Source organism: Rutilus rutilus (genome assembly GCF_951802725.1).
Source record: "Rutilus rutilus genome assembly, chromosome: 22".
NCBI lineage: Eukaryota > Metazoa > Chordata > Actinopteri > Cypriniformes > Leuciscidae > Rutilus > Rutilus rutilus.
The window spans coordinates 13,932,681-14,003,807 of record NC_140227.1 but is presented as its reverse complement, the minus strand read 5'-3'; the positions used below and the strand labels follow the sequence as shown (position 1 = coordinate 14,003,807).

The window sequence follows — 71,127 nt, the reverse complement described above, 5'->3', positions numbered from 1 at the left end:
ATCAGCGCTGATTCTCACAGCTCTCGCCGGGTGCAGTGGCGCGCGCCTGTAATCCAAGATACTGGGAGGCTGAGGCTGGAGGATCGCTTGAGCTCAGGGGTTCTGGACTGCAGTGGACTATGTCGATCGGGTGTCCGCACTAAGTTCGGTATCGATATGGTGCTCCTGGGGGAGCCCGGGACCACCAGGTCGTCTAAGGAGGGGTGAACCGGCCCAGGTCGGAGATGGAGCAGGTCAAAGTCCCCGTGCTGATCAGTAGTGGGATCGCGCCTGTGAATAGACACTGCAGTGCAGCCTGAGCGATACAGCGAGACTCAGTCTTTTGTGTGCACAGTTATACCCAGTGTCAAATAAGTCTAATTACAACAATTCATTATTTTTAATTATAGGCTTTCAAGATTTTAAGTTAGATGTCAATATTTTGCATTTAGCCTATAATAATACATAGCCTATATTTAACCTAGCAAATTATACATTTATTAATCTATAAATTAAACAACCTGAGGCATCAGTTTTTTATTGTTTTTTTTGGATAGAATTTTGAAGACACTTATTTTTGACAAAAAAAGCTACAAAAGAGATAATTTTCAGTTCACCGTGCTTACAGTAGTCTAACAGTCTGCTTTTATATAGGGCGCTATGAATAAATACTCTTTAATTAATTGCATTATGAAAGGCAGTTTCTCTTGTCTTGATGAAAGTAATGTAAAACTTAAATGAAGTTTTATGTAACAAAGTTCGGGAGGAGCATGTTCAGGTAATCATCCAATTAGCACAAGAAGAAGCCAGTATAAATAAAGCCTTCCCTTACCTCGTGTCTCATGACTAATTTCTCAGCATCCCGCCACCACCCCATCACCTCACATTCAGATGGGTCTGCTCATAGATACCCATGATCTATACATAGGGGGGAGTACTCTGGGGTCGGGCCGAATTCCGAGCTCGGAGCCCTCCCCCCGGACAGCAAGCCAAATACGCATTATAATATTACATCAGATTTCATTAACATGTGAACTCGTGAAATGTGGTTAAACAGCTATTGAGTTTTTGTGTGAGTGTGTGAGTGTGTGAGAGTGTGTCTGTTGTGCTGAATCAACTTGAAGCATGAATTTGAAAACAAATAATTATGAAGAAAATATTCTTTAAAAAAAAAAATCTACCAAGGAGATTATAAAAAGCTTTAATTTACGATGCCTTATTGTAACCTAATCATCTATTTTCATACACTAGATGGCGCTGTGAGCCACTAGATTCAGTATCAGCGCTGATTCTCGCAGCTCTCGCCGGGTGCAGTGGCGCGCGCCTGTAATCCAAGATACTGGGAGGCTGAGGCTGGAGGATCGCATGAGCTCAGGGGTTCTGGACTGCAGTGGACTATGTCGATCGGGTGTCCGCACTAAGTTCGGTATCGATATGGTGCTCCTGGGGGAGCCCGGGACCACCAGGTCGTCTAAGGAGGGGTGAACCGGCCCAGGTCGGAGACGGAGCAGGTCAAAGTCCCCGTGCCGATCAGTAGTGGGATCGCGCCTGTGAATAGACACTGCAGTGCAGCCTGAGCGATACAGCGAGACTCAGTCTTTTGTGTGCACAGTTATACCCAGTGTCAAATAAATGTGATTACAACAAATCATTATTTGTAATTATCTTTCAAGATTTTAAATTAGATGTCAATATTTTAAATTTTTTAATTACTGTATATTTAACAATCGAAAAAACAACATCTGTAAATCTATACATAGCCAATATAGCCTAGCAAATTATTAATTTATTTAACTAAAATCAGTTTAATTAAAAAAATAATCAGTTGTGTTCAAATGAATGAGAACAGAGGAAGATAAATAAATATAATGTGTTAAGAAAGGCTAGATGAAAGTTATGTCTGGAAAACTTCGGCTATGTGGTTAAATGGTTACTGTGTGATTTTGTGTATTGCGTTAAAACAACCTGAGGCATCAGTTTTTTTAATACAATTTTGAAGACACTTATTTCTGACAAAAAAAGCTACAAAAGAGATAATCTTCAGTTCACTGTGCTTACAGTAGTCTAACAGTCTGCTTTCATATAGAGCGCTGAATAAATACTCTTTAATTAAATTCATTATGAAAGGTAATTACTCTTGTCTTGATGAAAATAATGTAAAACTTAAATGTGGTTAAACAAGCTTTTTGTGTGTGTGTGTGTGTGTGTGTGTGTGTGTGTGTGTGTGTTAGAGTGTGTCTGTTGTGCTGAATCAACTTGAAGCATGAATTTGAAAACAAATAATTATGAAGAAAATATTCTTTAAAAAAAGAATCTACCAAGGAGATTATAAAAAGCTTTAATTTACGATGCCTTATTGTAACCTAATCATCTATTTTCATACACTAGATGTCGCTGTGAGCCACTAGATTCAGTATCAGCGCTGATTCTCACAGCTCTCGCCGGGTGCAGTGGCGCGCGCCTGTAATCCAAGATACTGGGAGGCTGAGGCTGGAGGATCGCTTGAGCTCAGGGGTTCTGGACTGCAGTGGACTATGTCGATCGGGTGTCCGCACTAAGTTCGGTATCGATATGGTGCTCCTGGGGGAGCCCGGGACTACCAGGTCGTCTAAGGAGGGGTGAACCGGCCCAGGTCGGAGACGGAGCAGATCAAAGTCCCCGTGCCGATCAGTAGTGGGATCGCGCCTGTGAATAGACACTGCAGTGCAGCCTGAGCGATACAGCGAGACTCAGTCTTTTGTGTGTACAGTTATACCCAGTTTCAAATAAATGTGATTACAACAAATCATTATTTGTAATTATAGTCTTTCAAGATTTTAAATTAGATGTCAATATTTTTAATTTTTTAATTACTGTATATTTAACAATCGAAAAAACAACATCTGTAAATCTATACATAGCCAATATAGCCTAGCAAATTATTAATTTATTAAACTAAAATCAGTTTAATTAAAAAAATAATCAGTTGTGTTCAAATGAATGAGAACAGAGGAAGATAAATAATATAATGTGTTAAGAAAGGTTAGATGAAAGTTATGTCTGGAAAACTTCGGCTATGTGGTTAAATGGTTACTGTGTGATTTTGTGTATTGTGTTAAAACAACCTGAGGCATCAGTTTTTTTAATACAATTTTGAAGACACTTATTTCTGACAAAAAAAGCTACAAAAGAGATAATCTTCAGTTCACCGTGCTTACAGTAGTCTAACAGTCTGCTTTCATATAGAGCGCTATGAATAAATACTCTTTAATTAAATTCATTATGAAAGGTAATTACTCTTGTCTTGATGAAAATAATGTAAAACTTAAATGTGGTTAAACAAGCTTTTTGTGTGTGTGTGTGTGTGTGTGTGTGTGTGTGTGTGAGAGTGTGTCTGTTGTGCTGAATCAACTTGAAGCATGAATTTGAAAACAAATAATTATGAAGAAAATATATTTTAAAAAACAAAATCTACTAAGGAGATTATAAAAAGCTTTAATTTACGACGCCTTATTGTAACCTAATCATCTATTTTCATGCACTAGATGGCGCTGTGAGCCACTAGATTCAGTATCAGCGCTGATTCTCGCAGCTCTCGCCGGGTGCAGTGGCGCGCGCCTGTAATCCAAGATACTGGGAGGCTGAGGCTGGAGGATCGCTTGAGCTCAGGGGTTCTGGACTGCAGTGGACTATGTCGATCGGGTGTCCGCACTAAGTTCGGTATCGATATGGTGCTCCTGGGGGAGCCCGGGACCACCAGGTCGTCTAAGGAGGGGTGAACCGGTCCAGGTCGGAGACGGAGCAGGTCAAAGTCCCCGTGCCGATCAGTAGTGGGATCACGCCTGTGAATAGACACTGCAGTGCAGCCTGAGCGATACAGCGAGACCCAGTCTTTTGTGTCCACAGTTATACCCAGTGTCTAATATATGTGATTACAACAACTCATTATTTGTAATTATAGGCTTTCAAGATTTTAAGTTAGATGTCAATATTTTGCATTTAGCCTATAATAATACATAGCCTATATTTAACCTAGCAAATTATACATTTATTAATCTATAAATTAAACAACCTGAGGCATCAGTTTTTTATTGTTTTTTTGGATAGAATTTTGAAAGCACTTATTTTTGACAAAAACAGCTACAAAAGAGATAATTTTCAGTTCACCGTGCTTACAGTAGTCTAACAGTCTGCTTTCATATAGGGTGCTATGAATAAATACTCTTTAATTAATTGCATTATGAAAGGCAGTTTCTCTTGTCTTGATGAAAGTAATGTAAAACTTGAATGAAGTTTTATGTAACAAAGTTCGGGAGGAGCATGTTCAGGTAATCATCTAATCAGCACAAGAAGAAGCCAGTATAAATAAAGCCTTCCCTTACCTCGTGTTAATGACTAATTTCTCAGCATCCCGCCACCACCCCATCACCTCACATTCAGATGGGTCTGCTCATAGATACCCATGATCTATACATAGGGGGGAGTACTCTGGGGTCGGGCCGAATTCCGAGCTCGGAGCCCTCCCCCCGGACAGCAAGCCAAATACGCATTATAATATTACATCAGATTTCATTAACATGTGAACTCGTGAAATGTGGTTAAACAGCTATTGAGTTTGTGTGTGGGTGTGTGTGTGTGTGTGTGTGTGTGTGTGTGTGTGTGTGTGTGTGTGTGTGTGTGTGTGTGTGTGTGAGTGAGAGTGTGTCTGTTGTGCTGAATCAACTTGAAGCATGAATTTGAAAACAAATAATCATGAAGAAAATATTCTTTAAAAAAAAAATAATCTACCAAGGAGATTATAAAAAGCTTTAATTTACGATGCCTTATTGTAACCTAATCATCTATTTTCATACACTAGATGTCGCTGTGAGCCACTAGATTCAGTATCAGCGCTGATTCTCACAGCTCTCGCCGGGTGCAGTGGCGCGCGCCTGTAATCCAAGATACTGGGAGGCTGAGGCTGGAGGATCGCTTGAGCTCAGGGGTTCTGGACTGCAGTGGACTATGTCGATCGGGTGTCTGCACTAAGTTCGGTATCGATATGGTGCTCCTGGGGGAGCCCGGGACCACCAGGTCGTCTAAGGAGGGGTGAACCGGCCCAGGTCGGAGACGGAGCAGGTCAAAGTCCCCGTGCCGATCAGTAATGGGATCGCGCCTGTGAATAGACACTGCAGTGCAGCCTGAGCAATACAGCGAGACTCAGTCTTTTGTGTGCACAGTTATACCCAGTGTCAAATATATGTGATTACAACAACTCATTATTTTTAATTATAGGCTTTCAAGATTTTAAATTAGATGTCAATATTTTGCATTTAGCCTATAATAATACATAGCCTATATTTAACAATCGAAAAACAAATTCTGTAAATCTATATATAGCTTATATAACCTAGCAAATTAAACATTTATTAATCTATAAATTAAACAACCAGAGGCATCTGTTTGTTTTTTTTGTTTTTTTTGGATTAAATTTTTAAGACACATATTTTTGACAAAAAAGCTACAAAAGAGATAATTGTCAGTTCACCGTGCTTACAGTAGTCTAACAGTCTGCTTTCATATAGGGCGCTATGGAAATACTCTTTAATTAATTGCATTATGAAAGGCAATTACTCGTCTTGATGAAAGTAATGTAAAACTTAAATGTGGTTAAACAGCTATTGAGTTTTTGTGTGTGTGTGTGTGTGTGTGTGTGTGTGTGTGTGTGTGTGTGTGTGTGTGTGTGTGTGTGTGTGTGTGTGTGTGTGTGTGAGTGAGTGAGTGTGTGAGAGTGTGTCTGTTGTACTGAATCAACTTGAAGCATGAATTTGAAAACAAATAATTATGAAGAAAATATTCTTAAAAAAAAAAAAAATCTACTAAGGAGATTATAAAAGCTTTAATTCACCCTGCCTTATTGTAACCTAATCATCTATTTTCATACACTAGATGGCGCTGTGAGCCGCTAGATTCAGTATCAGCGCTGATTCTCGCAGCTCTCGCCGGGTGCAGTGGCGCGCGCCTGTAATCCAAGATACTGGGAGGCTGAGGCTGGAGGATCGCTTGAGCTCAGGGGTTCTGGACTGCAGTGGACTATGTCGATCGGGTGTCCGCACTAAGTTCGGTATCGATATGGTGCTCCTGGGGGAGCCCGGGACTACCAGGTCGTCTAAGGAGGGATGAACCGGCCCAGGTCGGAGACGGAGCAGGTCAAAGTCCCCGTGCCGATCAGTAGTGGGATCGCACCTGTGAATAGACACTGCAGTGCAGCCTGAGCGATACAGTGAGACTCAGTCTTTTGTGTGCACAGTTATACCCAGTTTCAAATAAATGTGATTACAACAAATCATTATTTGTAATTATAGTCTTTCAAGATTTTAAATTAGATGTCAATATTTTTAATTTTTTAATTACTGTATATTTAACAATCGAAAAAACAACATCTGTAAATCTATACATAGCCAATATAGCCTAGCAAATTATTAATTTATTAAACTAAAATCAGTTTAATTAAAAAAATAATCAGTTGTGTTCAAATGAATGAGAACAGAGGAAGATAAATAATATAATGTGTTAAGAAAGGCTAGATGAAAGTTATGTCTGGAAAACTTCGGCTATGTGGTTAAATGGTTACTGTGTGATTTTGTGTATTGCGTTAAAACAACCTGAGGCATCAGTTTTTTTAATACAATTTTGAAGACACTTATTTCTGACAAAAAAAGCTACAAAAGAGATAATCTTCAGTTCACCGTGCTTACAGTAGTCTAACAGTCTGCTTTCATATAGAGCGCTATGAATAAATACTCTTTAATTAAATTCATTATGAAAGGTAATTACTCTTGTCTTGATGAAAATAATGTAAAACTTAAATGTGGTTAAACAAGCTTTTTGTGTGTGTGTGTGTGTGTGTGTGTGTGTGTGTGTGTGTGTGTGTGTGTGTGTGTGAGAGTGTGTCTGTTGTGCTGAATCAACTTGAAGCATGAATTTGAAAACAAATAATTATGGAGAAAATATATTTTAAAAAACAAAATCTACTAAGGAGATTATAAAAAGCTTTAATTTACGACGCCTTATTGTAACCTAATCATCTATTTTCATGCACTAGATGGCGCTGTGAGCCACTAGATTCAGTATCAGCGCTGATTCTCGCAGCTCTCGCCGGGTGCAGTGGCGCGCGCCTGTAATCCAAGATCTGGGAGGCTGAGGCTGGAGGATCGCTTGAGCTCAGGGGTTCTGGACTGCAGTGGACTATGTCGATCGGGTGTCCGCACTAAGTTCGGTATCGATATGGTGCTCCTGGGGGAGCCCGGGACCACCAGGTCGTCTAAGGAGGGGTGAACCGGTCCAGGTCGGAGACGGAGCAGGTCAAAGTCCCCGTGCCGATCAGTAGTGGGATCGCACCTGTGAATAGACACTGCAGTGCAGCCTGAGCGATACAGCGAGACTCAGTCTTTTGTGTGCACAGTTATACCCAGTGTCTAATATATGTGATTACAACAACTCATTATTTGTAATTATAGGCTTTCAAGATTTTAAATTAGATGTCAATATGTTGCATTTAGCCTATAATAATACATAGCCTATATTTAACAATCGAAAAACAAATTCTGTAAATCTATATATAGCCTATATAACCTAGCAAATTATACATTTATTAATCTATAAATTAAACAACCTGAGGCATCAGTTTTTTATTGTTTTTTTGGATAGAATTATGAAGACACTTATTTTTGACAAAAAAAGCTACAAAAGAGATAACTGTCAGCTCACCGTGCTTACAGTAGTCTAACAGTCTGCTTTCATATAGGGCGCTATGGAAATACTCTTTAATTAATTGCATTATGAAAGGCAATTACTCGTCTTGATGAAAGTAATGTAAAACTTAAATGTGGTTAAACAGCTATTGAGTTTGTGTGTGTGTGTGTGTGTGTGTGTGTGTGTGTGTGTGTGTGTGTGTGTGTGTGTGTGTGTGAGTGTGTCTGTTGTGCTGAATCAACTTGAAGCATGAATTTGAAAACAAATAATCATGAAGAAAATATTCTTTAAAAAAAAAAAATCTACCAAGGAGATTATAAAAAGCTTTAATTTACGATGCCTTATTGTAACCTAATCATCTATTTTCATACACTAGATGGCGCTGTGAGCCACTAGATTCAGTATCAGCGCTGATTCTCCCAGCTCTCGCCGGGTGCAGTGGCGCGCGCCTGTAATCCAAGATACTGGGAGGCTGAGGCTGGAGGATCGCTTGAGCTCAGGGGTTCTGGACTGCAGTGGACTATGTCGATCGGGTGTCCGCACTAAGTTCGGTATCGATATGGTGCTCCTGGGGGAGCTCAGGACCACCAGGTCGTCTAAGGAGGGGTGAACCGGCCCAGGTCGGAGACGGAGCAGGTCAAAGTCCCCGTGCCGATCAGTAGTGGGATCACGCCTGTGAATAGACACTGCAGTGCAGCCTGAGCAATACAGCGAGACTCAGTCTTTTGTGTGCACAGTTATACCCAGTGTCTAATATATGTGATTACAACAACTCATTATTTGTAATTATAGGCTTTCAAGATTTTAAGTTAGATGTCAATATTTTGCATTTAGCCTATAATAATACATAGCCTATATTTAACCTAGCAAATTATACATTTATTAATCTATAAATTAAACAACCTGAGGCATCAGTTTTTTATTGTTTTTTTGGATAGAATTTTGAAAGCACTTATTTTTGACAAAAACAGCTACAAAAGAGATAATTTTCAGTTCACCGTGCTTACAGTAGTCTAACAGTCTGCTTTCACATAGGGCGCTATGAATAAATACTCTTTAATTAATTGCATTATGAAAGGCAGTTTCTCTTGTCTTGATGAAAGTAATGTAAAACTTAAATGAAGTTTTATGTAACAAAGTTCGGGAGGAGCATTTTCAGGTAATCATCCAATCAGCACAAGAAGAAGCCAGTATAAATAAAGCCTTCCCTTACCTCGTGTTAATGACTAATTTCTCAGCATCCCGCCACCACCCCATCACCTCACATTCAGATGGGTCTGCTCATAGATACCCATGATCTATACATAGGGGGGAGTACTCTGGGGTCGGGCCGAATTCCGAGCTCGGAGCCCTCCCCCCGGACAGCAAGCCAAATACGCATTATAATATTACATCAGATTTCATTAACATGTGAACTCGTGAAATGTGGTTAAACAGCTATTGAGTTTTTGTGTGAGTGTGTGAGTGTGTGAGAGTGTGTCTGTTGTGCTGAATCAACTTGAAGCATGAATTTGAAAACAAATAATCATGAAGAAAATATTCTTTAAAAAAAAAATAATCTACCAAGGAGATTATAAAAAGCTTTAATTTACGATGCCTTATTGTAACCTAATCATCTATTTTCATACACTAGATGTCGCTGTGAGCCACTAGATTCAGTATCAGCGCTGATTCTCACAGCTCTCGCCGGGTGCAGTGGCGCGCGCCTGTAATCCAAGATACTGGGAGGCTGAGGCTGGAGGATTGCTTGAGCTCAGGGGTTCTGGACTGCAGTGGACTATGTCGATCGGGTGTCTGCACTAAGTTCGGTATCGATATGGTGCTCCTGGGGGAGCCCGGGACCACCAGGTCGTCTAAGGAGGGGTGAACCGGCCCAGGTCGGAGACGGAGCAGGTCAAAGTCCCCGTGCCGATCAGTAATGGGATCACGCCTGTGAATAGACACTGCAGTGCAGCCTGAGCAATACAGCGAGACTCAGTCTTGTGTGTGCACAGTTATACCCAGTGTCTAATAAATGTGATTACAACTACTCATTATTTTTAATTATAGGCTTTCAAGATTGTAAATTAGATGTCAACATTTTGCATTTAGCCTACACTGTAAAAATAAAAGGTGCTTGGAGGAACCTTTTGGGGTTCTTCACTTTGCCACACCGGCGGAACCGTCTGTAGACTCTCTAGGCACCCTTTAAAAAATGAGTGGTTCTCTGAGGAACCACACATGTTTCCTGAGAAACTCTTATATTAGGCACTGTCTGGAACCGGTTTGGGTGCCTCCAGGAACCACATTTTTTATTTTTTATTTTTTATATTTTATTAATTTCATGTTGTTACTATGGTTACCATTAACTTCTATTATAATAAACATACTGAACCAAATACAAAATAAGAATTATTTATTACATATTTCAGATCCATTTTAATACATAGATTTTCCATGTTTTTTTAAAAAAACAGCTAGTAATAGATTCATATCAATGAATAGAATACACACAAAAACATAGTATAATACATAAGCAACATGAATAATCAACCATGTATATACAATAGGCTATACAAGAAAAGACCTCTCAACAAAATGCATGGAAACACATGTTCCATGTAATAAATCAATGTTAAAAAGAAATTGACATTAACATTTTGACTACCCTAATTAAAAATGTGCATCTTCACTTAACTTTAGTTTTGTTAAGCTTCTCAAGTCTTGGAACGTCACTGTTTCCAAATCCAAAAGCTCCATCAGATGCCAACAACAATATACACTCATTGTGCTGTAATATTCCTGAAAATTATGTTTCTAACTTTTATCTCTATACCGAAATCTCAGATGGTTAGTTATTCAGCTATTTTGAATGGTAAAATATTGAATTCTGGGATGGCGTGAGACTGGAGACTGTAATATACTATGGCTTTTGAAAAGCTTAAATGTGTGACTTGAATCAACATTACTCATAAATGGTTGAGTATTCTCACTAGAAACAAGATAGAGTAAGTAGAAGTAGAGGCTTTCGACCCAGAAACAGTATTCTTAAATATTCAGTCAAATTAGCTGTTGTTCGTGTGTGGTCAAAAATTTCACTATGGGACCAAATTGGTCACTGGAATTCGCTACCACAATTCATTATTTTTAAATATATGCTTTCAAGATTGTAAATTAGATGTCAATGTTTTACAACTATAATAATACCAATATTTAACAATCAAACAACATCTGTAAATCTATAGATAGCCCATATAGCAAATTATTCATTGATTAAACTAAAAAACATTTTATTAAAAAATGATTAGATATGTGTTCAAATAAATGAGAACAAATGAAGATAAATATTCTTGTGATGCGTTATGAAAGGCTATAGATGAAAGTTATGCCTGTAAACTTGGCTATGTGGTTAAACGGTTATTGTGTAATTTTGTGTATTGTGCATCAGTTTAAAAAAAAATGAAAATTTTAAGACAATGTATGTACTATACCTTTGACAATAATAGCTACAAAAGAGATTTACAAAAAATGGACCCCCCTTGGTTTACATCGCTTCCCTGTCCTGGGTATGGAGAGGATATCGTCACCACCCTTTGTCCCCTAAAGAGATTGCCCTGGCTGTGGTATCGATGGCTACTTAAAGTTTTTTTTTTTTTTTTTTTTTTTTTTTCTGATCTGAGAAACTGAAAAAACATAATATTGTCTGAACTGCGAGTTTTATGATCCGTTGCCCCACGGCCACTAATAAATATTATGGAAAGTGCATTATGAAAGACAATCAATGAAAGTTATTTAGATGCAAATTAAGGCTATGTCTGGTTTAACAGTTATTGTGTGATTTCGTTTATTCTGCTTTGTCAACTTGAAGCATGAATTTGAGAAAGAAAATCATTTTTGGAAGAAAATGCACCTTTTGTCAATGATAAAGCTAAAAGATTGTAAAAGCTTTCAGTTCACCCTGCCTAATTGTAGTTGAAAAGTCAAATTAAGCTTGATTAATGATATACTGTGACTGATAAAATAAACTACAGCATCGAGTATATAACTCCCATGTGTTTTGCATCATTTTACATTTTTGTCATAGTGTTATGCAAAAAAACACACATAAGAAATGATTGCTGACAGCACTTTTATTTTCAGACAGTCTTTTTTCACACAAAAACACAACAGTGAGTGTCTTTCAGTGCTTTTAAACATTTGTTTCCTTGTTCTTTGTCATGTCACAAATGATGTGTATGAACATTCGTTTTGAATTAAATGTGTGCATGTGTTTGAATACTGTCTCACAGAGCAGCATGCTCTGTGTTTAGTAAGTACGGTGTGAAGTGGTGGTGGTTTGCTTTATTTGGATTGTTGGTCCACCAGTTGAGATGGTGTGGGAACCACCAGATGAGCCAGAGTGAGATCCACCAGAGAAAGAGACAGATCCAGCTGAAAGGCAAAAGAGTCATTAATGCTTAATGTAAAATATGCCTAAAACTGACCATACCACTATATACAAAGATAGATTTCAATTACCTGGTATTTGAGTCCTGGAAGAGTAGGAGGAAAAAGAAAAAAAGAATTAGTGAAGCCATTCAGGACAAGATAATGTAACATGATCCATGCTTCACTGACTTTAACTCACATTAACTTTTATAAATAAATGATCTTACTTAATGTCCTGATTTTCCAGGAGGCTTCTGTAGGTGGCGATCTCCTGCTCCAGACGGCTCTTGATGTCCAGCAACATGACGTAATCTCGTCCCTGTTGCTCAATGCTAGCCCGCATTTGACACAGCTCACCCTCCAACATGTTGATTTGGTTCTGGTAGCCTGCTAGCATACAGCTGTACCTATTCTCTGTGTCTGCCAGTGAGTTCTCCAGTGCTGCTTTCTGTTTGAGCAATGAGAACAAGCACAAAGATCTTAATAAAGCATACTTGGCCATAAAACTGCCTTTGGTTCAGATAATGTAATATCTGTCACTCAACATTCCACTTGTTTCTCACCATGCTGAGTTGAGACTGTAGCTCGATCTCCAGACCCTGCAGAGTGCGTCGCAGATCTGTGATCTGTGTCTTGGTTGTTTGGATGATTTCTGTGCTCTGGGTCACCTCTTTGTTCAATCCTGCCGTCTAAAAGAAAGACAGAAACACACAATATGAATTCAAGTACTGAATATCGTAATCTAAGATATATTGTTTTACCACAGTACCATAAGACACCAGCTGGAATATGTGGTTTATTCTTCAGTACAGTCAGTTTTTCAGTATGTATAATGGTAAATTAGAATTCACAACAAAATCATTTAAAGAGACAGACGAGGTCTTACCTGGTTTTTAAACCAGTCTTCCTGTTCCCTGCGGTGTTTCTGTATGATGGTCTCGTAATGACAACGAATCTCATCCAGAACCTTGTTCAGGTCTTGCTGAGGAGCAGCATCAACCTCTACATTCACTGTGCCTGTCAGCTGACACCTCAGTGCTGCCAGCTCCTAAAATGTCATAATATAATATAATATAATATAATATAATATAATATAATATAATATAATATAATATAATATAATATAATATAATATAATATAATATAATATAATGGTCCAAACTTTCAGGATCAGTCAGATGATTATGTCAGAAAGCTACTACAAACCTCCTGGTGGTTCTTCTTCATAAACTCCAGCTCTTCCTGCAAATTCCTGATCTGCATCTCCAGGTCGGCCTTTGCCCGGTGTGTCTGGTCCAGCAAGCGATTCAGGTTAGCGATGTCGGACTCCACGCACTGGCGCATCACCACCTCATGCTCATATCTGATTGGTGGAAAGGTCACACAGGGAATTAAAGTCACCGATCAACGTTTAAACATGACGAGTATCATATATATACACACACTACCACTATACAAAATGTTGGGCTCGGTATGATTTTTTATTTTTTTTGTAAAGTCTCATGCTCACCAGTGCTGCATTTTTTGGATAAAAATACAGTAAAACAGTAATAATGTAAAATATTATTTCAAATGCAATTTTTTCCTGTGATGTCAAAGCTGAATTTTCAGCATCATAACAGTCTTCAGTGTCACATGATCGTTCAGAAATCAGTCTAATACACTGATTTGGTGCTCAATACATATTCTTCTTCTTATTATTATTATTATTATCAATGTTGAAAACAGTTGTGCTGCTTAATATTTTTGTCGAAACTGTAATACATAAAAAAAAAAAAAAAAAAAAAAAAATTGTATGACCCCAAACTTTTGAATGGCATAGATAAACACTGTGAAGCTGTTGCATTTTAGGCATCAATATAGTTATGTCTAAGTTAGTGGTCAACACTGTTTAACTTACTTCACCCTGAAGTCATCAGCAGCCAGTTTAGAGTTGTCGATCTGCAGGAGGATGTTGGCGTTGTGGATGGTAGCATTTTTAATCTGAAAGGTAGAATATTGATATAAATTGTATTACATTAGAATGTATTTAAATCTGGAGCATTGCTGTAGATCATCAGAACCTGAAGTGATTATCTGCAGTCTGATTTTCAGCTGCTGTATGCAAAGAAATGTCAGTACACTAGAATTTGCTATATGTGTCATTCATTTAGAGATCACTGTACCTTGTCCTTCAGGTCCTTGATGGTGTTCCAGTAGGCGCTGTAGTCCCTCTGTGCGATCGGCCCCTTCTTCTCATAGTACTCGCGGATCTGCCTCTCCAGAATGGCATTGGCAGCTTCCAGGGAGCGCACCTTCTCCAGGTAGGACGCCAGACGGTCGTTCAGGTTCTGCATGGTGGCCTTCTCATTCAGCTGGTAGTCATTTACAACGCAGCCTCCTGGTGCAAATCCTCCACCAAATCCTCCACCAAATCCTCCACCATATCCTCCACCATATCCTCCGCCAAAACCGTATCCTCCGCAGTGTCCTCCACCGCCTCCAATTCTGGAATGCAGCAAGGAGGAAGAGATGCGGGTGCTTCCACCATGACCACCTCCATGCACGCTGAAGGCTTTATGTGGGAAGGCTGGCGAACAGCTCCGACTCTTGGTGACTATGGACTTTGAGGTCACAGTCTTGGGACCTTTGTAGGATGTCGTGCGAACAGAGACCGACATAGTTGGATGGATACGGAGATGAGATGAACCCAGAGAGGACACTGAAGGAAACCGGTAGAGTTGTCCTGGCTAGGATGGCACGTTTGAGCCCAGCTCTGACCTCTTATAGAGATGGAGATCCAGGGTGGCTCCAGCACTTTGTGGGTGGGTGAGGGAGGTAAGGTGTGTGTGAGAGAGTGTGTTTGTGCCAGACCCAGCTGTCACCACCAGCAGAGTTGAAACTTAGCGTTCAGGCTCCACCCTGGTGAGGAAACTGCAAAAGAATTTTATACTCCTTAGATACTCACCCTCCAGACTACAATGGAGGGAGTGCAATAAGACAACTAGGCTTTCGACACACAAATTATATGCATGTGTGTGTGTGTGTTAATGAGCGTGTTTGTAAGTGTTTTGTGCCAGTGGAGGAAATCTCTTTGAGAGTTAGAGACAGAAAAAGGAGGCTGAGCCGGGCAAGCGAGGATAGAGATTTTATAAATTCACCATTTTAATAATAATAAAGAGGGATTTAGCTGACAGGTAACTCCCTGAGGCGATGTGAGATCATCTGAGACAGTTTCACCATCCTTTTACTGGTCATACGGATCAGCCTGAGTACTTCAGCCCAGTTTGTTTATTTTATTTTATTTTAGGCTATTTCATTTTATTATTTTATTTTATTTTAGGCTATTTTATGGTGCATGTGAGCTGAGGTGTAAAAAGTACTTAGAAATTGTACTGAACATGGTGTATTTACCTATGGGTACATTGTCAATAATTATATCAAAGTATTGACACAAAAACATGAGCAAAAAGTACAAAAGTTTATACTTTTACATCAAGTAGTTAAAACTAAAGAGTAAACTTTTTTTTCTTTATAAATAACCCATGTGTGCATGTTTGTCTGTCTTGAGCATTGGTTATAATTAAACAGTGCTATAGGTAAAAACGGTGTGGAATAATGAGAAATATTGTCTTACATGGGAGAATTACAAAGTTGTGGTTAATTACATTTCATTATATTTTTATTAATATTAATTTATTTATTATTATTACATTTAACATATTTTTACTCGCATTTTTTGTAAAGTTTTTTTGCATGAAACCGGTTGTTATTCCGGTTTCATGCACTAGATGGCGCTGTGAGCCACTAGATTCAGTATCAGCGCTGATTCTCGCAGCTCTCGCCGGGTGTGCACAGTTATACCCCAGTGTCTAATAAATGTGATTACAACAACTCATTATTCTTAATTATAGGCTTTCAAGATTGTAAATTAGATGTCAATATTTTGCATTTAGCCTATAATATATTTAACAATCGAAAAACAAATTCTGTAAATCTATACATAGCCTTTATAACCTAGCAAATTATCCATTTATTAAACTATGAATCAGTTTGATTAAAAAAATATTCAGATATGTTAAAATGAATGAGAACAGATGAAGTTAAATACTCTTATGATGTTATGAATGGCTAAAGTTATGTCTGGAAAACTTCAGTGGTTAAACGGTTATTGTGTGATTTTGTGTATTGTGCTAAAACAACCTGAGACATCAGTTTTTAATAAAATAAAAATTTGAAAACACTTTGACAAGAAAAGCTGCAAAATATATTGTAAAAAGCTTCGGCTCACCGTCCTTACGGTAGTCTAACAGTCTGCTTTCATAGGGCACTATGAATAAATACTCTTATAGTAATTGCATTATGAAAGGCAATTATGAAAGTTATGGAAAACTTAATTGGTTAAACAGCTGGTGTGTTTTTTTTTTTTTTTGTTTTTTTTTTGGTGTGTTGAATCAATTCGAAGCATAACTTTGAAAACACATAATTATGAAGAAAATATACCACTTCCATTTAAAATAAAAAAGTAACCAAGGAGATTTCAAAAAGCTTTAATTCACCCTGTCTTATTGTAACCTAATCATCTATTTTCATACACTAGATGTCGCTGTGAGTCAACATCCCCGTGCCGATCAGTAGTGGGATCGCACCTGTGAATAGACACTGCAGTGCAGCCTGAGCAATACAGCGAGACTCTGACTTTTGTGTGCACAGTTATACCCAGTGTCTTATATATGTGATTACAACAACTCATTATTTTTAATTATAGGCTTTCAAGATTTTAAATTAGATGTCAATGTTTTACAACTATAATAATACCAATATTTAACAATCAAACAACATCTGTTAATCTATAGATAGCCCATATAGCAAATTATTCATTGATTAAACTAAAAAACAGTTCTATTAAAAAATAATTAGATATGTGTTCAAATAAATGAGAACAGAGGAAGATAAATATTCTTGTGATGCGTTATGAAAGATGAAAGTTATGCCTGTAAACTTGGCTATGTGGTTAAACGGTTATTGTGTAATTTTGTGTATTGTGCATCAGTGTAAAAAAAATTTTTTTAAGACAATGTATGTACTATACATTTGACAATAATAGCTACAAAATAGATTTACAAAAAATTGACACCCCTTGGTTTACATCACTTCCCTGTCCTGGGTGTGGAGAGGATATGGGGGTCACCTGAAAACCAGTGGCCCCCAGAATCGTCTCCACCTTTTGTCCCCTAAAGAGATTGCCCTGGCTGTGGTATCGATGGCTACTTAAAGTTTTTTTGTTTTTTTTCTGATATGAGAAACTATCCTATCTGTAAATGAAAAAAAATATTATTGTTTGAACCGTGAGTTCTCTTACGAGAGATACTCTCGTACTGCGTAGAATACGCTAGGGGAAAATCCTTTTCCACGAGAATACTGAAGCCAAAAAAATTATCCTTAATTTTGTATTAATGTAAAACGCGTTGCGGCAGCATACAGACATAGGCGAGGCAGCTCGCACGCCTATTGGCTGGTCTGCTGGCAACTGCTTAAGCCTATCGAGCGAGACCTAGAGTGACGTCAGACCCAATGAGGGCGCTTCGCGCCCACTGCGTCACGTCCCGCCGAAACGGGCGTGGCTTAGGTCTATAAATACCGCTCGCAGGCTTGATATCTCTGATTTTTCATTCTTCAGCGAAGCAACTCACATCGCTGGATCCGGGAAGAAGTCGCGGTGTTCAGCGGGACGAGTCGACGAAGCTGCTGGCCGCGCCGCCTTCATCGCCTTCCTGCTGCGCTATCCAGCGCCTATATCCTTTCTCTGCATTGTGTGTGTGTTCGCCGGCACGACACACACTGTCTAAAAGAGGCATGGCATATGTGGCAGCCATAGCAGTGTTCTCTTCGACCACGCTTGGCCAGTCTATTGGAAGGAACGATTTAGTCATTCGCTTCCTTAGAGGAGCTAAGAGACTGAATCCTCCCAGACCTCCCACAGTCCCTATATGAGACCTTTCTACGGTACTGGAAGCCATGAAAGGTCATCCATTCGAGCCCTTGCAGAAGATTGATCTTAAACACCTGTCTTTCAAGACGCCGTTTCTTCTGGCTCTCGCTTCAGTGAAGTGCATAGGGGACTTACACGCACTCTCAGTAAGCGCGACGTGCATGGAATTTGGGCCTAATGACTCTAGAGTTATACTCAAACCTAAGCACGGTTATGTTCCTAAATCCCTCAATACACCGTTCAGAGCACAGGTCATCTCCCTGTCTGCCCTGCCGGTCACTGAAGGAAATATGGACGAAAGCTCCCTTTGCCCAGTCAGGGCATTAAGAGCTTATGTGTCTCGCTCGTCTGTTTTCAGACAGACGGAGCAGCTCTTTGTTTCATTCAGCGGGCGTTCTAAGGGACTAGCCGCTTCGAAACAAACCCTATCCAGATGGATAGTGGACGCAATAGCGCTAGCTTACACAACCGGGGCATGCAGTGCCCACTGGGTGTCAGGGCGCACTCCACGAGAAGCATGGCTTCATCGTGGGCCTGGTCAAGTGGGATTGCCTTGCAAGATATTTGTATGGCGGCAGGCTGGGCCTCTCCGTCTACATTTATAAGGTTTTACAACCTAGAGGTTCCCGCACTACAGGCCAGACTACTGTCGGTCTAGTGCGGCCAAATCTCATACACTGACACTGTCAGTTATGCAGCTATTGAGTATTGCAGTGCTGCTCTATGCTGCCATGTAGGAAGATAGTGGCTAAGCCCCTCCTCTTCCAGGATTCCCTGTGAGTCCCCTGGGTGATTGTGTACTGTATGAACTCCGGGCTGTCGCCCTTGAGTCTATAGTATCAGATCCCAGCACGCACGGCGTTTTACAATAGGTTCCCCTAGCGTATTCTACGCAGTACGAGAGTATCTCTCGTAAGAGAACGCACTCGGTTACTAACGTAACCTCGGTTCTCTCTAGAGAGAGGAACGAGTACTGCGTATCCTGCCGTGCATGCACGCGCTCTGGTTGCTTCGACTATGAAAAACCAGAGATATCAAGCCTGCGAGCGGTATTTATAGACCTAAGCCACGCCCGTTTCGGCGGGACGTGACGCAGAGGGCGCGAAGCCCGATAGGCTTAAAGGAGAAGTTCACTTTTAAAATGAATATTCTGTCATCATATACTCACCCTCATGTTGTTTCAAAGCTGTATGAATTTCTTTCTTCTGCTGAACAGAAAAGAAGATATTTAGAAGATTATCAGTAACCAGACAGTTTTTGGGTCCCAATGACTTCCATAGTATATTTTTTTCCTACTATGGAAGTCATTGGGACCCAAAAACTGTCTGGTTACTGATAATCTTCTAAATATCTTCCTTTCTGTTCAGCAGAAGAAAGAAATTCATACAGCTTTGAAACAACATGAGGGTGAGTATATGATGACAGAATTTTCATTTTAAAAGTGAACTTCTCCTTTAAGCAGTTGCCAGCAGACCAGCCAATAGGCGCGTGAGCTGCCTCGCCTATGTCTGTATGCTGCCGCAACGCGTTTTACATTAATACAAAATTAAGGATAATTTTTTTGGCTTCAGTATTCTCGTGGAAAAGGATTTTCCCCTAGCGTATTCTACGCAGTACTCGTTCCTCTCTCTAGAGAGAATTAACCGAGGTTACGTTAGTAACCGAGTACGTTTTATGATCCGTTGCCCCACTAATAAATATTATGGTAAGTGCATTATGAAAGACAATCAATGAAAGTTATTTAGATGCAAATTAAGGCTATGTCTGGTTTAACTGTTATTGTGTGATTTCGTTTATTGTGCTTTGTCAACTTGAAACATGAATTTGAGAAAGAAAATAATTTTGGGAAGAAAATGCACCACATAGCCTACTTTTGTCAATGATAAAGCTAAAAGATTGTAAAAGCTTTCAGTTCACCCTGCCTAATTGTAGTTGAAAAGTCAAATTAAGCTTGATTAATGATATACTGTGACTGATAAAATAAACTACAGCATCGAGAATATAACTCCCATGTGTTTTGCATCATTTTAAATTTTAGTCATAGTGTTATGCAAAAAAACACACATAAGAAATGATTGCTGACAGCACTTTTATTTTCAGACAGTCTTTTTTTCACACAAAAACACAACAGTGAGTGTCTTTCAGTGCTTTTAAACATTTGTTTCCTTGTTCTTTGTCATGTCACAAATGATGTGTATGAACATTCGTTTTGAATTAAATGTGTGCATGTGTTTGAATACTGTCTCACAGAGCAGCATGCTCTGTGTTTAGTAAGTACGGTGTGAAGTGGTGGTGGTTTGCTTTATTTGGATTGTTGGTCCACCAGTTGAGATGGTGTGGGAACCACCAGATGAGCCAGAGTGAGATCCACCAGAGAAAGAGACAGATCCAGCTGAAAGGCAAAAGAGTCATTAATGCTTAATGTAAAATATGCCTAAAACTGACCATACCACTATATACAAAGATAGATTTCAATTACCTGGTATTTGAGTCCTGGAAGAGTAGGAGGAAAAAGAAAAAAAGAATTAGTGAAGCCATTCAGGACAAGATAATGTAACATGATCCATGCTTCACTGACTTTAACTCACATTAACTTTTATAAATAAATGATCTTACTTAATGTCCTGATTTTCCAGGAGGCTTCTGTAGGTGGCGATCTCCTGCTCCAGACGGCTCTTGATGTCCAGCAACATGACGTAATCTCGTCCCTGTTGCTCAATGCTAGCCCGCATTTGACACAGCTCACCCTCCAACATGTTGATTTGGTTCTGGTAGCCTGCTAGCATACAGCTGTACCTATTCTCTGTGTCTGCCAGTGAGTTCTCCAGTGCTGCTTTCTGTTTGAGCAATGAGAACAAGCACAAAGATCTTAATAAAGCATACTTGGCCATAAAACTGCCTTTGGTTCAGATAATGTAATATCTGTCACTCAACATTCCACTTGTTTCTCACCATGCTGAGTTGAGACTGTAGCTCGATCTCCAGACCCTGCAGAGTGCGTCGCAGATCTGTGATCTGTGTCTTGGTTGTTTGGATGATTTCTGTGCTCTGGGTCACCTCTTTGTTCAATCCTGCCGTCTAAAAGAAAGACAGAAACACACAATATGAATTCAAGTACTGAATATCGTAATCTAAGATATATTGTTTTACCACAGTACCATAAGACACCAGCTGGAATATGTGGTTTATTCTTCAGTAAAGTCAGTTTTTCAGTATGTATAATGGTAAATTAGAATTCACAACAAAATCATTTAAAGAGACAGACGAGGTCTTACCTGGTTTTTAAACCAGTCTTCCTGTTCCCTGCGGTGTTTCTGTATGATGGTCTCGTAATGACAACGAATCTCATCCAGAACCTTGTTCAGGTCTTGCTGAGGAGCAGCATCAACCTCTACATTCACTGTGCCTGTCAGCTGACACCTCAGTGCTGCCAGCTCCTAAAACGTCATAATATAATATAATATAATATAATATAATATAATATAATATAATATAATATAATATAATATAATATAATATAATATAATATAATATAATGGTCCAAACTTTCAGGATCAGTCATATATAGATGATTATGTCAGGAAGCTACTACAAACCTCCTGGTGGTTCTTCTTCATAAACTCCAGCTCTTCCTGCAAATTCTTGATCTGCATCTCCAGGTCGGCCTTTGCCCGGTGTGTCTGGTCCAGCAAGCGATTCAGGTTAGCGATGTCGGACTCCACGCACTGGCGCATCACCACCTCATGCTCATATCTGATTGGTGGAAAGGTCACACAGGGAATTAAACTCACCGATCAACGTTTAAACATGACGAGTATCATATATATACACACACTACCACTATACAAAATGTTGGGCTCGGTATGATTTTTAATTTTTTTTTTAAAGTCTCATGCTCACCAGTGCTGCATTTTTTGGATAAAAATACAGTAAAACAGTAATAATGTAAAATATTATTTCAAATGCAATTTTTTCCTGTAATGTCAAAGCTGAATTTTTAGCATCATAACATCATAGTCTTCAGTGTCACATGATCGTTCAGAAATCAGTCTAATACACTGATTTGGTGCTCAATACATATTCTTCTTCTTCTTATTATTCTTATTATCAATGTTGAAAACAGTTGTGCTGCTTAATATTTTTGTCGAAACTGTAATACATTACAAAAAAAATAATAATAATAATTGTATGACCCCAAACTTTTGAATGGCATAGATAAACACTGTGAAGCTGTTGCATTTTAGGCATCAATATAGTTATGTCTAAGTTAGTGGTCAACACTGTTTAACTTACTTCACCCTGAAGTCATCAGCAGCCAGTTTAGAGTTGTCGATCTGCAGGAGGATGTTGGCATTGTGGATGGTAGCATTTTTAATCTGAAAGGTAGAATATTGATATATAAATTTTATTACATTAGAATGTATTTAAATCTGGAGCATTGCTGTAGATCATCAGAACCTGAAGTGATTATCTGCAGTCTGCTTTTCAGCTGCTGTATGCAAAGAAATGTCAGTACACTAGAATTTGCTATATGTGTCATTCATTTAGAGATCACTGTACCTTGTCCTTCAGGTCCTTGATGGTGTTCCAGTAGGCGCTGTAGTCCCTCTGTGCGATCGGCCCCTTCTTCTCATAGTACTCGCGGATCTGCCTCTCCAGAATGGCATTGGCAGCCTCCAGGGAGCGCACCTTCTCCAGGTAGGACGCCAGACGGTCGTTCAGGTTCTGCATGGTGGCCTTCTCATTCAGCTGGTAGTCCTTTACAACGCAGCCTCCTGGTGCAAATCCTCCACCAAATCCTCCACCAAATCCTCCGCCATATCCTCCACCATATCCTCCGCCAAAACCGTATCCTCCGCAGTGTCCTCCACCGCCTCCAATTCTGGAATGCAGCAAGGAGGAAGAGATGCGGGTGCTTCCACCATGACCACCTCCATGCACGCTGAAGGCTTTATGTGGGAAGGCTGGCGAACAGCTCCGACTCTTGGTGACTATGGACTTTGAGGTCACAGTCTTGGGACCTTTGTAGGATGTCGTGCGAACAGAGACCGACATAGTTGGATGGATACGGAGATGAGATGAACCCAGAGAGGACACTGAAGGAAACCGGTAGAGTTGTCCTGGCTAGGATGGCACGTTTGAGCCCAGCTCTGACCTCTTATAGAGATGGAGATCCAGGGTGGCTCCAGCACTTTGTGGGTGGGTGAGGGAGGTAAGGTGTGTGTGAGAGAGTGTGTTTGTGCCAGACCCAGCTGTCACCACCAGCAGAGTTGAAACTTAGCGTTCAGGCTCCACCCTGGTGAGGAAACTGCAAAAGAATTTTATACTCCTTAGATGTACTCACCCTCCAGACTACAATGGAGGGAGTGCAATAAGACAACTAGGCTTTCGACACACAAGTTGTATGCATGTGTGTGTGTTAATGAGCGTGTTTCTAAGTGTTTTGTGCCAGTCGAGGAAATCTCTTTGACAGTTAGAGGCAGAAAAAGGAGGCTGAGCCGGGCAAGCGAGGATAGAGATTTTATAAATTCACCATTTTAATAATAATGAAGAGGGATTTAGCTGACAGGTAACTCCCTGAGGCGATGTGAGATCATCTGAGACAGTTTCACCATCCTTTTACAGGTCATATGGATCAGCCTGAGTACTTCAGCCCAGTTTGTTTATTATATTGTATTTAATTTTATTTGAGGCTATTTTATTTTATTATTTTATTTTATTTGAGGCTGTTTTATGGTGCATGTGAGCTGGGGTGTAAAAAGTACTTAGAAATTGTACTGAACATGGGGTATTTACCTATGGGTACATTGTCAATATTTTTTATCAAAGTATTGACAAAAACATGAGCAATAAGTACAAAAGGTTATACTTTTACATCAAGTAGTTAAAACTAAAGAGTAAACTTTTTTTTCTTTATAAATAACCCATGTGTGCATGTTTGTCTGTCTTGAGCATTGGTTATAATTAAACACAGTGCTATAGGTAAAAACGGTGGGGAATAATGAGAAATATTGTCTTACATGGGAGAATTACAAAGTTGTGGTTAATTACATTTCATCATATTTTTATTAATATTAATTCATTTATTATTATTACATTTAACATATTTTTACTCAAATTATTTGTAATTTTCTTTTGCATGAAACCGGTTGTTATTCCGGTTTCATGCACTAGATGGCGCTGTGAGCCACTAGATTCAGTATCAGCGCTGATTCTCGCAGCTCTCGCCGGGTGTGCACAGTTATACCCCAGTGTCTAATAAATGTGATTACAACAACTCATTATTCTTAATTATAGGCTTTCAAGATTGTAAATTAGATGTCAATATTTTGCATTTAGCCTATAATATATTTTACAATCGAAAAACAAATTCTGTAAATCTATACATAGCCTATATAACCTAGCAAATTATCCATTTATTAAACTATGAATCAGTTTGATTAAAAAAATATTCAGATATGTTCAAGTGAATGAGAACAGATGAAGATAAATACTCTCATGATGTTATGAATGGCTAAAGTTATGTCTGGAAAACTTCAGTGGTTAAACGGTTATTGTGTGATTTTGTGTATTGTGCTAAAACAACCTGAGACATCAGTTTTTAATAAAATAAAAATTTGAAAACACTTTGACAAGAAAAGCTGCAAAATATATTGTAAAAAGCTTCGGCTCACCGTCCTTACGGTAGTCTAACAGTCTGCTTTCATAGGGCACTATGAATAAATACTCTTATAGTAATTGCATTATGAAAGGCAATTATGAAAGTTATGGAAAACTTAATTGGTTAAACAGCTGGTGTGTTTTTTTTTTTTCTTGTTTTTTTTTTTGGTGTGTTGAATCAATTCGAAGCATAACTTTGAAAACACATAATTATGAAGAAAATATACCACTTCCATTTAAAATAAAAAAGTAACCAAGGAGATTTCAAAAAGCTTTAATTCACCCTGTCTTATTGTAACCTAATCATCTATTCTCATGCACTAGATGTCGCTGTGAGCCACTAGATTCAGTATCAGCGCTGATTCTCACAGCTCTCGCCGGGTGCAGTGGCGCGCGCCTGTAATCCAAGATACTGGGAGGCTGAGGCTGGAGGATCGCTTGAGCTCAGGGGTTCTGGGCTGCAGTGGACTATGTCGATCGGGTGTCCGCACTAAGTTTGGTATCGATATGGTGCTCCTGGGGGAGCCCGGGATCACCAGGTCGTCTAAGGAGGGGTGAACCGGCCCAGGTCGGAGACGGAGCAGGTCAAAGTCCCCGTGCCGATCAGTAGTGGGATCGCGCCTGTGAATAGACACTGCAGTGCAACCTGAGCAATACAGCGAGACTCTGACTTTTGTGTGCACAGTTATACCCAGTGTCAAATAAGTTACCACAATTCATTATTTTTAATTATAGGCTTTCAAGATTGTAAATTAGATGTCAATGTTTTACAACTATAATAATACCAATATTTAACAATCAAACAACATCTGTTAATCTATAGATAGCCCATATAGCAAATTAATAAATGAGAACAGAGGAAGATAAATATTCTTGTGATGCGTTATGAAAGATGAAAGTTATGCCTATAAACTTGGCTATGTGGTTAAACGGTTATTGTGTAATGTTGTGTATTGTGCATCAGTGTAAAACATTTTTTTTAAGACAATGTATGTACTATACCTTTGACAATAATAGCTACAAAATAGATTTACAAAAAATTGACACCCCTTGGTTTACATCGCTTCCCTGTCCTGGGTGTGGAGAGGATATGGGGGTCACCTGAAAACCAGTGGCCCCCAGAATCGTCACCACCTTTTGTCCCCTAAAGAGATTGCCCTGGCTGTGGTATCGATGGCTACTTAAAGTTTTTTTTTTTTTTTTTTTTTTATCTGAGAAACTATCCTATCTGTAACTGAAAAAACATAATATTGTTTGAACCGCGAGTTTTATGATCCGTTGCCCCACTAATAAATATTATGGAAAGTGCATTATGAAAGACAATCAATGAAAGTTATTTAGATGCAAATTAAGGCTATGTCTGGTTTAACAGTTATTGTGTGATTTCATTTATTCTGCTTTGTCAACTTGAAGCATGAATTTGAGAAAGAAAATCATTTTTGGAAGAAAATGCACTTTTGTCAATGATAAAGCTAAAAGATTGTAAAAGCTTTCAGTTCACCCTGCCTAATTGTAGTTGAAAAGTCAAATTAAGCTTGATTAATGATATACTGTGACTGATAAAATAAACTACAGCATCGAGAATATAACTCCCATGTGTTTTGCATCATTTTACATTTTAGTCATAGTGTTATGCAAAAAAACACACATAAGAAATGATTGCTGACAGCACTTTTATTTTCAGACAGTCTTTTTTCACACAAAAACACAACAGTGAGTGTCTTTCAGTGCTTTTAAACATTTGTTTCCTTGTTCTTTGTCATGTCACAAATGATGTGTATGAACATTCGTTTTGAATTAAATGTGTGCATGTGTTTGAATACTGTCTCACAGAGCAGCATGCTCTGTGTTTAGTAAGTACGGTGTGAAGTGGTGGTGGTTTGCTTTATTTGGATTGTTGGTCCACCAGTTGAGATGGTGTGGGAACCACCAGATGAGCCAGAGTGAGATCCACCAGAGAAAGAGACAGATCCAGCTGAAAGGCAAAAGAGTCATTAATGCTTAATGTAAAATATGCCTAAAACTGACCATACCACTATATACAAAGATAGATTTCAATTACCTGGTATTTGAGTCCTGGAAGAGTAGGAGGAAAAAGAAAAAAAGAATTAGTGAAGCCATTCAGGACAAGATAATGTAACATGATCCATGCTTCACTGACTTTAACTCACATTAACTTTTATAAATAAATGATCTTACTTAATGTCCTGATTTTCCAGGAGGCTTCTGTAGGTGGCGATCTCCTGCTCCAGACGGCTCTTGATGTCCAGCAACATGACGTAATCTTGTCCCTGTTGCTCAATGCTAGCCCGCATTTGACACAGCTCACCCTCCAACATGTTGATTTGGTTCTGGTAGCCTGCTAGCATACAGCTGTACCTATTCTCTGTGTCTGCCAGTGAGTTCTCCAGTGCCGCTTTCTGTTTGAGCAATGAGAACAAGCACAAAGATCTTAATAAAGCATACTTGGCCATAAAACTGCCTTTGGTTCAGATAATGTAATATCTGTCACTCAACATTCCACTTGTTTCTCACCATGCTGAGTTGAGACTGTAGCTCGATCTCCAGACCCTGCAGAGTGCGTCGCAGATCTGTGATCTGTGTCTTGGTTGTTTGGATGATTTCTGTGCTCTGGGTCACCTCTTTGTTCAATCCTGCCGTCTAAAAGAAAGACAGAAACACACAATATGAATTCAAGTACTGAATATCGTAATCTAAGATATATTGTTTTACCACAGTACCATAAGACACCAGCTGGAATATGTGGTTTATTCTTCAGTAAAGTCAGTTTTTCAGTATGTATAATGGTAAATTAGAATTCACAACAAAATCATTTAAAGAGACAGACGAAGTCTTACCTGGTTTTTAAACCATTCTTCCTGTTCCCTGCGGTGTTTCTGTATGATGGTCTCGTAATGACAACGAATCTCATCCAGAACCTTGTTCAGGTCTTGCTGAGGAGCAGCATCAACCTCTACATTCACTGTGCCTGTCAGCTGACACCTCAGTGCTGCCAGCTCCTAAAACGTCATAATATAATATAATATAATATAATATAATATAATATAATATAATGGTCCAAACTTTCAGGATCAGTCATATATAGATGATTATGTCAGGAAGCTACTACAAACCTCCTGGTGGTTCTTCTTCATAAACTCCAGCTCTTCCTGCAAATTCTTGATCTGCATCTCCAGGTCGGCCTTTGCCCGGTGTGTCTGGTCCAGCAAGCGATTCAGGTTAGCGATGTCGGACTCCACGCACTGGCGCATCACCACCTCATGCTCATATCTGATTGGTGGAAAGGTCACACAGGGAATTAAACTCACCGATCAACGTTTAAACATGACGAGTATCATATATATACACACACTACCATACGAAATTTTGGGCTCGGTATGATTTGTAATTTTTTTTTTTAAAGTCTCATGCTCACCAGTGCTGCATTTTTGGGATAAAAATACAGTAAAACAGTAATAATGTAAAATATTATTTCAAATGCAATTTTTTCCTGTGATGTCAAAGCTGAATTTTCAGCATCATAACAGTCTTCAGTGTCACATGATCGTTCAGAAATCAGTCTAATACACTGATTTGGTGCTCAATACATATTCTTATTCTTATTCTTCTTATTATTATTATCAATGTTGAAAACAGTTGTGCTGCTTAATATTTTTGTCGAAACTGTAATACATTACAAAAAAAAAAAAAAAACTTTATGACCCCAAACTTTTGAATGGCATAGATAAACACTGTGAAGCTGTTGCATTTTAGGCATCAATATAGTTGTCTAAGTTAGTGGTCAACACTGTTTAACTTACTTCACCCTGAAGTCATCAGCAGCCAGTTTAGAGTTGTCGATCTGCAGGAGGATGTTGGCGTTGTGGATGGTAGCATTTTTAATCTGAAAGGTAGAATATTGATATATAAATTTTATTACATTAGAATGTATTTAAATCTGGAGCATTGCTGTAGATCATCAGAACCTGAAGTGATTATCTGCAGTCTGATTTTCAGCTGCTGTATGCAAAGAAATGTCAGTACACTAGAATTTACTATATGTGTCATTCATTTAGAGATCACTGTACCTTGTCCTTCAGGTCCTTGATGGTGTTCCAGTAGGCGCTGTAGTCCCTCTGCTCTGTGCGATCGGCCCCTTCTTCTCATAGTACTCGCGGATCTGCCTCTCCAGAATGGCATTGGCTGCTTCCAGGGAGCGCACCTTCTCCAGGTAGGACGCCAGACGGTCGTTCAGGTTCTGCATGGTGGCCTTCTCATTCAGCTGGTAGTCATTTACAACGCAGCCTCCTGGTGCAAATCCTCCACCAAATCCTCCACCAAATCCTCCACCATATCCTCCACCATATCCTCCGCCAAAACCGTATCCTCCGCAGTATCCTCCACCGCCTCTAATTCTGGAATGCAGCAAGGAGGAAGAGATGCGGGTGCTTCCACCATGACCACCTCCATGCACGCTGAAGGCTTTATGTGGGAAGGCTGGCGAACAGCTCCGACTCTTGGTGACTATGGACTTTGAGGTCACAGTCTTGGGACCTTTGTAGGATGTCGTGCGAACAGAGACCGACATAGTTGGATGGATACGGAGATGAGATGAACCCAGAGAGGACACTGAAGGAAACCGGTAGAGTTGTCCTGGCTAGGATGGCACGTTTGAGCCCAGCTCTGACCTCTTATAGAGATGGAGATCCAGGGTGGCTCCAGCACTTTGTGGGTGGGTGAGGGAGGTAAGGTGTGTGTGAGAGAGTGTGTTTGTGCCAGACCCAGCTGTCACCACCAGCAGAGTTGAAACTTAGCGTTCAGGCTCCACCCTGGTGAGGAAACTGCAAAAGAATTTTATACTCCTTAGATGTACTCACCCTCCAGACTACAATGGAGGGAGTGCAATAAGACAACTAGGCTTTCGACACACAAGTTGTATGCATGTGTGTGTGTTAATGAGCGTGTTTGTAAGTGTTTTGTGCCAGTGGAGGAAATCTCTTTGACAGTTAGAGGCAGAAAAAGGAGGCTGAGCCGGGCAAGCGAGGATAGAGATTTTATAAATTCACCATTTTAATAATAATGAAGAGGGATTTAGCTGACAGGTAACTCCCTGAGGCGATGTGAGATCATCTGAGACAGTTTCACCATCCTTTTACAGGTCATATGGATCAGCCTGAGTACTTCAGCCCAGTTTGTTTATTATATTGTATTTAATTTTATTTGAGGCTATTTTATTTTATTATTTTATTTTATTTTATTTTATTTTATTTGAGGCTGTTTTATGGTGCATGTGAGCTGGGGTGTAAAAAGTACTTAGAAATTGTACTGAACATGGGGTATTTACCTATGGGTACATTGTCAATATTTTTTATCAAAGTATTGACAAAAACATGAGCAATAAGTACAAAAGGTTATACTTTTACATCAAGTAGTTAAAACTAAAGAGTAAACTTTTTTTTCTTTATAAATAACCCATGTGTGCATGTTTGTCTGTCTTGAGCATTGGTTATAATTAAACACAGTGCTATAGGTAAAAACGGTGGGGAATAATGAGAAATATTGTCTTACATGGGAGAATTACAAAGTTGTGGTTAATTACATTTCATCATATTTTTATTAATATTAATTCATTTATTATTATTACATTTAACATATTTTTACTCAAATTATTTGTAATTTTCTTTTGCATGAAACCGGTTGTTATTCCGGTTTCATGCACTAGATGGCGCTGTGAGCCACTAGATTCAGTATCAGCGCTGATTCTCGCAGCTCTCGCCGGGTGTGCACAGTTATACCCCAGTGTCTAATAAATGTGATTACAACAACTCATTATTCTTAATTATAGGCTTTCAAGATTGTAAATTAGATGTCAATATTTTGCATTTAGCCTATAATATATTTAACAATCGAAAAACAAATTCTGTAAATCTATACATAGCCTATATAACCTAGCAAATTATCCATTTATTAAACTATGAATCAGTTTGATTAAAAAAAAATTCAGATATGTTCAAATGAATGAGAACAGATGAAGATAAATACTCTCATGATGTTATGAATGGCTAAAGTTATGTCTGGAAAACTTCAGTGGTTAAACGGTTATTGTGTGATTTTGTGTATTGTGCTAAAACAACCTGAGACATCAGTTTTTAATAAAATAAAAATTTGAAAACACTTTGACAAGAAAAGCTGCAAAATATATTGTAAAAAGCTTCGGCTCACCGTCCTTACGGTAGTCTAACAGTCTGCTTTCATAGGGCACTATGAATAAATACTCTTATAGTAATTGCATTATGAAAGGCAATTATGAAAGTTATGGAAAACTTAATTGGTTAAACAGCTGGTGTTTTTTTTTTTTTTTTTTTTTTTTTTTTTTTTTGGTGTGTTGAATCAATTCGAAGCATAACTTTGAAAACACATAATTATGAAGAAAATATACCACTTCCATTTAAAATAAAAAAGTAACCAAGGAGATTTCAAAAAGCTTTAATTCACCCTGTCTTATTGTAACCTAATCATCCATTTTCATACACTAGATGTCGCTGTGAGCCACTAGATTCAGTATCAGCGCTGATTCTCACAGCTCTCTCCGGGTGCAGTGGCGCGCGCCTGTAATCCAAGATACTGGGAGGCTGAGGCTGGAGGATCGCTTGAGCTCAGGGGTTCTGGACTGTAGTGGACTATGTCGATCGGGTGTCCGCACTAAGTTCGGTATCGATATGGTGCTCCTGGGGGAGCCCGGGACTACCAGGTCGTCTAAGGAGGGGTGAACCGGCCCAGGTCGGAGACGGAGCAGGTCAAAGTCCCCGTGCCGATCAGTAGTGGGATCGCGCCTGTGAATAGACACTGCAGTGCAGCCTGAGCAATACAGCGAGACTCTGACTTTTGTGTGCACAGTTATACCCAGTGTCAAATAAGTTTAATTACCACAATTCATTAATTTTAATTATAGGCTTTCAAGATTTTAAATTAGATGTCAATGTTTTACAACTATAATAATACTAATATTTAACAATCAAACAACATCTGTTAATCTATAGATAGCCCATATAGCAAATTATTCATTGATTAAACTAAAAAACAGTTCTATTAAAAAATAATTAGATATATGTTCAAATAAATGAGAACAGAGGAAGATAAATATTCTTGTGATGCGTTATGAAAGATGAAAGTTATGCCTGTAAACTTGGCTATGTGGTTAAACGGTTATTGTGTAATTTTGTGTATTGTGCATCAGTGTAAAACATTTTTTTTTAAGACAATGTATGTACTATACCTTTGACAATAATAGCTACAAAATAGATTTACAAAAAATTGACACCCCTTGGTTTACATCGCTTCCCTGTCCTGGGTGTGGAGAGGATATGGGGGTCACCTGAAAACCAGTGGCCCCCAGAATCGTCACCACCTTTTGTCCCCTAAAGAGATTGCCCTGGCTGTGGTATCGATGGCTACTTAAAGTTTTTTTGTTTTTTTTCTGATCTGAGAAACTATCCTATCTGTAAATGAAAAAATATAATATTGTTTGAACCGCGAGTTCTCTTACGAGAGATACTCTCGTACTGCGTAGAATACGCTAGGGGAAAATCCTTTTCCACGAGAATTCTGAAGCCAAAAAAATTATCCTTAATTTTGTATTAATGTAAAACGCATTGCGGCAGCATACAGACATAGGCGAGGCAGCTCGCACGCCTATTGGCTGGTCTGCTGGCAACTGCTTAAGCCTATCGAGCGAGACCTAGAGTGACGTCAGACCCAATGAGGGCGCTTCGCCGGAACGGGCGTGGCTTAGGTCTATAAATACCGCTCGCAGGCTTGATATCTCTGATTTTTCATCCTTCAGCGAAGCAACTCACATCGCTGGATCCGAGAAGAAGCCGCGCTGTTGAAAAGGCACTTCAGCGGGACGAGTCGACGAAGCTGCTGGCCGCGCCGCCTTCATCGCCTTCCTGCTGCGCTATCCAGCGCCTATATCCTTTCTCTGCATTGTGTGTGTGTTCGCCGGCGCGACACACACTGTCTAAAAGAGCGGCGTCTTTCTTAAGATGCCTTCCTGCGGCTCGTGCAGAGCCACACTCAGCGACGGGGACCGCCATGTCATATGCGCTTCCTGCCTGGGTCAAGATCACGCAGCTCTGCCCTCACTGCGAGCTGTTGCCATTAGCGACTCTGAGGACTCGTTTGGCACTATTCAACGAGACTGCGCCCACACCTGCTGTTGTGCCGCGCCATGAAAAGCGCCGCGCTCAGCGATTCCCGGAGCCCTCTCCCAGCCGTCAAAGCTCGCCGGTGCGCCCGCCTGCTTCTCCGGTTTCATCAGCATCACTTCCTGACGGGCAACGGCCGCGGTCTGCCGCCGCTTCCGTCGACGACGCTGATGAGATCGACGCGCTGCTGCGAGAGGGGGATTCCTGCTCTCTCTTAGCATCAGGCAGTGAGATTTGGGCGAGCTCTGAGGATCTGGCCCCCCCTGCCCGTGCTTCAACGGGAAAGAGAGCGAGCATTGAGGCGGAGCTCACGCACGTTCTCACTCAGGCCACGGCGAGCCTCGGCCTCGAGTGGATTACGCCCGAGCAGCCTGCTCACAACCGGCTGGACGGCTACTTCCTGCCTGGGGAGCGCACTTCACCTGCATCCAAGCCAGCGCCCTTTCTTCCTGAGCTTCATGAAGAAGTCGCTAAGTCTTGGGGCTCCCCTTTTTCTGCCAGGACACGATCCTCTGTTTCTTTGGCGTTCTCCGCTGTCGATGACGCAAAGAACAGAGGCTACCACTCCCTGCCGCCGGTCGAAGAGGCTATTGCAGCGCACTTATGCCCGCCCTCCGCTGGACGGCGTGCTAAGATGGCGCTGCCCTCAAAAGCCTGCCGCACGACGTCAGCCCTGCTCCGCTGCGCTTTCTCCGCCGCCGGGCAGGCCGCGTCAGCGTTGCACACCATGGCCACGCCCCAGATATACCAGGCCGATCTCCTCCGCAAGCTGGATGAGAAAGGACCTGACGCAATCTGCGTGCCGGACCTGAGAAGCGCTACAGACTTCGCTCTCCGCGCTACCAAGTCAGCGGCACAGGCCATTGGACGGAGCATGGCCTCGCTGACCGTGTCTGAAAGACATCTGTGGCTGACGCTCTCGGACATGTCTGAATCAGAGCGCACCACGTTCCTCGACGCGCCGCTTTCCCCTGCCGGCCTCTTCGGAACCTCGGTCAAAGATTTCGCCAATAGGTTCGCTGAGGTGCAGAAAGCGACCCAGGCCATGAAGCACTTCCTCCCGAAGCGCTCCAGTTCTGCAGCAGGCCGTGCAAAACCGTCTGCTCAGAGCTCACAGCCTAAGCCTCCGTCCACTGCCTCCTCTTCACAACGCCGCCAGACCCAGAGCTCGAGACCGCGCTCTCGCTCATCCAGCCGCCGCCCCGCCCCGCGTGGCCCGCGGCCAAAGGTTGCGTTGAAGCCAGAGGCCCCGAAATCGTCCTAGCACGCCTAGGAAAGCGACGGTGTCCACTTCCACCAAAGCTTGCCGCTCGTCCAGTTCCAGGAAGTGTGACTGGTCCAGCGTATTTAGCAGCCAACAAGCCGGTTCCATTGCCCGCTTGCCTGCACAAAAAAGCCGTTTTACGGCTACCCAGATAAATCCCTTAAAGAGTGTATTTTCTGGTGTCCCGGCCACGGCCGACGGTGTTTCATGTGTAGAAAAAATGCCCACTACTCAGTGCCCATTCCTACACACAAGCACAGCCCTTCACACAGGGCTCGCGCACATAAAATCGACTCAGATCGATTGCGCATTAAACGTAGCAAACGTGCCCACTACCCAGTGCCCACAAACGCTACTTCCCACATGTCTCACGGTCTCTGTAAATACGAGACCAGTATGCATACGCTCTGCTCACGCGAGCAATGCTGTAAAAGTGGTCTATGTGCCCGCTGCTCTGCGCCCACGCCCACACACAGACATGGAATTAGCCCAGCCCTCCCCCTCTCAGTTAAACACTACAGAGGAGTCGAGCGCGGGCATTCTGCCCGCTGTTATCAGCGCGCCCCCTGCCTCAGATGTCATGAGCGCGACGCTTATGTCACAGCACACCGAAGCCACTGTATCGCGAGCCGATCAGAGCGTGCTTCGCATCCAGCCCCTAGCTACTCGCGCAGTTGCGTGGGAAAAGCTTCCCGGGGTTTCAAGATGGGTGCTGAACATCATAAAAGAAGGCTATTCGCTGCAGTTTCGCCGGCGTCCGCGCCGCTACATAGCGCGCGTCGAGACCACGGTAGAATCGAAAGTAGCTCATCTACTTCGAGCCGAGATTCTGAAACTGTTGAGCAAAGGGGCTATAGAACCCCTATCTCAAGCCCAAAGCGAAGGGGGGCTTTACAGCAGATACTTCCTGGTGCCCAAGAAAGACGGGGGTCTCAGACCCATACTAGATCTGCGGCAGCTGAACAGAGCGCTTGTGAAGCGCCAGTTCAGGATGCGCATGACCGGAAAAATCCTCGCGCATGTCCGCCGAGGGGACTGGTTTGTGTCAATAGATCTAAAGGACGCGTATTTTCAAATACAGATAGCGTCACGTCACAGGCGATTTTTGAGATTCGCCTTCGAGGGCCAGGCATATCAGTACACAGTCCTGCCTTTCAGCTTGTCCCTGGCACCCCGTACATTTACGAAGTGCATGGACGCAGCCTCCGCAACCTCAGACAGCGGGGCATACGAGTGCTGAACTATTTGGACGACTGGCTGATTCTAGCCCAATCTCACTCGGAGCTCGTGGAGTACAGGACCATTTTACTCGATCACCTCGAGAATCTCGGTCTCGCAGTGAACTGGGAAAAGAGCTCGCTATTCCCCAGACAGATTATATCTTTTCTGGGAATAGAACTGAACTCGCTGCTAATGACAGCACGCCTGTCATCTCAGCGCACACTGGACATTCGGCGCGCAGCCGGCTCGTTCCGCTGCGGCGCGATAGTCCCTCTCAAGACATTTCAAAGGATGCTAGGTCTGATGGCCTCAGCATCATCAGTTCTCCAGTTGGGCCTTCTGCGCATGCGCCCACTGCAGTTCTGGCTCAAAAAGAGAGTGCCACGCACAGCGTGGGCCTCCGGTCGGCTTCGCTTCAAGGTCAATCAAGCGTGCATGGCAGCTCTGAAACCTTGGGAGGCAAAAGACTGGTACCAATCAGGTGTAAGCCTGGGGACTTCCTCGAGAGTGACGGTGGTGTCCATGGACGCATCCACCTCGGGATGGGGAGCGCTGCTCGAGGGCAGACCGCTTTTTGGCCAGTGGTCAAAGCAGGAGAAGCTCCTACATATCAACTGCCTCGAAATGTTGGCAGTGAGCAAGGCGCTCACGCGCTTTTGTCCCCTTATAAGGGGACACCACGTGCTAATACGTTCAGACAACGTCTCAGTGGTGTCCTACATAAATTGCCAGGGCGGCCTCAGGTCCCTTCCCCCCGTCTCCCTCCTGACACAGGTGGTAGAACCGGTCAGGGAAGAAAGATGCTCAGTGCTGCTTGTAGCCCCACTTTGGATGAGCCAACCTTGGTTCCCAATTGTGATGCAGTTAGCAAGCACCGCCCCGTGGCCAGTGCCTCTGAGGAGGGATCTCCTCTCTCAAGCCAACGGCTCGATCTGGCATCCTCACCCAGAGCTGTGGTCCCTTCATGTGTGGGCCATCAACGGGTACCCGCTGACCTCCCACAGGGAGTGTTAAACACTATCACGCAGGCTAGAGCTCCGTCTACGCGACGTCTCTATGCCTCCAAATGGTCGGTGTTTTCTGGCTGGTGCACAGCTCGTGGTGTGTCACCCCTACATTGCGGTGTGACGGAGGTTCTCTCTGTTTTCTGACAGACGGAGCAGCTCTTTGTTTCATTCAGCGGGCGTTCTAAGGGACTAGCCGCTTCGAAACAAACCCTATCCAGATGGATAGTGGACGCAATAGCGCTAGCTTACACAACCGGGGCATGCAGTGCCCACTGGGTGTCAGGGCGCACTCCACGAGAAGCATGGCTTCATCGTGGGCCTGGTCAAGTGGGATTGCCGTGCAAGATATTTGTATGGCGGCAGGCTGGGCCTCTCCGTCTACATTTATAAGGTTTTACAACCTAGAGGTTCCCGCACTACAGGCCAGACTATTGTCGGTCTAGTGCGGCCAAATCTCATACACTGACACTGTCAGTTATGCAGCTATTGAGTATTGCAGTGCTGCTCTATGCTGCCATGTAGGAAGATAGTGGCTAAACCCCTCCTCTTCCAGGATTCCCTGTGAGTCCCCTGGGTGATTGTGTACTGTATGAACTCCGGGCTGTCGCCCTTGAGTCTATAGTATCAGATCCCAGCACGCACGGCGTTTTACAATAGGTTCCCCTAGCGTATTCTACGCAGTACGAGAGTATCTCTCGTAAGAGAACGCACTCGGTTACTAACGTAACCTCGGTTCTCTCTAGAGAGAGGAACGAGTACTGCGTATCCTGCCGTGCATGCACGCGCTCTGGTTGCTTCGACTATGAAAAACCAGAGATATCAAGCCTGCGAGCGGTATTTATAGACCTAAGCCACGCCCGTTTCGGCGGGACGTGACGCAAAGGGCGCGAAGCCCGATAGGCTTAAGCAGTTGCCAGCAGACCAGCCAATAGGCGCGCGAGCTGCCTCGCTTATGTCCGTATGCTGCCGCAACGCGTTTTACATTAATACAAAATTAAGGATAATTTTTTTGGCTTCAGTATTCTCGTGGAAAAATCTCGTGGAAATTTCCCCTAGCGTATTCTACGCAGTACTCGTTCCTCTCTCTAGAGAGAACCGAGGTTACGTTAGTAACCGAGTACGTTTTATGATCCGTTGCCCCACTAATAAATATTATGGTAAGTGCATTATGAAAGAAAATCAATGAAAGTTATTTAGATACAAATTAAGGCTATGTCTGGTTTAACAGTTATTGTGTGATTTCGTTTATTGTGTTTTGTCAACTTGAAACATGAATTTGAGAAAGAAAATAATTTTGGGAAGAAAATGCACCACATACTTTTGTCAATGATAAAGCTAAAAGATTGTAAAAGCTTTCAGTTCACCCTGCCTAATTGTAGTTGAAAAGTCAAATTAAGCTTGATTAATGATATACTGTGACTGATAAAATAAACTACAGCATCGAGAATATAACTCCCATGTGTTTTGCATCATTTTACATTTTAGTCATAGTGTTATGCAAAAAAACACACATAAGAAATGATTGCTGACAGCACTTTTATTTTCAGACAGTTTTTTTTCACACAAAAACACAACAGTGAGTGTCTTTCAGTGCTTTTAAACATTTGTTTCCTTGTTCTTTGTCATGTCACAAATGATGTGTATGAACATTCGTTTTGAATTAAATGTGTGCATGTGTTTGAATACTGTCTCACAGAGCAGCATGCTCTGTGTTTAGTAAGTACGGTGTGAAGTGGTGGTGGTTTGCTTTATTTGGATTGTTGGTCCACCAGTTGAGATGGTGTGGGAACCACCAGATGAGCCAGAGTGAGATCCACCAGAGAAAGAGACAGATCCAGCTGAAAGGCAAAAGAGTCATTAATGCTTAATGTAAAATATGCCTAAAACTGACCATACCACTATATACAAAGATAGATTTCAATTACCTGGTATTTGAGTCCTGGAAGAGTAGGAGGAAAAAGAAAAAAAGAATTAGTGAAGCCATTCAGGACAAGATAATGTAACATGATCCATGCTTCACTGACTTTAACTCACATTAACTTTTATAAATAAATGATCTTACTTAATGTCCTGATTTTCCAGGAGGCTTCTGTAGGTGGCGATCTCCTGCTCCAGACGGCTCTTGATGTCCAGCAACATGACGTAATCTTGTCCCTGTTGCTCAATGCTAGCCCGCATTTGACACAGCTCACCCTCCAACATGTTGATTTGGTTCTGGTAGCCTGCTAGCATACAGCTGTACCTATTCTCTGTGTCTGCCAGTGAGTTCTCCAGTGCCGCTTTCTGTTTGAGCAATGAGAACAAGCACAAAGATCTTAATAAAGCATACTTGGCCATAAAACTGCCTTTGGTTCAGATAATGTAATATCTGTCACTCAACATTCCACTTGTTTCTCACCATGCTGAGTTGAGACTGTAGCTCGATCTCCAGACCCTGCAGAGTGCGTCGCAGATCTGTGATCTGTGTCTTGGTTGTTTGTATGATTTCTGTGCTCTGGGTCACCTCTTTGTTCAATCCTGCCGTCTAAAAGAAAGACAGAAACACACAATATGAATTCAAGTACACTGTTAGACTTTTCAAGGGTTTTTTACAGTAACTTACTGGCAACACTGTTGCCAGTAAGTTACTGTAATTAAGAGTTACAGTACCAAACCGTATTTCAGTTTTGTGTAATACAGTGCATTACTGTAAAAACGAAGCTAATCAGTACAGTGCATTACTGTAAAAACTAAGCTAATCAGTACACTACTGTAATTATTTTTATTTGTACTAAATATAAATTAGATTTGATAATTTTGATATATGATTAATTTGTACTACTTTCATACAAACCAATTAGACAAAGTTATCACAAAATACCATTTTTTTATTTAAAACATTTCATATATATCACAAAATAAACATGCCAATGCTGGAAATGATGTATGAAATTCTTACACATTAATGGGTGAGTTTAGAGACAACATTTTTTGTGTTAATTTTAACTCATTCATTGTGTAAATGATTTTAACAAAGTGAATATGTCAGAGAGGTTAGCACAAAGATGTGTAAACGTGTTAAATTAACACATTATGTGCTGTCCTTCACTGCAAACATTTTTGAAAACATACATAAAACCATAAACAAAACATTAGCATTTGACTAAATGAATGTAGAGTCATTGGTTGTTTAGCTTATACAAGTATTATAATGAAATATCAACCATTACATTCATAAAACTGCAGAATATAAATACATTTTTAAGCATTCAAAAAGGAAATGTCCAAAACAGGACAAAACACAGTTCTTTTCACAATACAAGACACATAACCCCACCTTAAAAATAATTTTCACTTATTTCCAAAAATGTGTTGGATTCATGTGCACTGGTGGCCAAAAGAAGTATTTAAGTGTCGTAATGTTTTTGAAAGAAGTCTCTTTGATGCTCAAGAAACATTTCTTATTATTATCAATGTCTGACTGTCTACTCCATCTTTTCTACAGCATAGGAGTAAAAGTCATCATCAAAATAATCTTTAAAAAGCCAACACAATGTTTTTGTCCACCTTTGTGAATAAATGAACTTCTCCAAAGATTGGTTCCTGTTCAGAACTTGATTGACAACATCAGAGTGTTCCCTGGTCTGCATGTGTGCCCACAAACACAAATGTACTCAGTCCTTCAGAGGAGATCCCGGTTCCAAAACTATATGAGAGAGAGAGAGAGAGAGAGAGAGAATATTAGTGTCACATTATTTTTAACCTCCTTTTTTGTTAATTTTTATTATTATTTTCACAAAAACTTAAGAATATATATTTGTAAACAGCTTTTGTCAATAAATAGCATACAAAAGAACTAAATTAAATTATGCCAGATTAAATTTTAATACTTACAAATCCTAAATTCTGTCCAAAAATGCTGAGATCCATTGAAAGAACGACTGAAATAGATGATTTTAGCCCATTTCAGCTTGTCTGCAGTGAAGGAGTACCTGTTTGAGACAAATACACAGTAAGATACATGCAAGAAATCACTGTGTGATGATTGTTCTCCTTCCTACAGTAGTTAACCCACCTGTGCGCTGATATTAGGACCTTCCTAGTCAGGTGGAACTGCAATGGTAGAGTCTTCTGGCTAAAAAAATATAAAAATAATGCAAAAATATAAACTTAAGTTGTTTAGAATGCTAGATTTGGTCTGAATGAATTAGCCTAGTGAGAGTTTTACTGCAGTGCTTACCTGGATACATTTAATCTGGTGAGACTGAACAAAGACAATGGTCCATCTTCTGATTGGTTCATTTGCTGTGTAATAAAGTTAGACATAATGCAAAGGTCACTTTTTTGATATAAAGTTAGCCAATTTTATAGAGATTTTATAAGATATTGTAAGCTACCTCTGCACCAGTGGCTCAAAAGCAATTTTCACATAGCGTATGCTAATAATTTCAGCAAACTTATCTCAAAATATATCACAAATGGGCTGGCCTAACTTACCTCTGGAATCTTGCTAAGTCACTGGCGCGAATTGGCGCTTTGTTGCAGTTGCCTTTAAACACAAAAATGGAAGTAAATATTAAATTCCATAAAAATAAAAAAAAACTATAATATGGTATAGCCTAGTTTGCAAACTAATGCTAAAACTATAAAGGTTCTCATCAGTAGGCCAACATTAGGCTATAAACAGAATTTCACATTAGTTTATTCACATTTATTGTTAATGTAAACGCGTTGCTCGTTGGCATATTTTAACTCGACAATTCAATAATCTAACAAGGTGTGTAAAATGAAACGTTAGCTCAGTTTACCATGGTAAAGTTCGTTACCGCCATGTTGACGACGAGTAACGTTAGGCTAACGTAAACGTTATAACATACGTTAAACTGGGCACAATCCTGTCAACAGCCAGTCTATGGTCAACATACACAGAATGTTTTTTTTTTACCTTGCTTGCTGATCTCTCTCTCGGTGAAGTGAATTCCGTCTCTTCCCCGGGCCAGACACGAACGTCGCGATCCAACAAAAGACAGACCCCATTACCTACACTGGATGTCTGTCTGACGCGACACGACAAATCCCAGACAGTGTAGTGATGCGCCGCGGCCGTTATATTTCAGACGTAGTCCGATACGAGTCCAAGCGCTCGCGCTAGTTCTTACAAGGGATAAACAGGTTTGCATTTAAAGGTCCAGTCGCTTCAATGTGTCCAATATAGACAGCCTCTGGCTATTATAGCGTTGTAGACACGCGGTGTAAGGCAAAAATTAGGAAATAAAAAGCACGGTGGAATGGTGCCAGCCAGAGAGGCAGTTACGTCAAATACAGTAGTATACAGCAAATTTAAAAAATACAGTAAGTCTCTGTATGTGGTGTTAGACGTCACAGAAAAGTCCCATGATGCAATTGGAATCACAGTTATTTACTGTAAAGAGAAATAGCAGTATAATACTGGGGGATTTAAAGTAAATAACTGTAGAAATTACAGAAAAGTCTAACAGTGTACTGAATATCGTAATCTAAGATATATTGTTTTACCACAGTACCATAAGACACCAGCTGGAATATGTGGTTTATTCTTCAGTAAAGTCAGTTTTTCAGTATGTATAATGGTAAATTAGAATTCACAACAAAATAATTTAAAGAGACAGACGAGGTCTTACCTGGTTTTTAAACCAGTCTTCCTGTTCCCTGCGGTGTTTCTGTATGATGGTCTCGTAATGACAACGAATCTCATCCAGAACCTTGTTCAGGTCTTGCTGAGGAGCAGCATCAACCTCTACATTCACTGTGCCTGTCAGTTGACACCTCAGTGCTGCCAGCTCCTAAAACGTCATAATATAATATAATATAATATAATATAATATAATATAATATAATATAATATAATATAATATAATGGTCCAAACTTTCAGGATCAGTCATATATAAATGATTCTGTCAGAAAGCTACTACAAACCTCCTGGTGGTTCTTCTTCATAAACTCCAGCTCTTCCTGCAAATTCCTGATCTGCATCTCCAGGTCGGCCTTTGCCCGGTGTGTCTGGTCCAGCAAGCGATTCAGGTTAGCGATGTCGGACTCCACGCACTGGCGCATCACCACCTCATGCTCATATCTGATTGGTGGAAAGGTCACACAGGGAATTAAACTCACCGATCAACGTTTAAACATGACGAGTATCATATATATACACACACTACCATACAAAATTTTGGGCTCGGTATGATTTGTAATTTTTTTTTTTAAAGTCTCATGCTCACCAGTGCTGCATTTTTGGGATAAAAATACAGTAAAACAGTAATAATGTAAAATATTATTTCAAATGCAATTTTTTCCTGTGATGTCAAAGCTGAATTTTCAGCATCATAACAGTCTTCAGTGTCACATGATCGTTCAGAAATCAGTCTAATACACTGATTTGGTGCTCAATACATATTCTTATTCTTATTCTTCTTATTATTATTATCAATGTTGAAAACAGTTGTGCTGCTTAATATTTTTGTCGAAACTGTAATACATTACAAAAAAAAAAAAAAAACTTTATGACCCCAAACTTTTGAATGGCATAGATAAACACTGTGAAGCTGTTGCATTTTAGGCATCAATATAGTTATGTCTAAGTTAGTGGTCAACACTGTTTAACTTACTTCACCCTGAAGTCATCAGCAGCCAGTTTAGAGTTGTCGATCTGCAGGAGGATGTTGGCGTTGTGGATGGTAGCATTTTTAATCTGAAAGGTAGAATATTGATATATAAATTTTATTACATTAGAATGTATTTAAATCTGGAGCATTGCTGTAGATCATCAGAACCTGAAGTGATTATCTGCAGTCTGATTTTCAGCTGCTGTATGCAAAGAAATGTCAGTACACTAGAATTTACTATATGTGTCATTCATTTAGAGATCACTGTACCTTGTCCTTCAGGTCCTTGATGGTGTTCCAGTAGGCGCTGTAGTCCCTCTGCTCTGTGCGATCGGCCCCTTCTTCTCATAGTACTCGCGGATCTGCCTCTCCAGAATGGCATTGGCTGCTTCCAGGGAGCGCACCTTCTCCAGGTAGGACGCCAGACGGTCGTTCAGGTTCTGCATGGTGGCCTTCTCATTCAGCTGGTAGTCATTTACAACGCAGCCTCCTGGTGCAAATCCTCCACCAAATCCTCCACCATATCCTCCACCATATCCTCCGCCAAAACCGTATCCTCCGCAGTATCCTCCACCGCCTCTAATTCTGGAATGCAGCAAGGAGGAAGAGATGCGGGTGCTTCCACCATGACCACCTCCATGCATGCTGAAGGCTTTATGTGGGAAGGCTGGCGAACAGCTCCGACTCTTGGTGACTATGGACTTTGAGGTCACAGTCTTGGGACCTTTGTAGGATGTCGTGCGAACAGAGACCGACATAGTTGGATGGATACGGAGATGAGATGAACCCAGAGAGGACACTGAAGGAAACCGGTAGAGTTGTCCTGGCTAGGATGGCACGTTTGAGCCCAGCTCTGACCTCTTATAGAGATGGAGATCCAGGGTGGCTCCAGCACTTTGTGGGTGGGTGAGGGAGGTAAGGTGTGTGTGAGAGAGTGTGTTTGTGCCAGACCCAGCTGTCACCACCAGCAGAGTTGAAACTTAGTGTTCAGGCTCCACCCTGGTGAGGAAACTGCAAAAGAATTTTATACTCCTTAGATGTACTCACCCTCCAGAGAGTCCAGACTACAATGGAGGGAGTGCAATAAGACAACTAGGCTTTCGACACACAAGTTGTATGTATGTGTGTGTGTGTGTTAATGAGCGTGTTTGTAAGTGTTTTGTGCCAGTGGAGGAAATCTCTTTGACAGTTAGAGGCAGAAAAAGGAGGCTGAGCCGGGCAAGCGAGGATAGAGATTTTATAAATTCACCATTTTAATAATAATAAAGAGGTAACTTTATTATTATTATTATTACTTTAACATTTAGCTGACAGGTAACTCCCTGAGGCGATGTGAGATCATCTGAGACAGTTTCACCAGCCTTTTACAGGTCATATGGATCAGCCTGAGTACTTCAGCCCAGTTTGTTTATTATATTGTATTTAATTTTATTTGAAGCTATTTTATTTTATTGTTTTACATGGGGTATTTACCTATGGGTACATTGTCAATATTTTTTATCAAAGTATTGACAAAAACATGAGCAATAAGTACAAAAGGTTATACTTTTACATCAAGTAGTTAAAACTAAAGAGTAAACTTTTTTTTCTTTATAAATAACCCATGTGTGCATGTTTGTCTGTCTTGAGCATTGGTTATAATTAAACACAGTGCTATAGGTAAAAACGGTGGGGAATAATGAGAAATATTGTCTTACATGGGAGAATTACAAAGTTGTGGTTAATTACATTTCATCATATTTTTATTAATATTAATTCATTTATTATTATTACATTTAACATATTTTTACTCAAATTATTTGTAATTTTCTTTTGCATGAAACCGGTTGTTATTCCGGTTTCATGCACTAGATGGCGCTGTGAGCCACTATATTCAGTATCAGCGATGATTCTCGCAGCTCTCGCCGGGTGTGCACAGTTATACCCCAGTGTCTAATAAATGTGATTACAACAACTCATTATTCTTAATTATAGGCTTTCAAGATTGTAAATTAGATGTCAATATTTTGCATTTAGCCTATAATATATTTAACAATCGAAAAACAAATTCTGTAAATCTATACATAGCCTATATAACCTAGCAAATTATCCATTTATTAAACTATGAATCAGTTTGATTAAAAAAATATTCAGATATGTTCAAATGAATGAGAACAGATGAAGATAAATACTCTCATGATGTTATGAATGGCTAAAGTTATGTCTGGAAAACTTCAGTGGTTAAACGGTTATTGTGTGATTTTGTGTATTGTGCTAAAACAACCTGAGACATCAGTTTTTAATAAAATAAAAATTTAAAAAAACTTTGACAAGAAAATCGGCAAAATATATTGTAAAAAGCTTCGGCTCACCGTCCTTACGGTAGTCTAACAGTCTGCTTTCATAGGGCACTATGAATAAATACTCTTATAGTAATTGCATTATGAAAGGCAATTATGAAAGTTATGGAAAACTTAATTGGTTAAACAGCTGGTGTGTTTTTTTTTTTTTTTTTTTTTTTTTTTTTTGGTGTTTTGAATCAATTCGAAGCATAACTTTGAAAACACATAATTATGAAGAAAATATACCACTTCCATTTAAAATAAAAAAGTAACCAAGGAGATTTCAAAAAGCTTTAATTCACCCTGTCTTATTGTAACCTAATAATCTATTTTCATACACTAGATGGCGATGTGAGCCACTAGATTCAGTATCAGCGCTGATTCTCGCAGCTCTCGCCGGGTGCAGTGGCGCGCGCCTGTAATCCAAGATACTGGGAGGCTGAGGCTGGAGGATCGCTTGAGCTCAGGGGTTCTGGGCTGCAGTGGACTATGTTGATCGGGTGTCCGCTCTAAGTTCGGTATCGATATGGTGCTCCTGGGGGAGCCCGGGACTACCAGGTCGTCTAAGGAGGGGTGAACCGGTCCAGGTCGGAGACGGAGCAGGTCAAAGTCCCCGTGCCGATCAGTAGTGGGATCGCACCTGTGAATAGACACTGCAGTGCAGCCTGAGCAATACAGCGAGACTCTGACTTTTGTGTGCACAGTTATACCCAGTGTCAAATAAGTTTAATTACCACAATTCATTATTTTTAATTATAGGCTTTCAAGATTTTAAATTAGATGTCAATGTTTTACAACTATAATAATACCAATATTTAACAATCAAACAACATCTGTTAATCTATAGATAGCCCATATAGCAAATTATTCATTGATTAAACTAAAAAACAGTTCTATTAAAAAATAATTAGATATGTGTTCAAATAAATGAGAACAGATGAAGATAAATATTCTTGTGATGCGTTATGAAAGATGAAAGTTATGCCTGTAAACTTGGCTATGTGGTTAAACGGTTATTGTGTAATTTTGTGTATTGTGCATCAGTGTAAAACATTTTTTTTTAAGACAATGTATGTACTATACCTTTGACACATAATAGCTACAAAATAGATTTACAAAAAATTGACACCCCTTGGTTTACATCGCTTCGCTGTCCTGGGTGTGGAGAGGATATGGGGGTCACCTGAAAACCAGTGGCCCCCAGAATCGTCTCCACCTTTTGTCCCCTAAAGAGATTGCCCTGGCTGTGGTATCGATGGCTACTTAAAGTTTTTTTGTTTTTTTTCTGATCTGAGAAACTATCCTATCTGTAAATGAAAAAATATAATATTGTTTGAACCGCGAGTTCTCTTACGAGAGATACTCTCGTACTGCGTAGAATACGCTAGGGGAAAATCCTTTTCCACGAGAATACTGAAGCCAAAAAAATTATCCTTAATTTTGTATTAATGTAAAACGCGTTGCGGCAGCATACAGACATAGGCGAGGCAGCTCGCACGCCTATTGGCTGGTCTGCTGGCAACTGCTTAAGCCTATCGAGCGAGACCTAGAGTGACGTCAGACCCAATGAGGGCGCTTTGCGCCCTCTGCGTCACGTCCCGCCGAAACGGGCGTGGCTTAGGTCTATAAATACCGCTCGCAGGCTTGATATCTCTGATTTTTCATCCTTCAGCGAAGCAACTCACATCGCTGGATCCGAGAAGAAGCCGCGCTGTTGAAAAGGCACTTCAGCGGGACGAGTCGACGAAGCTGCTGGCCGCGCCGCCTTCATCGCCTTCCTGCTGCGCTATCCAGCGCCTATATCCTTTCTCTGCATTGTGTGTGTGTTCGCCGGCGCGACACACACTGTCTAAAAGAGCGGCGTCTTTCTTAAGATGCCTTCCTGCGGCTCGTGCAGAGCCACACTCAGCGACGGGGACCGCCATGTCATATGCGCTTCCTGCCTGGGTCAAGATCACGCAGCTCTGCCCTCACTGCGAGCTGTTGCCATTAGCGACTCTGAGGACTCGTTTGGCACTATTCAACGAGACTGCGCCCACACCTGCTGTTGTGCCGCGCCGTGAAAAGCGCCGCGCTCAGCGAATCCCGGAGCCCTCTCCCAGCCGTCAAAGCTCGCCGGTGCGCCCGCCTGCTTCTCCGGTTTCATCAGCATCACTTCCTGACGGGCAACGGCCGCGGTCTGCCGCCGCTTCCGTCGACGACGCTGATGAGATCGACGCGCTGCTGCGAGAGGGGGATTCCTGCTCTCTCTTAGCATCAGGCAGTGAGATTTGGGCGAGCTCTGAGGATCTCGCCCCCCCTGCCCGTGCTTCAACGGGAAAGAGAGCGAGCATTGAGGCGGAGCTCATGCGCGTTCTCACTCAGGCCACGGCGAGCCTCGGCCTCGAGTGGATTACGCCCGAGCAGCCTGCTCACAACCGGCTGGACGGCTACTTCCTGCCTGGGGAGCGCACTTCACCTGCATCCAAGCCAGCGCCCTTTCTTCCTGAGCTTCATGAAGAAGTCGCTAAGTCTTGGGGCTCCCCTTTTTCTGCCAGGACACGATCCTCTGTTTCTTTGGCGTTCTCCGCTGTCGATGACGCAAAGAACAGAGGCTACCACTCCCTGCCGCCGGTCGAAGAGGCTATTGCAGCGCACTTATGCCCGCCCTCCGCTGGACGGCGTGCTAAGATGGCGCTGCCCTCAAAAGCCTGCCGCACGACGTCAGCCCTGCTCCGCTGCGCTTTCTCCGCCGCCGGGCAGGCCGCGTCAGCGTTGCACACCATGGCCACGCTCCAGATATACCAGGCCGATCTCCTTCGCAAGCTGGATGAGAAAGGACCTGACGCAATCTGCGTGCCGGACCTGAGAAGCGCTACAGACTTCGCTCTCCGCGCTACCAAGTCAGCGGCACAGGCCATTGGACGGAGCATGGCCTCGCTCACCGTGTCTGAAAGACATCTGTGGCTGACGCTCTCGGACATGTCTGAATCAGAGCGCACCACGTTCCTCGACGCGCCGCTTTCCCCTGCCAGCCTCTTCGGAACCTCGGTCAAAGATTTCGCCAATAGGTTCGCTGAGGTGCAGAAAGCGACCCAGGCCATGAAGCACTTCCTCCCGAAGCGCTCCAGTTCTGCAGCAGGCCGTGCAAAACCGTCTGCTCAGAGCTCACAGCCTAAGCCTCCGTCCACTGCCTCCTCTTCACAACGCCGCCAGACCCAGAGCTCGAGACCGCGCTCTCGCTCATCCAGCCGCCGCCCCGCCCTGCGTGGCCCGCGGCCAAAGGTTGCGTTGAAGCCAGAGGCCCCGAAATCGTCCTAGCACGCCTAGGAAAGCGACGGTGTCCACTTCCACCAAAGCTTGCCGCTCGTCCAGTTCCAGGAAGTGTGACTGGTCCAGCGTATTTAGCAGCCAACAAGCCGGTTCCATTGCCCGCTTGCCTGCACAAAAAAGCAGTTTTACGGCTACCCAGATAAATCCCTTAAAGAGTGTATTTTCTGGTGTCCCGGCCACGGCCGACGGTGTTTCATGTGTAGAAAAAATGCCCACTACTCAGTGCCCATTCCTACACACAAGCACAGCCCTTCACACAGGGCTCGCGCACATAAAATCGACTCAGATCGATTGCGCATTAAACGTAGCAAACGTGCCCACTACCCAGTGCCCACAAACGCTACTTCCCACATGTCTCACGGTCTCTGTAAATACGAGACCAGTATGCATACGCTCTGCTCACGCGAGCAATGCTGTAAAAGTGGTGTATGTGCCCGCTGCTCTGCGCCCACGCCCACACACAGACATGGAATTAGCCCAGCCCTCCCCCTCTCAGTTAAACACTACAGAGGAGTCAAGCGCGGGCATTCTGCCCGCTGTTATCAGCGCGCCCCCTGCCTCAGATGTCATGAGCGCGACGCTTATGTCACAGCACACTGAAGCCGCTGTATCGCGAGCCGATCAGAGCGTGCTTCGCATCCAGCCCCTAGCTACTCGCGCACTTGCGTGGGAAAAGCTTCCCGGGGTTTCAAGATGGGTGCTGAACATCATAAAAGAAGGCTATTCGCTGCAGTTTCGCCGGCGTCCGCGCCACTACATAGCGCGCGTCGAGACCACGGTAGAATCGAAAGTAGCTCATCTACTTCGAGCCGAGATTCTGAAACTGTTGAGCAAAGGGGCTATAGAACCCCTATCTCAAGCCCAAAGCGAAGGGGGGCTTTACAGCAGATACTTCCTGGTGCCCAAGAAAGACGGGGGTCTCAGACCCATACTAGATCTGCGGCAGCTGAACAGAGCGCTTGTGAAGCGCCAGTTCAGGATGCGCATGACCGGAAAAATCCTCGCGCATGTCCGCCGAGGGGACTGGTTTGTGTCAATAGATCTAAAGGACGCGTATTTTCAAATACAGATAGCGTCACGTCACAGGCGATTTTTGAGATTCGCCTTCGAGGGCCAGGCATATCAGTACACAGTCCTGCCTTTCGGCTTGTCCCTGGCACCCCGTACATTTACGAAGTGCATGGACGCAGCGCTCACACCCCTCATACAGCGGGGGATACGAGTGCTGAACTATTTGGACGACTGGCTGATTCTAGCCCAATCTCACTCGGAGCTCGTGGAGCACAGGACCATTTTACTCGATCACCTCGAGAATCTCGGTCTCGCAGTGAACTGGGAAAAGAGCTCGCTATTCCCCAGACAGATTATATCTTTTCTGGGAATAGAACTGAACTCGCTGCTAATGACAGCACGCCTGTCATCTCAGCGCACACTGGACATTCGGCGCGCAGCCGGCTCGTTCCGCTGCGGCGCGATAGTCCCTCTCAAGACATTTCAAAGGATGCTAGGTCTGATGGCCTCAGCATCATCAGTTCTCCAGTTGGGCCTTCTGCGCATGCGCCCACTGCAGTTCTGGCTCAAAAAGAGAGTGCCACGCACAGCGTGGGCCTCCGGTCGGCTTCGCTTCAAGGTCAATCAAGCGTGCATGGCAGCTCTGAAACCTTGGGAGGCAAAAGACTGGTACCAATCAGGTGTATGCCTGGGGACTTCCTCGAGAGTGACGGTGGTGTCCATGGACGCATCCACCTCGGGATGGGGAGCGCTGCTCGAGGGCAGACCGCTTTTTGGCCAATGGTCAAAGCAGGAGAAGCTCCTACATATCAACTGCCTCGAAATGTTGGCAGTGAGCAAGGCGCTCACGCGCTTTTGTCCCCTTATAAGGGGACACCACGTGCTAATACGTTCAGACAACGTCTCAGTGGTGTCCTACATAAATCGCCAGGGCGGCCTCAGGTCCCTTCCCCCCGTCTCCCTCCTGACACAGGTGGTAGAACGGGTCAGGGAAGAAAGATGCTCAGTGCTGCTTGTAGCCCCACTTTGGATGAGCCAACCTTGGTTCCCAATTGTGATGCAGTTAGCAAGCACCGCCCCGTGGCCAGTGCCTCTGAGGAGGGATCTCCTCTCTCAAGCCAACGGCTCGATCTGGCATCCTCACCCAGAGCTGTGGTCCCTTCATGTGTGGGCCATCAACGGGTACCCACTGACCTCCCACAGGGAGTGTTAAACACTATCACGCAGGCTAGAGCTCCGTCTACGCGACGTCTCTATGCCTCCAAATGGTCGGTGTTTTCTGGCTGGTGCACAGCTCGTGGTGTGTCACCCCTACATTGCGGTGTGACGGAGGTTCTCTCCTTCCTACAGGAGCTGTTGGATAAGGGCAGGTCCCCTTCCACGCTCAAAGTCTATGTGGCAGCCATAGCAGTGTTCTCTTCGACCACGCTTGGCCAGTCTATTGGAAGGAACGATTTAGTCATTCGCTTCCTTAGAGGAGCTAAGAGACTGAATCCTCCCAGACCTCCCACAGTCCCTATATGGGACCTTTCTACGGTACTGGAAGCCATGAAAGGTCATCCATTCGAGCCCTTGCAGAAGATTGATCTTAAACACCTGTCTTTCAAGACGGCGTTTCTTCTGGCTCTCGCTTCAGTGAAGCGCATAGGGGACTTACACGCGCTCTCAGTAAGCGCGACGTGCATGGAATTTGGGCCTAATGACTCTAGAGTTATACTCAAACCTAAGCACGGTTATGTTCCTAAATCCCTCAATACATCGTTCAGAGCACAGGTCATCTCCCTGTCTGCCCTGCCGGTCACTGAAGGGAACATGGACGAAAGCTCCCTTTGCCCAGTCAGGGCATTAAGAGCTTATGTGTCTCGCTCGTCTGTTTTCAGACAGACGGAGCAGCTCTTTGTTTCATTCAGCGGGCGTTCTAAGGGACTAGCCGCTTCGAAACAAACCCTATCCAGATGGATAGTGGACGCAATAGCGCTAGCTTACACAACCGGGGCATGCAGTGCCCACTGGGTGTCAGGGCGCACTCCACGAGAAGCATGGCTTCATCGTGGGCCTGGTCAAGTGGGATTGCCTTGCAAGATATTTGTATGGCGGCAGGCTGGGCCTCTCCGTCTACATTTATAAGGTTTTACAACCTAGAGGTTCCCGCACTACAGGCCAGACTACTGTCGATCTAGTGCGGCCAAATCTCATACACTGACACTGTCAGTTATGCAGCTATTGAGTATTGCAGTGCTGCTCTATGCTGCCATGTAGGACGATAGTGGCTAAGCCCCTCCTCTTCCAGGATTCCCTGTGAGTCCCCTGGGTGATTGTGTACTGTATGAACTCCGGGCTGTCGCCCTTGAGTCTATAGTATCAGATCCCAGCACGCACGGCATTTTACAATAGGTTCCCCTAGCGTATTCTACGCAATACGAGAGTATCTCTCGTAAGAGAACGCACTCGGTTACTAACGTAACCTCGGTTCTCTCTAGAGAGAGGAACGAGTACTGCGTATCCTGCCGTGCATGCACGCGCTCTGGTTGCTTCGACTATGAAAAACCAGAGATATCAAGCCTGCGAGCGGTATTTATAGACCTAAGCCACGCCCGTTTCGGCGGGACGTGACGCAGAGGGCGCGAAGCCCGATAGGCTTAAGCAGTTGCCAGCAGACCAGCCAATAGGCGCGCGAGCTGCCTCGCCTATGTCTGTATGCTGCCGCAACGCGTTTTACATTATTACAAAATTAAGGATAATTTTTTTGGCTTCAGTATTCTCGTGGAAAAGGATTTTCCCCTAGCGTATTCTACGCAGTACTCGTTCCTCTCTCTAGAGAGAATCGAGGTTACGTTAGTAACCGAGTACGTTTTATGATCCGTTGCCCCACTAATAAATATTATGGTAAGTGCATTATGAAAGACAATCAATGAAAGTTATTTAGATGCAAATTAGGCTATGTCTGGTTTAACAATTATTGTGTGATTTCGTTTATTGTGCTTTGTCAACTTGAAACATGAATTTGAGAAAGAAAATAATTTTGGGAAGAAAATGCACCACATACTTTTGTCAATGATAAAGCTAAAAGATTGTAAAAGCTTTCAGTTCACCCTGCCTAATTGTAGTTGAAAAGTCAAATTAAGCTTGATTAATGATATACTGTGACTGATAAAATAAACTACAGCATCGAGAATATAACTCCCATGTGTTTTGCATCATTTTAAATTTTAGTCATAGTGTTATGCAAAAAAACACACATAAGAAATGATTGCTGACAGCACTTTTATTTTCAGACAGTTTTTTTTCACACAAAAACACAACAGTGAGTGTCTTTCAGTGCTTTTAAACATTTGTTTCCTTGTTCTTTGTCATGTCACAAATGATGTGTATGAACACTCGTTTTGAATTAAATGTGTGCATGTGTTTGAATACTGTCTCACAGAGCAGCATGCTCTGTGTTTAGTAAGTACGGTGTGAAGTGGTGGTGGTTTGCTTTATTTGGATTGTTGGTCCACCAGTTGAGATGGTGTGGGAACCACCAGATGAGCCAGAGTGAGATCCACCAGAGAAAGAGACAGATCCAGCTGAAAGGCAAAAGAGTCATTAATGCTTAATGTAAAATATGCCTAAAACTGACCATACCACTATATACAAAGATAGATTTCAATTACCTGGTATTTGAGTCCTGGAAGAGTAGGAGGAAAAAGAAAAAAAGAATTAGTGAAGCCATTCAGGACAAGATAATGTAACATGATCCATGCTTCACTGACTTTAACTCACATTAACTTTTATAAATAAATGATCTTACTTAATGTCCTGATTTTCCAGGAGGCTTCTGTAGGTGGCGATCTCCTGCTCCAGACGGCTCTTGATGTCCAGCAACATGACGTAATCTTGTCCCTGTTGCTCAATGCTAGCCCGCATTTGACACAGCTCACCCTCCAACATGTTGATTTGGTTCTGGTAGCCTGCTAGCATACAGCTGTACCTATTCTCTGTGTCTGCCAGTGAGTTCTCCAGTGCCGCTTTCTGTTTGAGCAATGAGAACAAGCACAAAGATCTTAATAAAGCATACTTGGCCATAAAACTGCCTTTGGTTCAGATAATGTAATATCTGTCACTCAACATTCCACTTGTTTCTCACCATGCTGAGTTGAGACTGTAGCTCGATCTCCAGACCCTGCAGAGTGCGTCGCAGATCTGTGATCTGTGTCTTGGTTGTTTGTATGATTTCTGTGCTCTGGGTCACCTCTTTGTTCAATCCTGCCGTCTAAAAGAAAGACAGAAACACACAATATGAATTCAAGTACTGAATATCGTAATCTAAGATATATTGTTTTACCACAGTACCATAAGACACCAGCTGGAATATGTGGTTTATTCTTCAGTAAAGTCAGTTTTTCAGTATGTATAATGGTAAATTAGAATTCACAACAAAATAATTTAAAGAGACAGACGAGGTCTTACCTGGTTTTTAAACCAGTCTTCCTGTTCCCTGCGGTGTTTCTGTATGATGGTCTCGTAATGACAACGAATCTCATCCAGAACCTTGTTCAGGTCTTGCTGAGGAGCAGCATCAACCTCTACATTCACTGTGCCTGTCAGTTGACACCTCAGTGCTGCCAGCTCCTAAAACGTCATAATATAATATAATATAATATAATATAATATAATATAATATAATATAATATAATATAATATAATATAATATAATGGTCCAAACTTTCAGGATCAGTCATATATAAATGATTCTGTCAGAAAGCTACTACAAACCTCCTGGTGGTTCTTCTTCATAAACTCCAGCTCTTCCTGCAAATTCCTGATCTGCATCTCCAGGTCGGCCTTTGCCCGGTGTGTCTGGTCCAGCAAGCGATTCAGGTTAGCGATGTCGGACTCCACGCACTGGCGCATCACCACCTCATGCTCATATCTGATTGGTGGAAAGGTCACACAGGGAATTAAACTCACCGATCAACGTTTAAACATGACGAGTATCATACAGTATATATACACACACTACCATACAAAATTTTGGGCTCGGTATGAAATTTTTATTTTTTTTTAAAGTCTCATGCTCACCAGTGCTGCATTTTTTGGATAAAAATACAGTAAAACAGTAATAATGTAAAATATTATTTCAAATGCAATTTTTTCCTGTGATGTCAAAGCTGAATTTTCAGCATCATAACAGTCTTCAGTGTCACATGATCGTTCAGAAATCAGTCTAATACACTGATTTGGTGCTCAATACATATTCTTCTTCTTATTATTATTATTATAAATGTTGAAAACAGTTGTGCTGCTTAATATTTTTGTCGAAACTGTAATACATACACAAAAAAAAAAAAATCTTTATGACCCCAAACTTTTGAATGGCATAGATAAACACTGTGAAGCTGTTGCATTTTAGGCATCAATATAGTTATGTCTAATTTAGTGGTCAACACTGTTTAACTTACTTCACCCTGAAGTCATCAGCAGCCAGTTTAGAGTTGTCGATCTGCAGGAGGATGTTGGCATTGTGGATGGTAGCATTTTTAATCTGAAAGGTAGAATATTGATATATAAATTTTATTACATTAGAATGTATTTAAATCTGGAGCATTGCTGTAGATCATCAGAACCTGAAGTGATTATCTGCAGTCTGATTTTCAGCTGCTATATGCAAAGAAATGTCAGTTCACTAGAATTTGCTATATGTGTCATTCATTTAGAGATCACTGTACCTTGTCCTTCAGGTCCTTGATGGTGTTCCAGTAGGTGCTGTAGTCCCTCTGTGCGATCGGCCCCTTCTTCTCATAGTACTCGCGGATCTGCCTCTCCAGAATGGCATTGGCAGCTTCCAGGGAGCGCACCTTCTCCAGGTAGGACGCCAGACGGTCGTTCAGGTTCTGCATAGTGGCCTTCTCATTCAGCTGGTAGTCATTTACAACGCAGCCTCCTGGTGCAAATCCTCCACCAAATCCTCCACCAAATCCTCCACCATATCCTCCGCCATATCCTCCACCATATCCTCCGCCAAAACCGTATCCTCCGCAGTATCCTCCACCGCCTCCAATTCTGGAATGCAGCAAGGAGGAAGAGATGCGGGTGCTTCCACCATGACCACCTCCATGCACGCTGAAGGCTTTATGTGGGAAGGCTGGCGAACAGCTCCGACTCTTGGTGACTATGGACTTTGAGGTCACAGTCTTGGGACCTTTGTAGGATGTCGTGCGAACAGAGACCGACATAGTTGGATGGATACGGAGATGAGATGAACCCAGAGAGGACACTGAAGGAAACCGGTAGAGTTGTCCTGGCTAGGATGGCACGTTTGAGCCCAGCTCTGACCTCTTATAGAGATGGAGATCCAGGGTGGCTCCAGCACTTTGTGGGTGGGTGAGGGAGGTAAGGTGTGTGTGAGAGAGTGTGTTTGTGCCAGACCCAGCTGTCACCACCAGCAGAGTTGAAACTTAGTGTTCAGGCTCCACCCTGGTGAGGAAACTGCAAAAGAATTTTATACTCCTTAGATGTACTCACCCTCCAGACTACAATGGAGGGAGTGCAATAAGACAACTAGGCTTTCGACACACAAGTTGTATGCATGTGTGTGTGTGTTAATGAGCGTGTTTGTAAGTGTTTTATGCCAGTGGAGGAAATCTCTTTGAGAGTTCGAGGCAGAAAAAGGAGGCTGAGCCGGGCAAGCGAGGATAGAGATTTTATAAATTCACCATTTTAATAATAATAAAGAGGGATTTAGCTGACAGGTAACTCCCTGAGGCGATGTGAGATCATCTGAGACAGTTTCACCAGCCTTTTACAGGTCATACGGATCAGCCTGAGTACTTCAGCCCAGTTTGTTTATTTTATTTTAGGCTATTTCATTTTATTATTTTATTTTATTTTAGGCTATTTTATGGTGCATGTGAGCTGAGGTGTAAAAAGTACTTAGAAATTGTACTGAACATGGTGTATTTACCTATGGGTACATTGTCAATAGTCAAGTAGTTAAAACTAAAGAGTAAACTTTTTTTTCTTTATAAATAACCCATGTGTGCATGTTTGTCTGTCTTGAGCATTGGTTATAATTAAACAGTGCTATAGGTAAAAACGGTGGGGAATAATGAGAAATATTGTCTTACATGGGAGAATTACAAAGTTATGGTTAATTACATTTCATAATGCTTTTATTAATATTAATTTATTTTTTATTATTACATTTAACATATTTTTACTAAAATTTTGCATGAAACCAGTTGTTATTACAGTTTCATGCACTAGATGTCGCTGTGAGCCACTAGATTCAGTATCAGCGCTGATTCTCACAGCTCTCGCCGGGTGCAGTGGCGCGCGCCTGTAATCCAAGATACTGGGAGGCTGAGGCTGGAGGATCGCTTGAGCTCAGGGGTTCTGGGCTGCAGTGGACTATGTCGATCGGGTGTCCGCGCTAAGTTCGGTATCGATATGGTGCTCCTGGGGGAGCCCGGGATCACCAGGTTGTCTAAGGAGGGGTGAACCGGCCCAGGTCGGAGACGGAGCAGGTCAAAGTCCCCGTGCCGATCAGTAGTGGGATCGCGCCTGTGAATAGACACTGCAGTGCAGCCTGAGCAATACAGCGAGACTCAGTCTTTTGTGTGCATATTTACCTTTTTGTTTTAATGTAAACGTATCATTCTTTCTGCTTTAGTTTACATTCTAAGGTATAGGCTAAAATTATACTTGCAATTTAGAAAGCTGATTTCAGGTTTGCAGAACGTTTCAGTTATAAAAGAGGTGTCAAGGTTCTGTCACTTCTGTCTAGTTTATTTCTTGGTTTTGTGACAGAGCCCTGACACTCCTGTTTGTCTTGTCTGTGTCTGAGCGCGCGGATTCGAGCGTCTAGTCTCTTGTGTTCCCCCCTCGGGGTAGTTTTTGTTTGTGTTTTTTCCCCCTTGTTTTTTATGAAATAAAAGCTCATCAACTCTGCACCTGAGTTCTCGCACCTTTCACCACCCCCGTATAAATTATTCTCCCTGCACAAACACACATACACAAATTACAGTCTTCTGTTTTTATTTGAAAGTTTCATGACTGTTATGTTCATATGTTAAAATATACATTGTGATTAAAAAAAAAGTTTTTTTGTCAGAATGCAAATACTTTTGAAAGGCCGTCTATAGATCTACTCTAGAAGGTACTGGGAGGGCAATATCAGTGCTGATACTATTGATATATGTGGACAGTTTTATTGTTTTATCTTAAAGGAACACTCCTCTGTTTTTTTAAATAGGGCTTATTCACCATCTTTGCTACATTTAGATAGGTGGGCAAATGCATTTTTGTCTCAGTGCATGCATTTTTTTAGTTTGGAAGCGCCACCGCTAGCTTAGCTTAGCATAATGAATGGAATCCTTTGTTGCCAGCTAGCATGTCATGAGTAAAAGTGATACAAAATAAAAAATTAAAAAAACTAAGTACTTCTTGTGGCCTGCGTATTCACAACGAGTACAAATAGCAATGGAGATTAAGGGTGTATTCACACCTGCCTTGTTTGGTTCGTTTGAATCGAACTCAAGTTCGTTTCCCCCCTTGGTGCGGATCTTTTGGGCAGGTGCGAATACAGCAATCGCACTCGGGTGCGGACCAAACAACCGAACCGAGAACCGGCTGAAGAGGTGGTCTCGGTCCGGTTCCAAACGAACTCTGGTATGGTTCGTTTACGGTGTGAACATGAACCGACCCAATTGCTGGAAAAATACTGATGTGTTCAGCAAGGTTAGCGAATGGATGAAGGAGAGGGGATATAAGCGGTCTCGCGCACAGTCCGGCACGCTGTCTGTGCACACGATACTGTTGCACGTCTTTCTACGTGTCGTGTGTGCATCATTCAGGACATTCACAGACAGAGTGTTCTCTTTTGTCTTATCGCGCATAAATGGTTTAAAAGCATTTACATGTATAGGAACGACATTGTATCATATGATGCTTATTATATTCTTCATATTGCGTTTGTAGAGAATAACACCAAATCAGTAAAAGAACAAATATTGCATTACGAAATATCTCCATGCTGAGCCTGTTTTTGCACTTCCTGCTTTTCCCTGCTTGAGAGTTCCTGTCCAATGAATAGACGACCTTAGCACACGTGTGGTTTTGTTTACAAATTTTGGTTCACTTGCAAAAAGAGCAGTGTGAAAATGAACCGTACCAAACAAAAAAATCAACATTGTATTTGGTCCGGACCAAAGCAAGTGAACTATCGGACTTTCCTGGTGTGAATACACCCTAAGACTAGGCGATTTCCCAGGCAGATACTGACTTGGGACTATATTGGGGTGAAGCACAGCCGAAGCACTGCTACTTGGGCGCAGAGATATCACACTCACAGTCACCACCAGTTCGTGTTGACTCTCATCCTCACGTCCTCAGGCTGTTGAGCAATCGCAACCTCCTCCTCCTGTCGTTCTATTTCCAAAGCACGCAGCTCCTCTTCTGAAAACTCTGGTTCATAGAGGTATAGTTCTGGATCTTGACTGTCAGAGAAGTCACCCTCCTCGTCTCTCACAAAATCCGCCATGTTCATTGCCATTCACTATGTCTACTGTAGGAAAAATAGCCGGCTACTATTCACGCTGGTATGTTGGCGGAAGTTGGGGGATTTCAGATATCTCTGCGCTCAAGTAGCAGTGCTTCGCCCCAATATAGTCCCAAGTCAATATCTGCCTAGGAAATTGCCTAGTCTTAATCTGCATTGCTATTTGTACTCGTTGTGAATACGCAGGCCACAAGAAGTAATTAGTTTTTTATTTTATTACATTTTTTTTATCACTTTTACTCATGACATGCTAGCTGGCAACAAAGGATTCCATTCATTATGCTAAGCTAAGCTGTGTGAAACAATGCATGCACTGAGACAAAAATGCGTTTGCCCACCTATCTAAATGTAGGAAAGACGGTGAATAAGCCCTATTTCAAAAAACGGTGGAGTGTTCCTTTAAGATTGCATTTTAGCACTTTGGAGTGCCACTTGTTTTTCATGTTTTTGAATGTCTTTCAACAAGTTCAAATCATGCAGTCCACAAAATGTTCAGTTGTCGATAGCACGTCTCTCGTTTCCTTGCCATCTGGGCATGAGAATCAACATTCAAGTGTGATACAGTACATTGTTTCCTGTGACTGTGATTCCAGAATAAATGCATTATGCCACATTAACAAGTGTAAACAAACAATTTCTCCAGAGATAAAGGTAACAGATAGCTCTTTACAGTTTAATTTAAACTTTTTGCAACAAGCAAAGAACTGAAACAGTGAAAACTGAAAGAAAACAGAAACAGTGAAAACCATCGCTGGACAGGACTTTTGAAGTTTTCAGATGTAAGATTTCATTATATTTATGTCAATGATGTATATAGCGAAGTTTACTGTAAGAAATCAGGTAGTGATTTACCAAAATCACAGTGAACACACTGAGCAACACAACACTAAAACTTTTTTTTTTTTTTTTGGTGAAAGTGCATCAGCTCACCCAGCCGACAACCTCTAAGCATGATTGCAGCAGCTCGTTTTATGCTTTCTTTTAAGACAGACGATGAAACAATTTTAATTTAACAGCACTGAAGCAAATTAAACAGTAAAATCTCATCATGCCCTGTCAATCAGCATCTGAGCAATAATAATGCCACTCCTATGTCTGCCAATGCGTCTGCTTTTTCAAGTTAATTTTGTAGTATCTCTACATTTCACTAACTCTTTTGTTCTTGTCTCTCTCTTTATGAAGATTACATGCCATTAAATGACTTGTTACATCCTGCATATTACATAAATGTAATTTGTGGTTAATCATAGTCAAATAAAAGAAGGAAAATGGTTACATATAGGCTACATAAAGGTCTCTGGGTTTAATCTCTTTCTGCGCATATGTTTTGTGCATATTCCTCGTTTTCTTTTATCCAGTTTACACAATTGCAATTGTTTATGAGGGTCGAAGGTTTTTGCAGATAAAGAGGAAGTCAATGGCCTGCCAGCTTTTTTTGACCTTCACTTCACCACTTTTGTGATGGATCTGTTGCCAGGCAACTTAAACAATATTGTTTTAAGCCTGTTATGGAAGGAACCCATGAGTAACAACCGGGAAGAGTAACCCAGTTCATTTCCCTCAGAGACTCTTTTCTAGTGATTGTCAGTAAACATATTATTATGAAATGTAGTACATAAATACAATGTAATCAGACTCTTTGTAGGTGAGTATTTGACTCATCTTATATTTAAAATAGACTGTGTGTTCAGATAAAGAATAACAATGATGTAAAAAGTTATCCATGACAGCATGCAGCTTTATTTTCAGAGACGGGTTTCATCACACACAAAAATACAAATATGAGTATCATCCATTTTTCTTTCAGTAACACATGTTTCCTTGTTCTCAGTGATACTTTCAGTATACATTCAAAACCAAATGTATGTGTGTGCCCAGATGGTGTCTCATAAAGCGGTGTGCTCTGCATTTAGCTGAAGGAATGCTGTGTCTGCTTGATAGTTGTTCCACCTGTGGTGACGGTGATAGTCCCACCTGAAGAGAGAGAAAGAGAGTCAGTAATGCATGATGTATGGCATTCACTGCAGTATATACTTGAAACTGACCATCCCACCACAATATGCAAAGAGATATTTCACTTACCTGGTATTTGAGTCCTGAGAATTAAAAAAGAAAAGATGCATTAGTGAAGCAATTCCAGAACAAGATTATGTAACATGATCCACAGATTTTGACACACATATATATAAAGGATATGAACTTACTTAATGTCCTGATTTTCCAGGAGGCTTCTGTAGGTGGCGATCTCCTGCTCCAGACGGCTCTTGATGTCCAGCAACATGGCGTAATCTCGTCCCTGTTGCTCAATGCTAGCCCGCATTTGACTCAGCTCACCCTCCAACATGTTGATTTGGTCCTGGTAGCCTGCTAGCATACAGCTGTACCTATTCTCTGTGTCTGCCAGTGAGTTCTCCAGTGCCGCTTTCTGTTTGAGCAATGAGAACCAGCAGAAATAAGTCACTGTGTATATTTGTGTTCTGTGAAAGAAAGTCAAAAGGGTTGGAGCAAAATGAGGGGGAGTAAATTATGACCTTTTTACACATGCTTGGTATCTGAAAAACACCAATGTGCAAGTCCACAAATGGACCCTTCAGATTTCCAGACGTTATAAATGGCTTCTCCTCATTCCTTTCATTGTACCTCACTTACTATCTGGGATTTGGAGGACTTCAAATAAAACATTCTTGACACATCTCACACTCACCCTCCTTTCCCTGTTTTTTGTCCATCTTTGCCTCCCTTTCTGTGTCCTCTTCTTGGCCTACTTCCCTAACCTCTTACGTAAAATGTTCCTGCCTTTGGTTCAGATAATGAAATCTCTCTTTCTCTCTCCACCCTACAGTTCCTACATTCCACTTGTTTCTCACCATGCTGAGTTGAGACTGTAGCTCGATCTCCAGACCCTGCAGAGTGCGTCGCAGATCTGTGATCTGTGTCTTGGTTGTTTGTATGATTTCTGTGCTCTGGGTCACCTCTTTGGTCAATCCTGCCGTCTAAAAGAAAGACAGAAACACACAATATGAATTCAAGTACTGAATAGTCAGTTTTTCAGTATGTATAATGGTAGAATTCACAACCAAAGGATTTAAAGAGACAGACGAGGTCTTACCTGGTTTTTAAACCAGTCTTCCTGTTCTCTGCGGTGTTTCGTTATGATGGTCTCGTAATGAGAACGAATCTCGTCCAGAACCCTGTTCAGGTCTTGCTGAGGAGCAGCATCAACCTCTACATTCACTGTGCCTGTCAGCTGAGACCTCAGTGCTGCCAAGTCCTGTAAACCCACAAGGCTCAAGCATCAGTTCACTGAATGGATTCACAAGTTCTGATAACAACTACATGCAAGCTACTACAAACCTCCTGGTGGTTCTTCTTCATAAACGCCAGCTCATCCTGCAGAGTCTCGATCTGCATCTCCAGGTCGGCCTTTGTCAGGGTCGTCTGGTCCAGCAAGCGACGCAGGTTGGCGATGTCAGCCTCCACAGACTGCCGCATTACTAACTCGTGCTCAAATCTGATTGGTGGAGAGGCAGAAATGGGAATAAACTCACCCATCATGTTTTAAACATGACCAGTATGATCTTTTAAGAAGCTAAAGTAACAGAGTAACAGTATAGTAACAGAGAAACTATTATTTGAGAGAATTTACTTTATCCTGAAGTCATCAGCAGCCAGTTTAGAGTTGTCGATCTGCAGGAGGATGTTGGCGTTGTTGATGGTAGCGTTTTTAATCTGAAAGTAGAATATTGATGTACAATTTTATTACATTAGAATGTATAAATCTGGAGCATTGCTGTAGATCATTAAAACCTGAAGTGATTATCTGCAGTCTGCTTTTCAGCTGCTGTATGCAAAGAAATGTCAGTACACTAGAATTTGCTATATGTGTCATTCATTTAGAGATCACTGTACCTTGTCCTTCAGGTCCTTGATGGTGTTCCAGTAGGCGCTGTAGTCCCTCTGTGCGATCGGCCCCTTCTTCTCATAGTACTCGCGGATCTGCCTCTCCAGAGTGGCATTTGCAGTCTCCAGGGAGCGCACCTTCTCCAGGTAGGACGCCAGACGGTCGTTCAGGTTCTGCATGGTGGCCTTCTCATTCACCTGCATGTAGTCACAGTCCCCTGCAACCATGTGTCCAGAGCTGAATCCTCCACCATATCCTCCACCATATCCTCCACTGTATCCTCCGCCGTATCCTCCACCAAAACCGTATCCTCCACCGCCTCCAATTCTGGAGGAAGAGATGCGGGTGCTTCCACCATAACCACCTCCATGAACGCTGAAGGCTTTATGTGGAAAGGCTGACGAACTGCTCCGAGTCTTGGTGATTATGGACTTTGAGGTCACAGTCTTGGGACCTTTGGAGGATGTCGTGTGGTAAGAGATCGACATGGTGAATGGATGCAGAGATGAGAAGAATGCAGAGAGGACACTGCAGAAAACTGCTAAAGTTATCCTGAAGAGGATTGGTGCCTTCGAGCTGAGCTCGGTCCTCTTATAGAGATGGAGCTTGAGGGCGGGTCCTGCTCTTTGGGGACGGGAGGGGGGGAGGAGGGTGTGTGCCAGACCCCTCTGCAATCTCCAGCTATGTTGAGACTCGAGGACCAGAGTTTGGTTTCCACCCTAGTGAGGAAACTGCAAAGGAATGTCTCTGTGTCTGTATGAACTACTGCAATGTTCTCACCCTTGAGATTTCAATGAAGGGAGTGCAGTGGGGTTATGAGCACTTTGACACACACACACACACACACACACATAGACGTGTGTTCACGTGTGTGTGTGTGTGTGTGTGTGTGTGCATGTGTCTGTGCAAGTGATTTGGGCAAGTTTTCCTTTCTCTGTCAGCTTGAAATAGAACAAAGACACTTAACCAGTAATGTGACGATACCAAGTAGTTTTAAATTCAGTATTTATTTTTGATCAAGCAGTAAATATAAACCTGGAAGCAATCAAACATCAGAGTTTCAGAGTTCAAATGTTTGTTCTCAGGCTGCAGCTGTGAGAAGGAAAGTCATAATTTGAAACCAAGAGGACACTTGTGCTGGGTCCTGTTTGCTATAGACTCATGGGTCAGTGACAAATAAGAGTGTTTTACACACATGTGCCAAGTTAAATGTACTCTTTTTATTCATGTTGGTTTCATAATTTTTTTTCTGCATGTTTGTCGCACCACATTACATTGTCTGTTGTACTGATGACTTCATTTTGTGGACAAAAGATGTTTTTCAAATATTATTAAGCTGTATAACAGTTCGATTTTTTTGAGTTACAATAAAATTTAAATGCAAAATGCAATTGTTTTTTAGTTTTTTACAAATTTCATTCTCCTAATGTATGAAAAAAAAATCTAAATATCAAAATGTACTTTAATAAACGAATACTCTAAATGAGAGTTATTTGACATGTAGTTGCAAAGTTACTTATAGTTAGTAGAAGGTCTAAAGTGGACTATTGAAAAAAGACCATTGGAATTTTTAAATACATCCTTTGATGTTTGTATGAAGTTCATACAATTTTTAGAAAAAGCGGCTGTTTATCTGAGCAAGGACACGCTCAAGCTATTTGACATGACAGTGTTCTTTCCGACAAAGTTCTATGATGTTGTGTTGGTTGACAAGGTGTTGCTATCCAGTTGCCAGGGTGTTCAAATTGTTTTGATTTTATTTTTGTTTATTGCTATGTTTGTCTAAGCTAGCACCGGTAAATGAATGGAGTGTTTTCATTGGTAAAAGGTCAGGAGAGAGATTTGTGTGCAAAATTACATCGTGTGCTTGTTTTAAGATTTGTAATTTAGCAGCTTTTTAAAACATGCACTTGATGTTAAGGGTGGTGCCATTTGTAAGATTTTAAGCATGTGTTTTGTGTCAGTTGATGCTTGCAGAAGATTTGCTTTCATTGTAGGCTCCCTGGGGGGGATGTGACATCATCTGATAATTTCACCATCACCCTCTTAACAGGTCACATCTGGAACTTTGCATGAACTTGGATACCTCACTGATCAACAATAGAGAATTGGGGAGTGGTGTGTGTGTGTGTGTGTGTGGGGGGGGGGGGGGGGGGGGGGGGGCATACAAGAGACATCTTGTATACAAGAGACATACAACTTGCAGTATGAAATTAGTTTTCTGGGAGAATTATTCAATTCCAGGGTCATTATACAGATATATCACAGTCATCAGAATCAAGTTTTGCATAATGTTGTTTAAATAACAGAATATTCCATTATTCAATATATATGCAGTCATTTTCCATATACTGTATATATATATATATATATATATATATATATATATATAGCTTTCACCACTAGCATGTATCTACATGACTTAAGATCTGCTTGATCTTTTCTTCTTTTTGTGCTCAGGTCTTTCTCTGTTGTGAGGGCATTAGTCTGGTTGACTCTCATTCATGACTCATTGTATAAACAAACAGATCTCCACCTCACCTCTCTCTCTGCTGAATGAGCTGTCCTCAAAGAGCTCATGGGAGAGTTGATAACTGTAATTACTCATAAAAATGACTGAAATTGGCTGTTCTGTCCAGGCGAGCACCAGCTTTGACTCAGTGCTGGCCTGCTGCCACAAGGGAGATACATATTATTGTAACCTTGACTATTTAATATTTTCCATTAAGCTAACCTGTAATATATGTTATATGTATTATATGTTTACCTGTAATAGTTTACAAGAATGAATTAGGGTGAATTAGGGTGATTTTCTCAGAAGGCGAAGCACTGCTACTTCTGCGGAGTGATTTACTCCAACTCTAAGCGAACTCTCTTCTCCTCACCACGGGGCTTCTCAGGTGCTGCGAGCAAATCACTCCATCAAGTAGCAGTGCTTCGTCTTCTGAGAATATAGTTCCCAGTATGTATTATGGTTAGAAGATGGCTGTGTCTCATGTGACATGTGTACACGCTGTGACTATACAAATCACAACATGTAAATAGGAAAATGTTGGCATTATTTTGTCACTTATTGGGAGCAGTATGCTAGCTGGAGCCGTTTACCTCCAGTCTTTGTGCTAAGCTAGGCTAGCGGTGGGTGCGTCAGACAGAGTTACGGCACGTGCGGAGATGAAAAGGGTATGTATGGACTTATCTAACTCTGGGGGATACGGTGAATAAGGTAAAGTCCCAAAAAGTCGGCGTGTTCCTTTATTAATGCCACTATTCATCTGGTCTAGTTAGTCTAGTTTAATATGTTGAGCTATGATTAATAGTTGATATCACGGTGATGTAAGATAAGTGCCAACAGATAGGTCATGAAATGGGTGTCAGGTAGAGAATTGTGTCTCCTTTACTAAATGTGAGTAACTTATGTGTGTATGCAAACAAAAACTACTAGCCTAACAAATATAAAGTTTAACATTTTTCAGGTAGGCCTAGGTCTAACAGTAGGTAGCTATTCCGGTAAGAAATACTGAAATTAAATGAAGTATACATTAATCCTTAAAGCTACAAAAGTTATTCAGTCAAAAGCAGCGAGTGATTTTATCTTTTTCTAACGGTGACTGATTAACATTAAATCTCTGAAAAGCCATGCCAAATTCTCATTTTATTACGAGATTTGTCACATTCTCTTTTTGCCAGCAGTCAACTTTCTTGCTCGGTATGACAACTAACCTATGCCACTCCCGCACCATCATGAAAATGACGAGACACGCATGGGTGAGTGACTTATGTGTAATTTCCAACAAAAACCATCCCGCCAGGTCTAAAATATAAACACTTATAATAGGCTTAGGCTATAGTGAATAAGACAAAAACACGTTTAATGAATATAATTTGTTTTTTTGATGCCACTCCCTCACCTCCTTGGGGGAATTAAAGGCCCCTGTTTAATGGGTAGGTACGTTTTAAACAGAAAAGCCTTAAATCCCTTTTAATAATAGTTTTGTATAGAATGTTTTACAGTATGCTTACTATGTGTATATAGCTAAGTTTTTTTTGGTGGCCCATGAGGATATTGCATTCTTATTGTAATATGTTTGCTCAAACTTTGATTCATCTCTTATGCTGTCGGCTTGTTCTTTTTTGGTTTCCTGGATTGTTCTTTTTGTGTTCAAATCCATTTATCCGGTACATTACCTCAGCACCTTAGAAAGTTTATTTTTTCTTATTTTTATTCCAAACACAACCACATTCTTACTTACCTCTATGGATATTTTTGGAAAAGGAAAAAAGATACAAAAGATCTATTACTGGCCTGAACAATCAACAACATAAGGCACCAATGAATGCCAGGAAATATGATGTGTTCCTCCCTCATTTCTGTTACCTCAGCGTTTTCAGGCTGCTTCATCTCTGGAACGTCTGTGGATCATAAAAAAAAAAGAAAAAAATTATCTGAAGACATTTTCACTAATAGTTTTGTTGATTAATCACGATTGTTATTGTTTTAACAGAATTAGTTATAAATGTGATGTTTATCTAAAGTCATTTTTGCTTGTTTGGTTGAATTGAATCATAGGAGGTTAGCAGCAAAGACACTGGTTAATAAAGCGAGATTAAATAAACAAAGTTCTTTAAAATATTTCATTATTGCAGGTTTGCGTAATATTCTAAGTTTGTATTTCACTGTTTTTATCCATTTTGAGGAATACTGAATCTGTTTTTGTGCAAGTGAGATGATGAGTAAATGCCTGCTGTGACGGCATACAATTTGAATGTTTTAATAATTGCTGAAGCTTTTATCACGGTATATGATATTATCACGATATTGAAATAAGTTGCAAAAAAATGTGTTGTCACACTAACAGGTTTAATAACTTTTAATAAAGCAGTATACAGAAAAAATGTATAAAGTACACAAATGTTTCAAACAGATTAAAGTGCATTTATAAAAATTATAAAAAACAATAGGTAACACTTTAATAAGGTCTCATTAGTTAACGTTAGTTAATGCATTAAAGGGATAGTTCACAAAAATGTAATTGATCCCCATGATTTACTTATCCTCAAGCCATCCTAGATGTATATGACATTCTTCTTTCAGACGAATACAATTGGAGTTATATTAGAAAATGTCCTGGCTCTTACATGCTTTATAATGGCAGTGAATGGCTGTATGTCTTTGGAAGTCCATCAAAGTCTATCCATCATAAAAGTGCTCCACACAGCTCTGGGGGGTTAATAAAGGCCTTCTGAAACGAAGCTTCCTTTTTGTAAGAAAAATATCCATATTTAAATTACAACTTTATCAACTAATATAACTAGCTTCGGGCAGACGGCCGTACACATCATTTAACGGCGAAAGAGTGTCACTTGACCTTGACGCACAGCGAAATGACAAACGTGGAAGCGCGGAGGACCGTCAAGTGTTACTCTTTTGGCGTAAGTCGACTTGCATAGGCCATCTGCCGGAAGCTAGTTATTTTAGTTGATAAAGTTTTAAATATGGATATTTTTCTTACACGATCGCTTCACTTCAGAAGGCCTTTATTAACTCCCCAGAGCCGTGTGGAGCACTTTTATCATGGATGGATGCACTTTGATTGACTTAAAAAAATATACAGCCATTCACTGCCATCATAAAGCTTGGAAGAGTCAGGACATTTTTTAATATAACTCAGATTGTATTAGTCTGAAAGAAGAATGTCATATACACCTAGGATGGCTTGAGGGTGAGTAAATCATGGGCTAATTTAAATTTTTGGGTAAACTATCCCTTTAACACATTAACAATGAGCAATAGCTACATTTGTTATTATTCTTTGTTAACGAAGTAACTTTTTTACCTTAACTGAACAGCTTCGGAGTCATTGGAATGGTTATATTACTTATTTCGGGTTGAATGGTGGTCGTTTCGCACCCCCCTGGTGCCCGTGAGCGGAAAATTCGCACTTGCAACTTTGAGAGTTGCGCCCGCCGCCGCGGCAGGAAGTATCGCGTGATATCAGGTCTCGCAATGTAAACAATTGCTTTACGGCCAAAAGAAATCTGCTCAAATACTGTCATTATTGCGCTCCGTCACGCTGTCCGAACCCGAAGGAAGAAGACGTTTTAAAGAATGTCCCATCTGCTTTGATGTCGTTGATCTACTAGCCTCTGGTGTCTGAGAATCACCAAAGAGTTTTTACAACAGTGTTGTCAAATATCTATTCCGAAGCTGTGGGGGGAGCTCTAGAGAGAAACCTGCGAGCAAAAAGCGAGAATACAGCGACGAAATCCCGAAGCTACTGAGTGCTGCTTTAAGAAATACGACTATTAGTTCAAGTAAGCTCAGGTCCATTAAATAATAGGCTACAGTTACAACTTTTGATTTTCAGAATGTGTTATTAAATGTTGAAATTAACTAAGATTAATAAATGCTTTAGAAGTATTTTTCATTGTCAGTTTATGTTAACTAATGAATTTATGTTAAATAATGGAGCCTTATTGTAAAGTGTGACCTAACGTAAATGCTATACTGAAAAATCACTTTGACATGCAAAATGATCTGGCACATAGGAACATCGTCTTGTAGGCCACTTCCAATCACAGAAAGCCATATGATGGGAACTCTTTGAAAAAAAGAACTCCTGAGATAGTTGGGGTGACTCAACTTACCCACTGGCTCATCTTACATTGCTTTACTTCAGTGTAAATTTTCAGATACCTCCCTCCATCACCTCACTGTGTAACACCCTCAATACTTGTGCGAGCATCACCTGAATGAATAACAGTCATGAAGTGAATGTTAACACCCATGTTGTCCTGAGAAACCGTGGCTTGAACTTGTCCATGTAATCATCTCCCATTCATGCACTAATGCCATGACAACAAGCTAAAGTGTAAACATTTGCTAGTGGATGTTTTTCTAGGTGTGTACTTCCTGATGTCCCTCTATCTATCTCTGTCCTATATGAACGCTCATATTGTTTCGTTCAGGATTTATCAGATTCCTGGCTTTACAGGTTTCTATCATAAGTCAAATTTCATCAGGGATTTCTGGCATGCAGACAGACACTATGTACTTTTCTCACGATGTCAAACATCTGATTACTTTTTCCTATAACCATGTTTTCACCTGTTGTGAAAGGTGTGACTAATAATGAGAGTGTGACATGAAAAGACAAAGGAAGGTCTTGTTCTCTAGCTGGCAGCATTATGCATGTGCTTTGACTAAATCTGCAGGGTTTATTTATTTTATTTTATTTTGAGAAAGACTTTCTATAGATATGTACTATTGGCTGACAAACTAGGATGTCCCTGAGGGACAGACAGTTACCTTGTGTCTATCTGTTTTGGCTGCAGTTATTAAAAGGATATCCAAACATTTAAATTGACGTACCCTCAAGTTGTTCCAAACCTGTATGAGTTTCTTTCTTCTGTTGAACACAAAAGAAACATTTCAATGGAATGTTGGTAACCAGACGGTTGACAGTATACATAGTATTTTTTTTTCCTACTATGGAAGTCAGTAACTGGGGGGTCAGGTTGGGAGCACACACATAGTTACACTTGGTTTGGCGCTGCAAGGGTGATCAGCTGCCCTTCCTGTCTCCCTTTAACACTGTCTTAGGCATTTTACATTACATACAGTACCAGTCAAAAGTTTGGAAACACTACTATTTTTAATGCTTTTGAAAGAAGTCTCTTATGCTCATCAAGCCTGCAGTTAAAAAAAAAAAAAACAAAAAAAAAAAACAGTAATATTATGAAATATTATTACAATTTAAAATAATGGTTCTCTTTTTTAATATACTTTAAAATGTAATTTATTTTTGTGATGCAAAGCTGAATTTTCATCAGCAAGTACTCCAGTCTTTGGTGTCTTATGATCCTTCAGAAATCATTCTAATATGCTGATTTATGATCAATGTTGGAAACAGTTGTGCTGCTTAATATTTTTTTATAACCTGAGATACTTTTTTCAGGATTATTTGATGAATAAAAAGTTAAAAAGAACTGTATTT

The 71,127-nt window shown here is 41.4% G+C and overlaps 3 protein-coding genes, 1 long non-coding RNA gene and 1 pseudogene across 5 annotated transcripts; all 5 read right to left on the bottom strand.

Moving 5' to 3' along the window:
• Positions 1-11,852: 11,852 nt before the first annotated feature.
• On the bottom strand, positions 11,853-14,829 carry LOC311281536 (keratin, type I cytoskeletal 19-like). Its single transcript, XM_084394554.1, has 8 exons — positions 14,265-14,829; positions 14,000-14,082; positions 13,306-13,462; positions 12,986-13,147; positions 12,663-12,788; positions 12,327-12,547; positions 12,190-12,203; positions 11,853-12,102 (listed from the first exon to the last, which is right to left on the bottom strand). Exons 1-8 carry the CDS (start codon positions 14,757-14,759, stop codon positions 11,978-11,980), a joined length of 1,383 nt encoding a protein of 460 aa, XP_084250680.1. The 5' UTR covers positions 14,760-14,829; the 3' UTR covers positions 11,853-11,977.
• Positions 14,830-20,212: 5,383 nt separating this feature from the next.
• LOC311281535 (keratin, type I cytoskeletal 19-like) lies at positions 20,213-23,195 on the bottom strand. The gene is made up of 8 exons (XM_084394553.1): positions 22,631-23,195; positions 22,364-22,446; positions 21,667-21,823; positions 21,346-21,507; positions 21,023-21,148; positions 20,687-20,907; positions 20,550-20,563; positions 20,213-20,462 (listed from the first exon to the last, which is right to left on the bottom strand). Exons 1-8 carry the CDS (start codon positions 23,123-23,125, stop codon positions 20,338-20,340), a joined length of 1,383 nt encoding a protein of 460 aa, XP_084250679.1. The 5' UTR covers positions 23,126-23,195; the 3' UTR covers positions 20,213-20,337.
• A 3,260-nt stretch (positions 23,196-26,455) lies between these two features.
• On the bottom strand, positions 26,456-63,905 carry LOC311282189 (annotated as a pseudogene). Its single transcript has 28 exons — positions 63,142-63,905; positions 62,879-62,961; positions 62,587-62,743; positions 62,342-62,503; positions 62,100-62,225; positions 61,437-61,657; positions 61,315-61,328; positions 61,183-61,206; positions 48,251-48,426; positions 47,413-47,679; positions 43,321-43,877; positions 43,054-43,136; positions 42,365-42,521; positions 42,069-42,230; positions 38,828-38,953; positions 38,492-38,712; positions 38,355-38,368; positions 38,154-38,267; positions 33,781-33,956; positions 32,943-33,209; positions 28,819-29,387; positions 28,552-28,634; positions 27,865-28,021; positions 27,589-27,750; positions 27,266-27,391; positions 26,930-27,150; positions 26,793-26,806; positions 26,456-26,705 (listed from the first exon to the last, which is right to left on the bottom strand). The product of its transcript is annotated as an uncharacterized misc_RNA (transcript).
• Positions 39,254-41,898, bottom strand: LOC311281541. Its single transcript, XR_014625810.1, has 6 exons — positions 41,354-41,898; positions 40,906-40,957; positions 40,649-40,713; positions 40,484-40,543; positions 40,303-40,400; positions 39,254-40,114 (listed from the first exon to the last, which is right to left on the bottom strand). It is a non-coding gene; the product is annotated as an uncharacterized lncRNA (long non-coding RNA).
• On the bottom strand, positions 53,037-55,979 carry LOC311281534 (keratin, type I cytoskeletal 19-like). Its single transcript, XM_084394552.1, has 8 exons — positions 55,403-55,979; positions 55,136-55,218; positions 54,450-54,606; positions 54,144-54,305; positions 53,821-53,946; positions 53,485-53,705; positions 53,348-53,361; positions 53,037-53,260 (listed from the first exon to the last, which is right to left on the bottom strand). The coding sequence occupies exons 1-8, from the start codon at positions 55,907-55,909 to the stop codon at positions 53,136-53,138; spliced, it is 1,395 nt and encodes a 464-aa protein (XP_084250678.1). The 5' UTR covers positions 55,910-55,979; the 3' UTR covers positions 53,037-53,135.
• Positions 63,906-71,127: the final 7,222 nt, after the last annotated feature.

Bases quoted from the DNA above. Each gene is read 5' to 3' on its own strand.
- LOC311281536 (XM_084394554.1), bottom strand. From the start codon at position 14,759: ATGTCGGTCTCTGTTCGCACGACATCCTACAAAGGTCCCAAGACTGTG. The intron at 12,789-12,985 runs GTAAGACCTCGT...TCTTTCTTTTAG, and splicing joins AAGACTGGTTTAAAAACCAG to ACGGCAGGATTGAACAAAGA. The intron at 12,548-12,662 runs GTGAGAAACAAG...TTGCTCAAACAG, and splicing joins TACAGTCTCAACTCAGCATG to AAAGCAGCACTGGAGAACTC.
- LOC311281535 (XM_084394553.1), bottom strand. From the start codon at position 23,125: ATGTCGGTCTCTGTTCGCACGACATCCTACAAAGGTCCCAAGACTGTG. The intron at 21,824-22,363 runs GTAAGTTAAACA...TCCACCAATCAG, and splicing joins GCTGATGACTTCAGGGTGAA to ATATGAGCATGAGGTGGTGA. The intron at 20,908-21,022 runs GTGAGAAACAAG...TTGCTCAAACAG, and splicing joins TACAGTCTCAACTCAGCATG to AAAGCAGCACTGGAGAACTC.
- LOC311281534 (XM_084394552.1), bottom strand. From the start codon at position 55,909: ATGTCGGTCTCTGTTCGCACGACATCCTACAAAGGTCCCAAGACTGTG. The intron at 54,607-55,135 runs GTAAGTTAAACA...TCCACCAATCAG, and splicing joins GCTGATGACTTCAGGGTGAA to ATATGAGCATGAGGTGGTGA. The intron at 53,947-54,143 runs GTAAGACCTCGT...TCTTTCTTTTAG, and splicing joins AAGACTGGTTTAAAAACCAG to ACGGCAGGATTGAACAAAGA.